Source organism: Rattus rattus, chromosome 8 (assembly GCF_011064425.1).
Source record: "Rattus rattus isolate New Zealand chromosome 8, Rrattus_CSIRO_v1, whole genome shotgun sequence".
Taxonomy (NCBI): Eukaryota; Metazoa; Chordata; class Mammalia; order Rodentia; family Muridae; genus Rattus; species Rattus rattus.
In genome coordinates, this window is record NC_046161.1 from 49,004,262 (window position 1) to 49,069,558 (window position 65,297).

General features: G+C 44.6%; 2 protein-coding genes across 2 annotated transcripts; both read left to right on the top strand.

Annotated features, from left to right (window-relative positions):
• The first annotated feature begins 568 nt into the window (after positions 1-568).
• Hykk (hydroxylysine kinase) lies at positions 569-22,286 on the top strand. Its single transcript, XM_032910201.1, has 5 exons — positions 569-1,160; positions 3,446-3,796; positions 4,296-4,435; positions 14,270-14,453; positions 20,659-22,286. The coding sequence occupies exons 2-5, from the start codon at positions 3,451-3,453 to the stop codon at positions 21,117-21,119; spliced, it is 1,131 nt and encodes a 376-aa protein (XP_032766092.1). The 5' UTR covers positions 569-1,160; positions 3,446-3,450; the 3' UTR covers positions 21,120-22,286.
• A 4,206-nt stretch (positions 22,287-26,492) lies between these two features.
• Positions 26,493-32,571, top strand: Psma4 (proteasome 20S subunit alpha 4). The gene is made up of 8 exons (XM_032909963.1): positions 26,493-26,541; positions 26,760-26,802; positions 27,087-27,249; positions 29,089-29,166; positions 29,458-29,546; positions 30,828-30,958; positions 31,371-31,494; positions 32,176-32,571. Exons 1-8 carry the CDS (start codon positions 26,539-26,541, stop codon positions 32,328-32,330), a joined length of 786 nt encoding a protein of 261 aa, XP_032765854.1. The 5' UTR covers positions 26,493-26,538; the 3' UTR covers positions 32,331-32,571.
• The last annotated feature ends 32,726 nt before the right edge of the window (positions 32,572-65,297 follow it).

Consider the following 65,297-nt stretch of genomic DNA (forward strand, 5'->3'; position numbering starts at 1 on the left):
AGGCTTCAGTTCCCCCAGTACAGACAGTGTAGGTCTGTTTAATAAATGCAGCCTTTTAGGTTTGGAACATGGTAGTACAAAGACAGTGAGCCCCATTTCCTCACAGAGGGACTGACCCTGGCAGTTTCAGGACCATGATTCCTTTCTCGAAAGGATGCACCTCTAACCTCGCTCTATGAAGATGACCTTCAGGATATAAGCTTCCAGAAAGAGAGGGAAAGAGTGAGGAAAGAAGGCAAGATGCGATCTCTCCTGGGGCAGCTTGCTGACAGACCCGTGTTCCGAGTCGCTGCCCAGACTAAACCAACCTGATGGGAATTGACAGATGCAAACTCCCAAGGCCTACTAATTGACTACTTGAGAGTTCTAACTAGAGATCCGAGATTGACAAGGTTGTCGGGTTGCAGACAGCCAATCAGAAGCCAGATCTCTGAACTTTGTTGGGGCTTGGGGAGGGTTGGGCCAGAGTTGTCCGTAATGTGTGATGACTGGGCAGCGGGGATATGGGAGGAGCCAATAGGAAGGCGGGGCTCGCAGCGGCAGCGGGTCAGGCCCCACCTCCTGCACCGCAACCGATTGCTGACTGAGGGAAGAGAGCCTTCGGCCTCAGGAAGTCGGGTCGTTGTGCGTGAGAAGAGCGGGGAGGCTGAAGCGAGACAAGCATCTCTCTGAGGGGACATCCCTGAGAGAGGGTGGCGGGCTCCGGCGACCCTTGCGCTCCCCAAACTCGCTGCATGCTTACGGGGCAGGTCACTGTCCAGCCACAGCCCTGCTGAGATTTCAGTGCGCAATTTTGAGGGTCCCACCTTCGGCGGGCCTGCATGCGTGCAGGGTGGAAGCCATCCTAAGGCTCCCCTAGATCTGACACAAGGCCAAGAACCGGCTGTGGGCCACCTCCCTCCCATCGGTGTCTTTCGCTCCGCAGCAAGACCCACTGGAAGTGAGTCTTGCTTCCAATCGCCCTTGGAAGACGACGGTGTAGAGTTCCTGGAGCCTGTGAACTGTGAGTGGCGCCAACCGTTGACTTACGAAAATAAGTGCAGGGAATATCACTGCCTGCTTCCCAACCTTGGAAGCTCACAGCAGAAAGGTTGCTGAAGACAGACCTGGAAGACGTGCTAAGGCAGAAGTTACGAGATTTTGTAACACTTTAGGAAAAGGTGAGAGGAAAGGCTGGTTTCTGGGGTGTTTCTTTTTTTTCTTTCTTGTGCACAAAGTGCAGAGTGTAAGGTCCACTCCCTTCCCCCGCCCCCATCTGAATAGTGTTGACAAGAAGTACACTATTATCTATATAGGACTTGGATTCGCTCTCCATCCTCTCCACACACGGAGCACATTTGATTAAAATAGACATCTCTGGTTTGTTTTTGTTTTTTTTTTTAAAGAGTTCTTTTTTTCTTTATGTGTATTTACTTTCAGTAGCAGGTTTCAATGTGTGTCTTTTCTTTCAGAATGTGGAGTTCTTCCTATATTCGGCAAAAAAGCAAATATAAACTCAAAGCTCTTCGTTAAACTCTTTAGAGGCAATGTGGCTAAAGTTACAGAGGTTGCCCTGCTGTTGCTGGAACAACTTTTTACAGTTCAGCAACTCTTTGGTACCAGGTTGTCTTGTGACCAAACCTGCCAACAGTACTTTGCCCAGCTTTAGCAAACAGGACTCTGCGAAGAGATAATTAACAAGCCCCCTTTAAGGACATGGGAGTGCTTTCTGGAGATTGGCCTTCACCAATTACCTTTAACAGTCTTCAAATTTAAGAATGCTTTCTTGTTGAGACGAAGTCTCTCACAGTAGCCGAGGCTAGCTTGGAACGCGGTAGGACTGGTGGGATAGCAGCTGTGTGCCACCACACCCCGCTCCCTATCAAATTCCTATTACGTTTAGTGTTACCACCCTTACATTCTTTCAGAGATGAGAGGATTTCATCTCGGAGGTAAGGCTTCAGTTTGCATTACATTCTGAGCACTGACCTTATTTTATATATATTCAAAAGGGGTGTTTAAAATCCCTTGTATAGTCTTAAGGCCAAAAGCAGTGTAACCGGATGTATTAGTTTCCAGAAGTTCCAGGTGCAAAGATTCTTTGGAAGCCCTGTTTAGTCTTCGTGATCGTAAGTTCAGTATCAACACCTGAAGGACTTCATTTGTTTCTGAAAGCAAACACTCCAGTCAGCACAGTAAACATGAGAAGTGTTTGTCAAGCGTACAACCGCTGGCTGGGCACATGATTCACTTGGGAGAGTGCTTGCCTAGCATACATGAGGCCGTGAGTTTCATCCCCAGTACCAAAGAAGCCAAGTGTGGTGTTATATGCCTGTAATCTCAGCATCGGGAGGTAGGGGCAGGAGGATCAGAAAGTCAAGTCTATGTAATGTGTTTAAGTCTAAGTCCAGCCGGGGCTACATAAAACCTTGACTCAAAAAACCAAAACAAAAGAATACAACGCAGAGGGGTTGGGGATTTAGCTCAGTGGTAGAGCGCTTGCCTAGGAAGCGAAAGGCCCTGTTCGGGTCCCCAGTCTCAAAAAAAAAAAGAACACCCAAAAAAAAAAAAAAATACAACGCAGAATTACAGACATGTGTCACTAAGCCTGATGTTCACATGGTTGCTGTAGACGGAAACTCAAGTCCCCATGCTTGCACATTGGTCACCATCCATCCACAGTGAACCATCTTCCCAGCCCCCAGAGTTGAAGTCTCAGTGGAACTGAATATTAGTTTGGGACACATCTCTTAATGTCCGGACCTACATTTCTCTGTTGACAGACGAAAGGTTGGGTTGGACAGCAAGTGCTTCTCTGACCTGTGTTTGTCCACAGAGCTGTACCTTCAAGTTGGGAGGGGAATTTAAAAAGTAGTATGTGGCACAAGGGTTTCTATTTATCTATCGACATATCTACTTCTGTTTTGTTTGTTCTATTTGAGGCACAGTCTCTCTATATTGGTCTCCCCTGGCCAGCCTAGGCCTTGCTAGGTAGATCAAACCAGCCTGGAACTTGAAATGGTCTTCCAGTCTCTGCCTTCCAAGTGCTGGGTCTATAATGACATGGGCCATTATCCCCTGACAGAACATCAACTTTGTTTTCTTTTAAAGATTATTCTAATTTTTAAGTGTCTCTGTGTGGATATGGTGCGCATGTAACTGCAGATTTCTGAGGAGTCCAGAAAAGGCTGTCAGAGCCCCCCTGGAACTGGAGTTACAGGTGATATAAGCCACACAATGTGAAAGCTGGGGAGTGAATTCAGGCCTTCTGCACAAGCAGCAAGTGCTCTTAACTGCGGACCCACCCCTGCAGCTCCAGGTCATCTGCTTCTTCATCTCATTCACTGATTGATTGTTCAAATAAAACTCAAGAAGCATAGACTCGATATAGGAAAAGAGTGGTCTGTCTGGGAATAATCATTTAATAACTGACATTGTCATATGCCTGGTGCTTATTTCCTTCTAGACATCATGTCAAGTGGAGATGACCAGCAGTCACAGGCTTTTACCAAGCCCACTTTTACTGAGGCACAAGCCTCTGCACTGGTGGAATCCATATTTGGGTTCAAAGTGTCTAAGATCCAGCCCCTTCCCAGCTATGACGACCAAAACTTTCACGTTCACATTTCAAGAAGCCAAGAGACTACAGATGACCCAGTTGAATATGTCCTCAAAATAAGCAACACGAAGTCTAGTCAAACTCCAGACCTGATTGAAATGCAGAACCATATCATCATGTTTCTGAGAGCAGCTGGATTTCCAACAGCCTCTGTGTGCCAAACTAAAGGGGACAACACGATCTCTCTCATGTCCATTGGTAAGAGATTTCCTAGACATTCACATTACTGCATTGTGGCTAAAGGTAGAAGCGCAGTGTGAAAAACAAGTTCATAACTCCAAGTGGAGATAGAATTTGGAAATGGTTTGAGTTGAGATCTAATGTACATTTTTTGCTTATAAATATCCTAATGGCTAATAACTAAGGGACCTGTGAACATTAGGAGAACATGTTCTATTCTTATTTAACACAAAAAGATTATATGTGCTGCTAGGATTTGGACCCAGGCCCTTGCACATGCTAGGTAAACACACGGCAAAGTCAGTTCTCCAGCCTTAAGAATGTATTTTTATTTATTAGACCAGCTGCTGTGTTGAAGTAGAAATAGAAAGGACATGAATCTAGCAATCAAGCATCTAAAACACCAGTTTGTCGTTGCTACGTATGTGACCTCGGGGACAACACTTGACTCTAAGGCTGCAAGTTCTCATTGCTTTTTCAAGAGTGATTGACAGGATGCATCGTTCCCTCTGTCTAGACAGTGGATCTGAAATCAAAAGCTACCTGGTCAGAATGCTCACTTACCTCCCAGGAAGACCAATCGCTGAGGTTGCCACCAGCCACCAGCAGTTATATGAAATAGGAAGGCTGGCTGCCCGATTGGATAAAGCCCTGGAGGTAAGATCTGGGGGGTCCTGTTTGTTTGTTTTGAGATAGAGTCTCACTAGGGAGCCCTGGCTGGCCTGGAACTCACTATGCACACCAGACTAATGTCGAATTCACAGAGGTCCTCCTGCCTCTGCCTTGAAAGTGCTGGGATTAAAGACATGCATTACCATGCCTGGCAGCAATGAGAGTCTTAAGAACGGTGTGCTTCGTTATTCATTGTCTTTTAGACAGACTCTCACACTCACTGGGTAGCCAAAGACTGCTTTGAACTTTGGGCCCTCCTGCCTCTGTCTCCTGAGTGCTGAAGCCATGGGCAGTGCTCCCTCGTCTAGTGTGGCTGGTACTGGGGATGAGGCTTCGGACATGCTGGATAAGCTGCTGCCAACTGTGCTGCTTCCCCAGAGTCTTTGCTCATCTTCTCTCCTGGATGTCTAGCACTGTGCAGTGGACACTGGGAGATGGAAGTTTTAAAAAGTAACACCAAGCTGATCCTAAAGTTAGGAGTGCGTGGGTCAGAAAGAACAGGAGGAAGGATATTCCGTGGGGGGAGGGAGGAAAGAGCACGAAGTGCAATGAATGCCCTACTGGAACCTCCGGATAATTCATCATGGCTGCAGTATATAAGATCTGCAAACGAGGCAGACGGGAGAGAAAACTGGAAATAGATGGTGGAGTCAGATTATGAGATCCACATTCTAGGGCTGGAGAGATGGCTCTGAGGTTAAGAGATACACGTTCTTTGGCAGCAAGGAGTTGGTTTGTCCCTAACACACGGGAGGCTGTTACAGGAGTCTCATCAGTGTGTGCCAGCCTAGACCACATTGTAAGGCCACGCCTTCCCACCCCTCGAAAGTAAGGAGTTGGAACTGTGTCTTACAGGCCGCAGGGGTCCTTGAGGGAGGTTTTCTTAATATGCAAAACCCGCTAATTACAGAACTCGGGGGTCCGGAAAGGTGTGGAACATCTAGGAAGCTAATTCAGTAGTCAGATAGTCAATAATTAGTAAAAAACGGATTAAGGGCTTGAGTCAGGGAAGGGTTTCATCTCCCAGCACTGGGGAGGAGGGGCCAGAGGTTTAGAAGACTCTGCAGCTGTATTTGGCGGTTACTTAGTGCTAAGTTGGTAACCAGGGAAAGACTGAGCAAAGTGCGGTTCTGACCTAGGCTTGCTGTGGTAGTCTCATCCTGAAGCAGGAGGCAGTTCAGTAAGAATTAAGTAAGAGGTGGATGAGGTGAGGTTAATTCTTTCCATCTCAAACATGTTTGTAGTCCTCTAGACATCAGTGAAAAGAGAACAGAACGCTGCTTATGTGGCAGTCATTGTGCCTGAAATGTTTCTTATGGGAAGGTTTTAGGGTCTTGTTTGTTCGTTGTGCAGTCTGACAGTGTGTACCAGGCATGATGGTTTGTCTGTAGTCCCAGCACTTAGGAGGCTAAGGAAGGAGAACTCAAGCCCAGCTTTAGCTATGTTTTACCACTCTAACTCAAAAACAAAGAAACTGAGAGTCTTTGCCATTTAGTTGACATATTTAGGCCACTTTACTTTTTCCCCCGCTGGGGTATGCATGACCATGTCCAGCTCCTACATGTTTCTTGTGCTTGATAGTCATGGAACTTCCTTTGAGTACATGTAGTTAGGCTGATTGGAAGCCATGTGACTCTTTTGGATTTTGCTTTTAACCTCTTATTGGTGGGGTGGGGCCGGGGCTAGGTTTACTTTAAGAATTATGTAATGCAAAAACCCTTCTGAGTTCTCTGCCCCATATCCTATAAGCTGATGTTTCCCAGGGTGGTCAGTAGCCACAGACACTGTTCCCAGCCTTGCATATGTGCACAATTGAGTCCCTTTCAGCCTTTCAGATGGTCCTTTCCTCAGACTTAACACGTGGAGCGTATACCAATGCATCAAATTCTCAAGGAGGACTTGGTGTTCTCTCTGAAGCTCTGATCTTTGGGAGTCAGTCCTACAAACTCTAGCCGCCTTGGTCTTCCTGGACTCTCGGCTCTATCTCTTCAGCTCATTGAGCTCACTGGGTTGTTGCCTCTGTCTTCCCTCTGCACTGAATCCTCTGTCAAGGTAGTGAGTGGGGGACAAACTCATTTTACTTGTCTGTCTTCATTACTTAATGCTAGTGACTTAAATTGTCTTCAGTATTTAAACTTTTAGAACTGGGCAAACCAAGTCAGTTACTCCTCTTGGCCAAAATGTCAAGGCCATGTGACCATCTAAACAGTATTAATTTGCCCTGCTATCCCAAAACTAGTAATAACCTATCTTTTTCTGGTTGAAAAAAAACTCTTTAGTGATTCATGATTTAAGAAAAACTAATAGGGGGGTTGGGGACTTAGCTCAGTGGGAGAGCGCTTCCCTAGCAACCGCAAGGCCCGGGGTTCGGCCCCAAGCACAAAAAAAAAAAAAAGAAAAAAAAAAAAAAAAAAAAAAAAAAAAAAAAAAAAAGAAAAAGAGCCAAAAAAGGTCTAATCCCAGGACTGGAGAGATGGCTCAAACAGCTACAATGTTCATATAAATAAAATAAATAAATCTTTAAAAAAAAATAATGAGGGGCTGGAGAGATGGCTCAGAGGTTAAGAGCAATGACTGCTCTTCTGAAGGTCCTGAGTTCAAATCCCAGCAACCACATGGTGGCTTACAACCATCTGTAATGAGATCTGATTCCCTCTTCTGGTGTGTCTGAAAACAGCTACAGTGTACTCACATACATAAAATAAATAAATCTTTAAAAAAAAATAAAATTAAGGGGTTGGGATTTAGCTCAGTGGTAGGCGCTTGCCTAGCAAGCGCAAGGCCCCTGTTCGGTCCCCAGCTCAAAAAAAAAAAATAAAATAAAAAAAAATAAAATTAAATTTTAAAAAAAGAAAAAGAAAAACTAATAAAAATACAAAGAAAAATCAGAAGTAATAAGTAATCCCATCCTCTGGAAATGATGTTCAATAAATGTTTATAAACTTTTTCTACTGCACTCTGTTCACTTATTCAAAAAATTGTATTGCTTATAGCTGTGGGTGGTGAACATGTAAGGCATTTCAGTCAGAACATTTTCAAATTCTTTTGTGGATAATCATTAAAATGTCATTTATGGCTCTGCAAAGATGTTTTTGGCACAAGCACAAAGATGTGAATTTGGATTCCAATATTCACACAAAAGAATGGCAGAGTAGTTCTGGAGGGGCAGAGGCAGGAGGATCCCTGGGGCTCTCTGCCCAGCCAGTCTAGCCCAATTGGCAAGCTCCAGGGCCAAGGAGAGAACTCATCTCAAAAAATAAAATGGAGAGTCTGGCAAAATGGCTAAGCGGTGAAGGCTCTTGCCACCAAGCCTGAGACCCACGCGGTGGAAGCAAAAAATCGACTCCCACAAGTTCTCCTCTGACCACCATACTCATGCCATGGCACACATACATACATGCACATAAATTGTTTGTGTGTGTATGTATGTGCACAACATATCCATGCACATGTTGCTCATATACAAATATAAATAAATAAAATAAAAGGTACAATAAAATGAAGAGTAACTGAGGAAGATGTCCAGTGTTACCTCTGGCCTCCAGGAATACACTCGCACACACGCACTATCCACTTAGAATATCAATATACTTTTAATTTGAGTAGTTATTTTATTTCTATTTGTTCATGACAGAGCCCTTTCTGGAAGAGATTTGTTTATGTGTATGAGTGTATGCTGCATGTGTGTATGAGTGTATGCCGCCAGGTGCCCAAGGCGGCCAGAAGAGGCTGCTAGATCTGGAGCGAGAGGTCGGGATGGTTGGGAACGGATGTGGATGCTGGGATCTTCCACAAGAGCATCAAGTGCTCTTAACCACTGAGCCATCTTTCCAGCCCCCGTGACAGGGTCTTGCTCTATAGCGCTGACTGACCTGGAACTCTCTGTGTAGACTGGGTTGTCCTTAAAGTTATGGCAGTCCCCCTGCCTCTGAGTGCTGAGACTATGTGTAAAGGCCATCACACCTGGTATAAATATATTTTTAGGAGATTTTTCATATGTTAATTTTATTCAGAAAAACCTTTGTAGTGATTACAGTTCTCTGTATTATATCTAGATTGTCTCTATAATATTCTCAAAATATCTTCCAAATATGCTTTTTATATAAGTGCCTTTTACACCTTTCTCCTTTACCGTTAAAAATGTACTGCGATATATTTAAGGTATGCAACATGTTATAAGATGCATATGCAGTAAAACAGCTGCTGCAGTGGAGCACACTTACCAAAAACGCTGACAGAGGGCTCTCCGAGGTCCTGCTGTTCATGCTGCTAAATCATTCACCTTGTTAGCTTTAAGTATTTACTACTTTGCCACTCTCATTACTCTTCAGAGACTGTGAATAATTTGCCTTTTACTAAATATTTCTGCAGTGTAACCTTTGCCCTACACACCCTTCTATCTTTTAACCTGACTATGGTGACTAATTACAATGTTACATAATAGTACAGTTATTTTCACAGGGTCATATTTTCCTTTCCCTTAGGTACATGCCCCTAGAAGGCTGAACTTAAGGGTCACATAGCAGTTCTGGTTATAACTTATTTGTAATAACTTTCCGTGCTGTCTTCTACCATGGCTGAACATTCTTGTCAAGGGTGACACGGGTCCTCTTTCTCCATGCCCTCCCAACACTAGTATTCCTCACACATCTGACAGTATCTGTCCTCACAGGTAGGAAGTGATATCACATAGTGCTTCCAGTTTGTATTTCCCTGGTGGGTTATGGTGACCATGGTTCTGTGTGACCATTTTTATGTTATCTTTGGAAGTCTCAGTTTCAGTCTTTTGTTCATTTTGAAATTGAGCTATATTGGTTTTCTTGCTATTGGGCCTACTAGTTCTTTATAAATCCTGCATACCAGCACTTTCTCCACATCTTCTCAAAGTATCAATTGTTGAGTTTATGTATGAATGTGTCTATGTATGTACATGTTGTGTGTATGTGTATGTCAAGGCCAGAGGCTGACACTAAAGATTGCTCTCCATCTTTTGTTTTGTTCTTATTTAAATCTCTTTCTCTTTCTTTCTTTCTTTCTTTCTTTCTTTCTTTCTTTCTTTCTTTCTTTCTTTCTTTCTTTCTTCTTTAGTGTGTATGTGTGTGTGTGTGTGTGTGTGTGTGCATGCACGCTCATGCCACAGTGCATGTGTGGAAATCTGAGGTAAGGACAACAGACAGGCATCAGTTCTCTCCTTCTACTATATTGGTTCTGGGCCTTACACTCAGTCATCAGGCTTGCAGAAGTCTTTCCTGGTCAGCCATCTCACCAGCCCTCCACGGTATCCCTTCAGACAGCCTACTGTCTCCATTGGCTGGCCAGCAAGCCCCAGGGCATCCTCCTATGTCCAGGCCTGTGCCTGCTAACACCTCACTGAGCCATGTCCACAGGCCCAGTGTTGGTATTTTCTGTGCAGACGCTTTTAGTTTGGCAATCTCATCTGTTTATTTTTGCATTGGGTATGATAGGCAAGAAATCACTGACAATACATTTGCCAAGAGGTTTTATGATTTCCAATCATGGCATTTGGGTCTTTTGTCTCTTTGGGGGTTGGTTTTTGTATCTGGTGTAAGAAGAATGTCCAATACCATTATTTTTCATGTTGAAATCCAGTTTTCCCAGAACTATATTAAAGAACTTTATCCTCTCCCTGGTGTCTTTATGGTACCCTTATTGACCACTACTTTGACTGTGCTTTTAAGGATTCTTTATGGCTTCTCTACACTGTTCCACTAATTCTTTTGTCTGCTTTTATACTAGTGAAACGTTATGTTTTTGCTTTTGTTTGTTCTCTTGGTTGCAGTGTCTATGATACTGTGAAAATGATGTTTCAGTCCTTATTCTAGAGGCTGTGAGCAAACTGCTCAAGATATAGTTGACCCCTCAAAGTTCCAGCAGCTTCCCTGGCCTAGGGTTCCAGAGTAGACAGAAGTCCTGACATCATAGGGACCAGAGCTAAGACATTCTTAAGTGACAGGACCAAATACTACTACTTGAGTGACGGATGGGCTGGAGTTTTGAGCTCAGGTGTTTCAAGTATCTGGAAAAAAGAAAACAGGCAACTCTGTGAATACATCCGTCTGTGGTCTGAGCTCTGTACTAGAGGAAGCAAAGTGCTTAGGAATGGCAGCTCTGGTGAGAGAGAATGAGGCCAGTGACTGGGAGATAGGCTGACAGGAATTAACAAAGAGCACTGGTTAAACTCCCAGCAATTCCGATCCTTGGCAAGGAGCCAAAAGGAAATAAAGGCCAGAAAAATCAGGATGATAAGGTACAAAATTCATAGTTTTGAATGTTCAAACACACTCTTGGACTGAGGACGTAACTCAGGTAGAGTGCTTGCCTCACGTGCGGAAGGCCCCGGGTTCAATCCCCAGCACCACAGAACAAGCAAGGCCAAAGCAGAGCATTGACAGAGCACCGGCTCGGAAGGCGGCTGTGTGTCCTCTTGGTCCGTGACTGACTCACATCTGCACGCTCCTGCTAGAGGAACTAAGATCTGAGATGTAAGTAGAAGAGGGAGTTGGAGCTCTGCGTGACGCGGTCCAGTGTTCTTTCCACTGCTGCATGGGAGTGCAGCCCCAGCACTGTCGGTGCTAACTCTAGACCTTGCCTGCGTAGACTGTAACTGGAAACCCAACAAGGGTGTTACGTTTAGGCCTTTGTTTTGAGACAAGGTCATACTCTGGCTGTCTTTGAACTTATTATGTAGATCAGGCTGTCCTCAAACACACAAAAATCCTCCTGCCTCTGCCTCCCAAGTGCTGGGATTAAGCATACACTCACACACCTGGGTTTGTTATAATTACTTTAAAAAAGCCTGGAGAGATGGCTCAATGTTTACTAAGTTCTTAAGCCCCACGGGGGATATTCTGTTCTTCTAGGGGACCCAAGTTCAGTTTCCAGTGCCTATATGGGTGGTTCACAACTGCCTGTGGCCTCTGTGGGCACCTGCCTCCACATAAGACGTGTGCATACACAAACACACACACACACTCACACACATTCACAAACATACACACACATACACAAACACACACATGTATACATACTCACACACTCACACACATACACACATACTTGCACATACACACACACCCTCACACACACATACATACACACACACTCATATACTCATACACACATACTCACACACACACATACACACACACTCACACACACACCCTCACACACATACATACACACACACTCATACACTCATACACACATATACACTCTCACACTCACACTCACACACATTCACTCACACACAGTCACATACACACACACTCGCACACACTCACACACTCTCACACACATATACACATATACACACTCACACACTCATACACACACACTCACACTCTGTCACACACACTCACACTCTCTCTCACACATTCACACACACACACATACACATTCACATACACATGTATACAGACAATTAAAATTAATAAAAGTAGAGGCTGGAAAGAGTTCAGTAAATGAAGTGATACTTCACACTTCATGCAGAAGCATGAAGACTTGAGTTGTCTCCCCAGAACTCACATACAAATGCTAGGCACAGCGGCAGGCTTAGAACCCTGGGGCTGCGGAGGGAGAGGCAGGAGGAGTTCTGGAGCTTTGGCTTAGCCTAATTGGCTCAGTCCAGACCAATGACAGACTTTGTCTTAAAAACAAAGTGGATGGCTCCTGAGGAATGACATGTGACATTGACCTGTGGCCTCTACTTACAAGTGCATACACACATGCATATCCATAAACACATGCACTCACATAAATATGCACCTTATACCCTCCCACTCCTATACACGTCAAATGAAAATAAAAGTCACATGTATGTATGTATGTATGTATGTATGTATGTATGTATGAGATTAAAAAAAAAACTGAGTAGCATTGAACAGCACGAGATAAGAAAGTTCCCTGTACCGTGATCTCTTCTCTGAATCGCAGTCCATGGCTCCTGGCGGCTCAGTGCTTACTCTCTACTCTGGTGATCTGCAGTGGCATTTAACACAGCAGAAGGAGAGGAGACGAAAATAGTGTCCTGTGAGGAAGAGCTGAAGAAACTAGAGAGGTTTCCCCTGCGGGAGAAGCTCTACAAGCGCTGAGGGCACAGGTGTGCTGTGTTCAGAGCAGCGTCCAGGCCTGGGGGGTTCCCGGAGAAGAAATACATCGCATGTTCCAGATGCCCCTAGAGGTCACAGTTGGACCCGCGGCATAGACACCAGTGCAGAGGCAGACTTTACCTCCGTGACAGGAAGAGCCATCTCGGGATGAATACCTCCTGTGCATACCTTCCCACAGAGGGCTGTGAGGTGCTGGAGAGGGGGCTGAAAATGTACAAGGCGTGGTTAGAAGTCTGTGAGGCTTTTTTTTCTGAGTAGAAATAGGAGTCTATATCACTGTGGAAAAGGGCATCCTGGGAGAGAGGAATGGCTCCTGGGAAGGTCTTGAGGCTCCCTGGACTCCAGAGAGGCCAGAGTGGTGGGACCAAGTGATGAAAGATGCAGTGAAAAGAGACAAGGGGCCAGCCTCAGACCAGATCCACTGGTAAAAATATAGAATATTTTATCCTCTCTCTGTCTCTCTCTGTCTCTGTCTCTGTCTCTGTCTCTGTCTCTCTCTCTCTCTCTCTCTCTCTCATCTGTCTGTCTCTCTCTGTCTTTGTGTGTGTGTGTGTGTGTGTGTGTGTGTGTGTGTGTGTCTGATGCAAGTATGGAAGTGTAAGGTCAAATGATAAATCTCTCCCTACTTTGTGGGTCCAGACCAAAACTCAAGTCATTGGGTTCTTTTTTTTTGAACCGAACCCAAGGCCTTTGCTTCCCTAGGCAAGCGCTCTACCACTGAGCTAAATCCCCAACCTCTTGAATCTCTTAATAAGCAGCTGACCCACTTAGCCATCTTGCTGACCCTGGTTTTTGTTTTTGAGACAGACTCCCTCACTGTAGCCTAGGCTGGCCTGGAACTCTCTTCCATCTACCAGGACTGGTCTTGAACCCACAGTGATCCTTTTGTCTCAGCCTCCCCAGTGTTGGGATTACAGGTATGAGCCACCATGCTCTTGAGAGTAGCCTCCAATTTCTTTAGTAAACACTCGTTAACAGTCCCTGTCTATGAGCCTGACAGTAACATATGCTTCTAACTCTAGCACATTTGGAAGATAAGGGCGGGAGGGTTAGGAGTTCAAAGTCATCCTTACGTATACAGGGGAATTCAAGGCAAGAGCAGGCTATGCAGGCCCCTGTCTCAAAAAACTTAAAACGAGAAAGAAAAATTGTCTTCACACCAATGAAGACCAAATGGAATGAGACTGTGCTCCCAAAACTATAATGTCTTACTCTAATAAAAAGGGATTTACTACTTTATGGATTTTATAGAAAGATAAATATTGGTCTTCCAAGGGCTGGATATTCAGATGTGTCCCATGGTGCCCAGGTTGTTTTATGGGTTGCCATAAGTAAGTCAGTTACCATAAGAGAGTGCCATCTGTCTCCTATAGGCACCTTCTGAGGGGAGAATGTGTCAAAAGACAGGGGCTATAGAGATATGAGGTCCCTCCAACAGTCAGGAGTCTATTTCTTAAATATATATATGAAATATATACTATCTTTTTAGGTAGGCCCAGACTCACTATGTAGCCAAGAATGACTTTGAACTTCTGATCTACCCATATCCACCTCTCAAATGCTGGGATTATAGGCGTATGCTGCCGTGCCTAGTTTTACAACAGGGATCAAGTGCAGGGCATCGTGCATGCTAAGCAAGCATCATACTGCCTAAGCTACATTCTGTCATGGTTTTTTACTTTTCATTTAGGAATTCCACCATCCAAAGTTAAATCTTCTTCATCGGGAGAACTTCATCTGGAATCTGAAAAACGTCCCTCTTCTAGAGAACTACATGGGTGCCCTGAGCCAAAGTCGGAACCGAGAGATTGTTGAACAGGTCATCCAGCTGTTCAAGGAAGAAGTGATGACCAAATTAAGTCATTTCCGAGAATGTGAGTATTTTCCCTGTCAAAGTATGTATTTTTCTCAACCTTTAAATTGGCGAATTTCACAGTGTCGAGAAAACATGGGGGCACGGCTTAGATTTCTGACATTATAAGATGTTCCTGTCTGTTCATGTCACTTTTACAAGAATCCTGTCTTTACTATTCATAAGTTAGCTGTTTTCGAAGTTAATTTTTGTCCTGGTTAGGTCTGTGCAGTCCAGGCTGGTCTTGAATTGACAGAAACCCTCTTGCACCAATCTTACGTTCAACTTGACCAAATAATGCCAGCTCCCAAAAGAGGTTGTATGTATAGTTCATGCTACTATTCCCAGGGTGTAGACGCTCTCCCTGCACTGCCATCCTGACTTTGTGATGCTTACATTTTTCTTTTCTTATTTAACTTTTTAATGATTCTTTGTGTATTTCTCATCACGCACCCCAATCCCACTCATCTCCCCATCCCTTCATACCTGCCCTCTGCCCTTGCAACCTTCCCCATCCAAAAGAAAAAAAATCTCATTGTGAAAACTTTAGTGTGTCACAGTGTGTCCCACAGTATATTGTTTGTGCACACTTCTTTGATTGCAAATGTTCATTGCAGTGAGTCATTGGTCTGTTTCCTTCTGCTACACTATAAGTACTGGATTCTCACTGTGACTCCTCGAGGATATCCTGTTGTTGCCCTGTGTGATGGAGAACCTGCTGTTTTGGAACTATAGGATCAGCCCCTTCACATGCTCCAGTACTTCATCAATGGGGTAGATGTTGAGGTGGACCGACTCAGAGTCCTGGATCTGGCCTGGGTGGTAGCTGTGCTGGTTAGCCTGTCCGCTCTCCCACACCCACACCACCAGGGCCAGCTCTCCAGCACTTCCCTAGCTAGCTCACCCGATGCCACAGCTGGCAAGGGACAAAGCTAGTTCTCCTATTCTCACACCTTTAGGGCTGGCTCATAACGCACCCCTACAACCAGGGCCAGCTCTACTATGCTGTCCAGGTAAGGTGCAGGACCTGCTATCCTGAGTGCTGCAGCTGGTGAGGGGCAGGGCTGGCTCTCCCACTCTCAAAGAACCACGTGCCCCACTCTCATAACCTCAGGGCCAAGTTGCTTGCATTTACCAAAACCAGGGCTAGCTCTACTGCTTGCTCCAAGAGGTGCAGAGCATGGTGGTGATGGCTGCTCTCCAGGGTACTATTGATGGTGAGGGGCAAGTCAGCTCTCCCATGATGCCCAGGTGAGGGGTAGGGCCCTCTCTGCACAGCCCCCAGACACCAACATGGCCCTAGGCAGCAGGGATGCCAGTCCGGTCTTCGGTACTAGAACAGCACTGCTGCAGGGTCGTGAACCCAGACATGACCCTTGGAGGAGGCACAGGACAGGACCTCACCATTGTCTTACGTGGATGCTTACATGTTTCCAATCTTATTTTATATAATAGTTTCTCGTAATTTTAAAATACATTTCTTTATTTACATACACATATATATTTATATCAGAGGCTAGAGGCAAGTGCATAATAATTTTGGGATGCATGTGCTATAGCACACATGTGGAGGTCAAAGACAACTTGAAGGGGTTTGCTCTTCTACTCTGTGGCTCCATGGATTGAACTCAGCTTGTCGGGCATGGCACCGAGCAACTTTACCCATCGGGCCATCTCACTGGCCCTGTGTATGTTTTTGACAGTGCTGTAGATCGATTACGGGAGTTTGCACATTCTAGGCAAGTAGTCTACCACTCAACTATCTCAAACCCGGGCTACTATGTATTTTTTAAACAGTCTGTTTGATTTTTCTAAAATATATATATTTTATTTTATGCTCCATTTTTTGGTTTGTTGCTGATATCTCAAAATGTACTTTATTGTATCCAGGAGGGGGTCTCTGCAGGTGTCAGGCAGGGAAACAAACCACAAAGAGTAAAGAATGAAAGCCCAGTTCAGATTGAGTTTGTCAACCTGGATCAAACCTTCTAGAGAGCCTGATGCCAGGCGGTTTATTGTTGGCATATTAGACGGCGCAGTATAGTTTTTTGGGGAAAGAGTTTTCTGGTGTAATACTATCCCCAGTGCTCAAGGAAGCATAATTACACCAAAGCTCAGAGTTCATGCCGTTTCTTCCAAGAAGATGAGCTCTGGAGATAGGCTCCCTGTGCTAGCTAAGGGGCTAAGGAAGGGTCCTGCCTGGTCTTGGTCACGTACATAGCATAGAGGGAGAGCATCTGGGCTGTTAGCCACTTCTGATCCTGGTTGGGGGAGTTTGGGGAAGCCTGGGTCATTTTATTACTAGCTATCCAGTCAGGTTGTAATACCTTGCTGTGGCCTGGCCCAACAGATAACGCAGATCGCTAGGCAATCAGTCACTTCCAGTTCCCAGCTTTCTGAATGAAAAATTCAGGTTTTACATTTTTCTCATTGGAAAGACAATTCTGCACACTGATTCTGGTTTCTCTGAATATCTGTGGGCACATAGACCTTCGTGCTGTGCTCCCAAGACAGCCATACTTTTATTTAAAATTTTTTATTTGTGTGTGTGCGTGTGCATGTGCATGTGCGCCACATGCAGGTACCCATGGCGGCTATAAAATGGTATCAGACATCCTAGGCTGGAATACCCACCCCTCGTGGGTGCTGCAAACCAAACTCAGGTCCTGTGGAAGAGCAGGAAGTGCTTTTAACTCACTGATCTATCTCAAGCTCTCGACACTAAACATATCATTTAAATAATTTATCCCAAGATACTTATATGTGTACAATAATGTCATCTGAAAAGTTCTGTAAAGGAGAATTTTCCCCCCTCAGGTTCACTCTTTCTGTGTAGACCAGGCTGGTCTCGAACCCACACTCCTCATGCTTTAGCCTACCAAACTCTGGGGTTACAAGTGTGTAAACCAGCCCTTTTATTTGTTTTACCTCACTAAGTATCCTGGCATTTCTACCCCAGAAAACTCCTTTGGTGTTGAACTATTTTATTTATTGCATATGTGCACCCATGTGTACACGTGTTTTCAGACATGCCTGTGCTGAGGTATGTTGAGTGGATGCCACCGGACAACTCTCGAGCAGTTAGTCTGCCCTTCCACTTGTGAGTTCTGAACTCAGGCTGTCAGGCTCGTGCTGCAAGTGCTTTAACCCACTGAGTCTTCTTGCCAACCGCCAGTGTTTAGCTACTGACTGTGATAGCCAGGCATGGTGGCACACGCCTTTATCCCAGAGGCCGGCTTGGTCTACATAATGAGCTCCAGGACAGCCAGGGCTACCAGAGAGGCCATGTCTCAAAAGCAAAACAAAAAGTAAAACAAACAAACAAACAAACAAACAAAAAACCCAACCGGACCGAAACCTGTTAGCCGAGGTATTGCTTTGGTCGGTTGTTATTGTTGGTAACATCTTTTATAAGGGAAGCCTCCCTGTATTCCTGTATTCACTAAGACATCTTTTAAAAATGCATGCTGCTTCCCCTTAAATGCATAGATAGTCAAATTATATTGGCTGTATCTTAACTGAAACCTAATGTGGTCATTATACTGTTTTCTTCTCTTTTGTTATGTATCACCTTTCTCAGTATACTAATGTTGTATGATGGCTTCCATTTACATCCCTAAGTACCATCTCCTTACAGTTTCCCCTTTATGATATCCTTGTACGGGCTTAGGCTCGTGAGATCATTCAGGAAGTTCTTGTATTTTCTCAGTGATGGTGAGAGAAGAGTGGGGCTGGCAAGATGGCTCTTAGGAGCATTTGCCGCCCTGCCAGCGAACCTGAGTTCAGTTCTTAGCACCCATGTTCGGTGGCTCACAGCTCCCTGGACTCGAGCCCCAGGAGATCGATGGTTCTCTTCTGGCTTCTGCGTTCATTTACATGTATGTGGCATACACATGCTCAGATAGAAATTCACAAAGTAAATTTATATTTTAGAAATAGGACAATACTTTCTTTTTATACTGTGTTTTTCTTTAGGGAAGGTATTAAAATTAGCAACCCCAGCATGGTGGCACCCAGTTGTAATCCCAGCACAGAAGGATCAGGAGTTTGGGCTTATCTTCAGCTACATAGTGAGTGCAAAACCAGATCAGATACACGAGTCTCTGTCTCAAACAAAAAGCCCCAGATTATTAAAATTAGCACTTTAATTTCTTTAATATATATAGAACTATATAGATTTTTGCCATATTTAATAAGTTGTATTTTATAGAAATTATCTAATTCATCTAAAATTTTGTACTTATAACCAAGTTTTTAACACACCTGTTAAAAATTGTGCTTTTCATTTATTATTACTTACTTTTTGAGATTTTTTTTTCTTTTTTTCGGAGCTGGGGACCGAACCCAGGGCCTTGCGCTTCCTAGGCAAGCGCTCTAACACTGAGCTAAATCCCCAACCCCTTGAGATTTTATTTAATTTTACTTTGTATATATGAGTTTTATTTACATGTATGTCTGTGTATCACATACATGCAGTTCCCAAAGAGACCAGAAGAGGGCAGTGGATCCTCTGGAACTGGAATTACAGTGAGTTGTGAGCCTCCTTGTGGGTGCTGGGACTGAAGCCTGCGGGCACTGGAAGAGCAGCCAGTGCCCTCGACCCTGAGGCATCTCTCCAGCCCCCTTTTACTCGTTTTTTCATACTGATCATGTCTTTAGTGATATGTGCTCTCCATCTCTCCAGCCCCAAACCCTAATGAATTGAAATGATCACCTGTGCTTAGTGTCTATGAGTTTGAACAATACATTCAGTATAAATGCATATATATGAACTCATACATATTTCATAATACTCAAATATTTACTTTTAATATTAATTAAGTAGTTAATTAATGTTTGCTACATTTTTGTAAAAAAAAAATCTATGTGTGATTAAAGTGAAAATATATCTGTAACTGGGGTATGTGTCCATTAAGTCAAGTTTGTCAACCATGTTGTTAAAATTTTCCATATCTTTTACTGGTCACCTTTGTCTGTTCGTTCTAATAACCATTGAGTAAAACATACTTTAATCTCCTACTGTCATATGGATTTTCTGTTCTTTCCTTGTATTTCTTCTAATTTTGGTATATATATTTTGAATTATTTCTATGTTAGAATGTATAATTTTAAAGGTATGACTTACCATAATGTTCATTGGACTCAGTCACTGTGATACATTTTAACTAAGCATAACCCAGACAAACCTAATTATATACCAGCTAAGCTGAGCATGGTTCCTCTAATCCCTGCACATGGGAAACTGTGGCTGAAAGAAAGATTGTCATGAGATACAGGGCAGTTTGGGCTACAGAGTCAGATCTTGTCTCAAGAAAAAGTTCAGAGTTAGAAAGACAAATTCTATATTGCCTCGTTATTAAAAGGTGACTCTCAGAGGTTTGTTGCTTGGGAACAATGAATAAATAGTGTGCTAATTCTAGACAGCAGCTTAATCAGTGTTCTTCAAACTGCCCACAATAAAGACAAGTCTGGGGTTTTCTCTTCTCCCAACATATTACAATCTGATACATGGTTCTACTGTGCGTGCCTGGGTCATAGCTTGTACCGTATGCAGCTAACTGTGCTAGATATAACTCCACTCTACTCTGACCAACAAGGCAAGGCCATGGAGCGTGCTCTTGAATGTCAAGGCTACAACACTTGCTAAACACTCTCGGTTTCTGGTTTGTCTATTTTTGGCTTTTGAGACAAGGTCTCTCTCTGTCTCTCTGTCTCTCTGTCTCTCTGCCCACCCCCACACTCCTCTGCCCATGCATGGCAGACCTTGAACTCTTTACGTAGATCAGGCTGGTCTTGAAGACGGTCACAGAGATCCGTCTACCTCTGCCTCCTGACTCTGGGATTAAAGGTGTGCATCATCACACCAGGCTTATCAGAACTTTTTAACCTCTGGAGATAATTAAAGGTGCTTAAGGCCCAAGTAAGTCTTTCCTTCCTATAGTGATAAGAATGTAATTCTGTTCCATTAAATATTCCTGGCTTTTGAGCAGTTCTCCATTTGGGTGTTTGCAAGTCTTCACCTTAACCTCTATACTGGTGAGAAGCAAGATCAGAGGAGCCAAAACTCTGTCTGTCTTTCCCAGGGAAAACGGCTTTATTTTAAGAAAATAGAGTTTGTTCTTTTATCTCTGCTTTTCATCAAATTATTTAGATGGCTGTGCTTTAAAAAGAAAGGTAGAATGAGTTACCGTTTTAAATAACTTTTTACATGACTCTTCTGATTTCAGGTATTAATCATGGTGACCTTAATGACCATAACATTTTAGTAGACCTCAGCAAGTCAGCCTCTGGAGATGCCGTGTATCAAGTCTCTGGGATTTTAGACTTCGGTGACATGAGCTATGGCTACTATGTGTTTGAAGTGGCCATCACCATCATGTACATGATGATCGAAAGCACAAACCCTATACAAGTAGGAGGTCACGTCCTCGCGGGGTTTGAAAGTGTGATCCCCCTGACCGCTGTAGAGAGGGATGCCTTGTTCTTACTAGTATGTGCTCGTTTTAGTCAGTCTCTTGTCATGGCCACATACTCCTGCCAGCTGTACCCAGAGAACAAGGAGTACCTCATGATCACAGCAAAAACCGGATGGAAGCATTTACAGCAGATGTTTGACATGGGCAAGAAAGCCGTAGAAGAAATCTGGTTTGAAACTGCCAAGTCCTATGAAGCTGGGATCTCCATGTGACAGATGTGGTAAAAAATTAAAGCGCTCAAAACTCCCTGATGGGTGCACACCCACTCATCACTACCCACTCTCAATGCTCCGGACTCCCGAGTGAAAGTCAGACATTGACAGCCTTATTTTTAATATGCCCTAAGCAGGTCAATGGCTGGGCCACTCCCTAATGCCACTTGGCTAACACACACTCCCCTCCAATATTCCTGAGTTAGTACTTACTAAAATCTGTGTTTTGTCTTTGCTACCCTGGACCTTGCTGGGCAGCCCTCCTGGGCCGCTTCCCCCGTGTACCTACTTGTCAGCAATCGCTCCCTTCTGCATCTTTCCGCGTGGCCTGTCTCCCAGGCCCTCGTTATGGTGGCAGAATCTCTTCCTCTCTGTCCCTTTCCAGGAATCCTAAAAGTCCCCGCTCTGTCTCTCTGCCCTGGTAATTTTATTGGCCACTGGTAATTTTATTGACCAGTCAAAGACCAACTGGGGGACAGGATTCCTTTAGTCCTACCTGTGGGACACTATATACAGGTTTGGTTTTTTTTTTTTTGTAACATAATTAGAATAATTACAAGCCACTACATGTGACCGTAGAAAAGTTTGCATTAACTAAAACTCAGTTGGGCCTAGATCAGATTTATGAAGGATTTTTGTGCAAAGTTAAAACTGAAATGGTAAAACAGCCACTCAATGAATTGGCGAGGGAAGATCTAGCTTTTCCAGCACTCTTAGGACTGTCCTTTACACGTAAGAAAGTACTGCATGATGAACCCTCAACCTCAGCACTACAGAAAGCAAAGAAACCCACACACGTGTCACCCACGGGAGCATGTCTGTGTGCAGGTCCTGCTTGCCTCTTACAAAGGAACATACATGATGATCCATGATTTGTCACCAGTCTCTGAAGACCTATTCCAGTCCTTCAACCAATGACTTTTAAACTTTGAAAAGAATACATATGTATAGCTATATTAATTTGTTTTTGTTTTTGTTTTTTGGAGGCAGAGTTTCTTGGCTGCCTTGAACTCCCAAATCTACAGAGATCCTGTTGCCTCTGTCTCTCAAATGCTGGGATTAAAGGTGTCCACCACCTCACACATATTCACATATTTTAAATAATCCACGTTTTAAATACCCAGTCTACATCACTAACTCTATGAATTCTTCCTTAATCTCACCTCTCTAGAAGTGAGGGGTTTTTTGTCTATTTTTTTTCCCTGGCATTTCACTGTCTTACCTGAATATCATCCTACAGTCATCTATCTCGTAAGCCGCCATGGCTCAGACCATGAGAAACTTACGTACCTAGCTTACACACCACTAACGCTGTGGACTCCGTCTTAATCTCAGCTCTCTAGAAGTGAGGCACTCTTTTTTGTGGCATCTCACTGTCTTACCTGCTTACGGTGGTACAGTTACCCTGTAAATTGCCACAGCACAGCCGTGTGTCTCTTCTTGCCCCTGTGATAGTGCCTTTCCCACCGAAAAGACTTTAGATACATTTACAAAATAAACGCATGCAAGAGGAAAGACACGATAAAGCCCTCGGGGAAAACACGAGTGGGAGTCATGAGAAGAACGTGTTTGACAGAGTAGCTGCAACCGGAACTCCAGACACAGTGTGTGGAAGCAGATATAGACATACAGGCAGGGCCATTATCCAGGACACCAGCCAGGCTCCTCAGCAGCGAGGGCTCCGTAAGCTATTCAGGCTGGTCTTAAACTCCTTGGCTCCCACAGTCCTCTGTTCAGCCTTCCAGTGCAGGGACCATGGTCAGCGACCATTCTGCCTGGCTCTAGGTGCTCTTCATCCTCTGTAACTAATGACTGCTTTTTTTACAGGAATCTGTAAAAACACAGTGCATTTAAGTTTTATCTCAGTATTTTCTTTACTGGATTCTTTTCATGTCTCTCTGGTCTAAGTGACTACTTATTCTTGTAGGGTGGGATTTTTTTTCTTTTCTGTTTTAAGACTGGATTCCACTGTGTTGTCCATACTGGAATCAAGCTGTCATGTGATTATCCTGGGCTCACTTGATAATCCTGCCCCATGCAACCCAGTAGATGGGATTGTAGGCATGTGCGGTCCACTCACTGTGTTCTTTTCTTTAACCACATGCTTTCCATGGATGACTCAGGTCTAGACCCCTAGTCATTTAAACACCTTGTCAGTAGTTATCAGTCTATGTGAGTAGGCCCTGATATTATAACTCTTGTCTGTTTGGCTACTTACCCACCTGTCTAAACTTCCCAAACTAGGTATGTCTCTGAATTTACTTACGTAGTTTATTTTTTACTTCTCTGTCTCTCCATTTTCTTTCTTTCTTTTTTTTTTTTTAAAGCAAGATAGTGTTTGTACTTATCCCATAAAGTCTATTGTGAGGGTTTTGTAAGAGGCTATGGCAGCCTCTTAGCATAGACTCTGGCACATGGTAGAGGCGTAATGAGTAATTACTAAATAATGGATTATATTCCAGGTTAGCAAGCTCAAAATATTGGTGTGACATGCTACTTGCCCTTCTCACATTCAGCCAGCGAGCCCTGCTGCTGTCACAAATAAGGATTTTAGGTTAACAAATCTGGAGCGGTTTTGTCTTTCCTGCTTCATTAGTTTTTCAGTAGGATAGGCTATAACCCAATGATTATTGAACATTATCTTACATGCACTACCTCATTTAATCCACAACAGAATCACAAAGATATTCTAATGATTAATCTCCATTTTTAAATGAAGAAATGGAGCTTTTAAAAGCTGATTTAATTGATTTAGAAGGGAATCCAGGCTTAGATCTTGAGTTAGGTCTTTGGGCTGTTACCCCTGTTCCTAATCACTACAAAATCCCATACTTCTTCTGACTCTCCTTTCCTGTACACACACACACACACACACACACACACACACAGAACACACACACACATACAGAACACACACACACACACACACACACACACACACACATACACACACGCACACACGCACACATACACACACACACACACACACACACACACACACACACACTCACACACACACACACACACACACACACACACACACACACACACACACACACACAAACCCACACACACACACACACAGAACACACACACACCACACACACACACACACACGCGCGCGCGCGCGCGCAACAAATGAAACCATTCACATGTGAATCACTTAGGATATTCATCTTAAGGTTTTTATTTAACATGGCCAATCAGGAAACTCGGGACCAGAGAAATGGGCTGAAACTTGTGCCTCCAAATCAGAGTTCATCCTGTTATACAATGGAATCCCGTAGGTTTCTCTTGATTGTTCTTACTATCAGGGATTCTCCATTAAATTCCTAATGCAAATATTGTTAATTTCTGTTTGATATTAAATATATACTGCATTGTACGACTATTTTACTTTTTGGTCTCTTTCTCATTTTTGAAAGTTTCACTATGTAGCCCTGGCTGGCTTGGAATTTACAGGGCAAACCAGGTTCTGAGTACTGGGCAGGTCCAGTCCACATGAAACTAATTTCTAAGCTTCCCCCTTTAAGAAACCTAGATCCAATCAAATGATCTACACAGAAGACAAAGGCCCTGACCAATGGGCTGAAATGACTACCGTATTAAATCAGTCGTAGTGAACCCACTAGCTCTTCAAACCCCAACATAGGTACGTTTAGAAACAGGTTAAGATTGGGAAGGAGAAATGGATGAAGAGGATTCTTAAACTTAGAACAAAAGTTATCCCGATTAAAGAGTTGGATCTGAGAAAGGAGAAAATGAGGCTCAGAGGAAGAACAAAGGAAAAACTCTTAGGAGGCAAGACTGGAAGCGTAAACGATTTGGTTTGTCTATTCAGTTGCTACTCTGGCCTTTCATTAGAATGGTACAGAAGAGAAAATGAAAGTGGAGTGCAAAGCGTAGGAGGAATCTGGTTCCACTCTGCACAGTATAGGTTCTTCCCTCCTTCCTCCAATCCTCCTCCTCCAAGACCGACCCCAGGCAAAGCCGAGGTTGTGCTTTTGCACAGCACACGTGGGCAGATTTGCCCCGCCCCGGCACCAGGAGGACTTCCGCGTCCTCCTCGCCCCGCCCCCTTGCAGTTCTGCGCACGCGCGGGAGCCATATTCGCCGCCGATGCTTGGCCATCCGGGTTGGTTCTTCTCCAGCTGAGTAAAGCGGCGCTGATCTGCACCCTCACTGTCTTCCTCCGGTGAGGCTCAGTCCTTTAGGGGCCGCAAAAGTGAGGTGTCTGTCTCCCGGGCGGGGGCCATCTGCGTGGAGACCACGGCCCAGGTCCGCGGCCGCCACCGAGGAGCCATGGGCACGATGACTTTGCACCCGCCTCCTCGGTGACCGGCCTGCCAGGACTGGTCCCCGCCGGCTGCCGTCGGGCATCCCCGCGCGGCCTTGACGGCTGGCCCGGGCTCTGAGACCCACTGAGCCGGTGCAAGGGGTTGGGTGGGGGCCCAGCGAGTCAATTCGGGAAAGTGGAGCTGCGGGGAAAGTCCAAATCTTGTGGCGCCGGCGCCAGGCGTGGAGGTAGCTGTGTTCACAGTCGAATCCGAAACCCGCCGTGGCCTCCTGGCTGCTGTGCTCAGGGCCACCTTTCTGTTTCTCCTACGTGTTGGAACCGACTCCCTGCAGGTTAGCTCTCCCTTAGGCCTGACGACTTTTCTAAAATACCAGTTCCTGAGGTTCTGGGCGTCCAGCCCTTCGATGGAGTCGTCTTGAGTAAGATAAAGTTGTTTTCACCTGGGCGCGCAGACCCTTCAAATGTTCATTTAGCTTTCCAGCCAAGATGCCTTCCTTATATCCCATTATTTGGCAACATAGGAATTGAACTCTGTCATTTTTTCCACTAAGGGAGAGCTTCCACTGCTATCTTTCGAAGAAACAGAATGAGGACAAGTTTTACCACCTTTCCCTACACCCCCAAATTTAGGACCATATGAGACTTAAGCAATTTGTCTGTTATCTGTTGAATTATCCACTTTGTTAGCCTTTCTCAGCCTGCTCTACTAGAAATTCCCTTCACCCCTTCCCAATTCTTCCTCGTTGACTTGAGGCTTTTCAACTTACTTTTGCCTCTCCCATCTCTAATTTACTCTCTTTATCTGTATTGGTTTCCTAAAACTTACTTGCTGGCCATCCTCCCCCCCCAGTGCCTCTTCACGTTGCTTTATAATCTATGTCTGTCACATCTGGCTGCTAGATTGTGAGCTCTTCAGGATGCCCTGGCTTACCTTAATCGTGTTGTCCCAACATCTGTCTAGTTCCCGGTGGTGCAGGTAGTGTTAGCTGAGTGATGGTGTGGATCAAACGCTACAAACAGTAAAAGACTCTTCTTAAAATTGTGGGGGTTTTTGTTTGTTTTGTTATTTTATTTTAGTGATCCTGTTTTCTTTTTGCAGGATTCACATAAAGTCCAGAAGCCATGGTGAGTTCGTGACACATTCCTTTAACTTTTTCCTGGTGAACATTATGGCTTGTTTGAAGCTAACAGCCTGGCATGAAGAAAAGTGAAACCGAAGGGGTGGAGGGAGTTGAACGGGGTCTCCCTTCTTCCCCCTGAACTCAGCACCAGGATATCATTGTATACTGTTCTCGGGCTTCCTTCCCCTGAGCAGGCATCATCTCTCTGTTTTTCCTTTGCAGTCTCGAAGATATGACTCCAGGACCACAATATTTTCTCCAGAAGGTAAATTAGAAAATTTAACCTGCTCCAAAGGAAGTTGGGGTGTTTTATTGTTGTTGCCTTAAGTAGTAGATTTTTAGTGTTGGGGTTCGGTATGGTTTAGCTACACGCATTTTGGAGTTAACTTCATTCTTGGAGATAACTTATCAGCAGGTTGATACATCCTTCCTGATTGTTGGCCAGTAAATGCAGGGCTGCTGATATTAACCTGCCTGTGGCACTGCTGATTTCTCTCAGATCAGCGGTGCAAGAACGCAGAGGAACCGTGGTGTCTCGCTGTTTTGTAGGTCGCTTATACCAAGTGGAATATGCCATGGAAGCCATTGGACACGCAGGCACTTGCTTGGGAATTTTAGCCAACGATGGCGTTCTGCTTGCAGCAGAGAGGCGCAACATCCACAAGCTTCTTGATGAAGTCTTTTTTTCTGAGAAAATTTATAAACTTAACGAGTAAGTGAGATCATGGGAATGAGTGTGAACTGTTGCACTTTTCATCATAAGTAGGATTTGCACGTTTGGGGAGGGACCTTCTATGTGAGGTAGTAGAACTGAAGGGAGCAGATTTATTATTTTCCTTGTGAGAATTTGTGTATTTGCCTTATTTTGCCTGAAGTCTCCTTGAAGCCCATCATGTCTCAGTATGTTCTTTATGTGTATAATTCACTTGAAGTGCAAAGCCAGACACTTGGTGCAAATAACGTTGTGCAGTGATAAAGGAATGTATGTGCTTCTGGTCACACAGATTTGGTTTCAAATCTAAAGTTCATTGATGCAAGGCATGGTGCCTTACCTGCTGTCTAACTTCTTGAGGACCCAGAGTGGTTATGAAAATCTAATGAAACAAAATAGTGAAATAAACTAACACAGGCCTAGTGTAAAGCAGGCCCTCAGGATGCTGTTTAGAATGACATGCAGGAGTTCTGTACAGTTACACTGACTCTTTACCAAAGAACAAGGCTCTTGGAGATCTGGCACAGTTCAGCCACAAGGTACAGTCGGATTTCTGTTCAGTTTGAGTACTTGGAACTGGCTGTGGAACTTGGTTGCTGGTGGAAGACTGACTGTGCTATATGAAGACTTTGCTGTCACTGGGTCCTAGTTAATTATTTGTTTATGTATTACAGTTTTGGACTTGTTCACCAAGCATACTGACCACTCTCCTATCCTACCCCTGCCTTCCCATCCCCCACCCCTCTCCCCACAAACTTTGCATTTATTATGTCTGTCTGTTTTGATTCACTGGCATTACCAGGGCCATCTGTATGAGAGCTATCCTGTTGGAGTCTGGAGGCTCAGCAGTGTGTACATAACCCAGGACAGTGAGTCTTTCCCAGAATCTATCAGTAATCAACAGGTCCTATATAAGGAGTAGGGTCCTATCAGCTACTCTTGGCTAATTATTGACAGGGCTGGTCTTGTCTGTGCAAGCCGGTTGTGAATTTGTGATTTCAGTTGTCAGATCTAGAGAATGTGCTTGGCAGCCCTTGCTCTGTCTCCCTGCCCTTAAGTAGTTGGCAGTCCCTTTCCCACAGTGTTCACAGACCTTAGAGGGAGTGGTTGGTCTGAGTGATGTCTTCAGGGTTGTCCCACACTGTCATTTATTTCCTGTGTCATGGGCAGCCATGAGTCTCTGCACTTACAGCATTCACTGTGAGTTGAGGCTTCTCTGACTAAGCTGGCATCCACCCTTGTCTGAGAGTGAAGGGGTAGGTATTTAGAAGGCAGTTGGGTTCTGTGTTAAATAGCTCTCAGAAATGTACTCCCTGCATGGCCGCAGCACCTCTCCTGGGCGTTCGTCCACTCACTTGACATGGTGTCTTCCTCCACAGTCACGTGACTCTCTGCTCAGCACTTGTGGGCTTGTTTAGGCATAGTCAAAGCGGATGTCCAGACTGTAGAGAGCCAGGGAAGGCTTTGGGGAACGGGCAGAAAGGGGTACGCACCTAGGCAACTTGTGAACTTCCCACCCACATGTCCCCTCCCCCACACCTGTCAGGTCAGGCTTGGAGAGCTAGACCCTAAAGTGTGGGGTGGTCTGGTTCCTCCTCTTGCCATTTCCAGAGAGCAGCAATCAGTACATCTGTTGAGTGGCCCAGGCTGCGTTAGTTTATCATTTATGCTGAATGACAGTAGGTGAACATCTGAGAAGATGTTTTCCTAGCCTTTGTCCTCAGAGGAGTCCCTGGGAGGCAAAGCTGTTGAATCCCTAAGAGATCTAGGTGCTTTATAACATTAGAAATTCTCGGGCAAAGCATCTTCCTGCTTACAGTGGCTTCTTTTCCCCTTTAGGGACATGGCTTGCAGTGTGGCAGGCATAACATCTGATGCCAACGTTCTGACTAATGAACTCAGGCTCATTGCTCAAAGGTAAGGATGGAAATAGTGCAGCACTCAGCATGTCTCCGAGGAGAGCTTTTTGTTTTGTAAAGTTTGAAGGCATTTTACAAATCCATTACTTGAAAAGTGTATTCTTATATGTTATAATCAAACTTACTGTGTACACATAAGAATATTAGGATGATGGATGTTTTGCCCTCTCCTTTCTCTTATTACAAGTGACCTCTTTTCCTCATTATATATACCCTCTTCAGAGAGCATCTTCTTGCATTGTATATATTTTAGAGAAGCCTGTTTAATGTGCCATTCTCTTTACCCTAGGTACTTATTACAGTATCAGGAGCCAATTCCCTGTGAGCAGTTGGTTACAGCACTGTGTGATATCAAACAGGCGTACACACAGTTTGGAGGTACTGAGTTTTTTTTTTTTTTTTTTTTTTTTAAATACTCTGAAAACTGAAAACATTTTATGAAGAGTAAACTTTTTGCCTTGTTTGGTTCTGCATTAAGGTTTGTTGAGGTTGTTATTTTGGTTTTGTTGGCTTCCTTTTGGTTTTAGATTTTAAAACACTATTTATTTATTGGGATATTGTTGTTGTTGTTGTTGAGACAGGATTTCTCAGTGTAGTCCTGGCTGTCCTAGAACTTGCTTTGTAAACCAGACTGGCCTTGAACTCATAGAGATCCTCCTGCCTCTGCATCCCAAGTACTGACTTAAAGGCATGTGCCACCATTACCTGACTTTAAGACGCATTTTTAAAAATATTTTTGTTCTTTGAGAATTTCCTACAATGAATTTTGATAGTATACCCATCATTTTCTTCCATATCTATCCCCACTTAACTTCCTGTTCTTTTCTTCTATTCCCCTTTCCCCTTCTAAATCCTTCGGTTCAGATTGTGCTGTCCAGATACTCCTCGGTGTAGGCTCTGCACCAGAGCACTGTCGCTACCAAGGGTCATACCTATAAAGAAACCTGACTTCTCTCTCAGCAGCCACCAGTTGCTAGACAACTCCTCAGCTGGAGGTGGGACGTCCTGTGCCCCTCCCCTGGCTGAGAGTTTGCTGCTGCTGTTGTAAATGTTGCTGCTGTGAGCTCATGTGCAAAGCTACTCAGTTGTATTTGGAAAACACTCCTTGTCATCCAGCACCTAAGGCTCTCACAGCCTCTGTGTCCCTTCTTCCATGATCCCTGGGTGTTGGAGGACTGTCCTGTTTAGGGCTAAGCACCCTGAAGTCTCTTATTTTCCTGAAGTTTCTTACTTTGCTTGTGACGTTCACAGTTTAGCCTGGCTTCCTCTGGTGCTTACTGCAGTCCTTCTGCCATAGCCTCCTGCACACTGGGGTTGCAGATAATGCCTGCTTCATGAATAAATCTGCTTCCACATGTCATTTGGCAGCTTCATCATCAGAATTCTTCAAGGCCAAAGTAGCATTTTCAAGCCTGGAAACAGGCTCTTTTTACATAGTAATGAAGTTCAGCCCTGGCCTTCTGTGTCCTCACGTCCACCCCAGCCTGAGTCCAGCTCCTAGAAACAGTTGGCATTTGTGACTGAGCTTATCTGTGGTGGCCAGAATACAAACCAGTGATGCATGCTTAACTTCACAGAGGATTGGGCCATCTCCTCTGACAGCTCAAAATCGAGATCGTTGGGGTTTAAAATTGAAATTATTCTTTTTCTTTGTTAAAGGCAAACGTCCCTTTGGTGTTTCTTTGCTGTATATTGGCTGGGATAAGCACTATGGCTTTCAGCTCTATCAGAGTGACCCAAGTGGAAACTACGGGGGATGGAAAGCCACGTGCATTGGAAACAACAGTGCTGTGAGTAGTTTGGTGAAAGGTTGAGAAGGCAGTCATGTTAAATAGCGGAGAGAGTTGAGTACTTACCATAGCATTTAATACCAATCTCACACCAACCTCAGTGTGAAGGAAAATGCCTGTTTCTAGTGCTGTATGTTGGTAGTTTGTCGATGATATCTGTAGCTAGGTGCTAGTTTTCCATTATAAGTTGTGAATCTCTGAAGGAGGAGTCTCCCAAGGCCCCAGTTAAAGGTCCTGTAGAACACGCATCTCCCTCTTCCCTGCCCCATTCATGCCGCCTTCCCTGCAGTCAGCATGGGTTGTTGTGTTTCAGTGTCAGTGTGAATTCAGGCCTTAGTTCTAACCGACCTGTGCTCTCCCAGCAATGCACAGATTGGAAGGAAACTCTCTCTGCTGATGTTTTGTTTTTCAGGCAGCAGTATCCATGCTGAAACAAGACTACAAAGAAGGAGAAATGACTCTGAAGTCAGCGCTGGCTCTGGCTGTCAAGGTGCTAAACAAGACAATGGATGTTAGTAAACTGTCAGCTGAAAAAGGTAATCCGTGTAGTCCTGCTTTGTCTTACCTGAGGGATTTACTGTGTACCTCTAGCCTTGGGTTCTAATGTGTTTTAGTTCACTGAAGCTGCCACTTAGGGGACACTAAGGGGACTCCATGTCTTGAATAAGATGAGCCTTGACTGTAAAACTACAGTCCTACACCACAGGGCGAGCTCAGGGCTTGAGCCTGAATGTAACTCCTGTTTGGAGATCCTGTATCAGTGGTTGGCCTTGAACTCACTGTAGACCAAGCTGGCCTCAAACTAGCATTGTTCTTCCCCTGCCTGTGCCTCCCAGATACTGGGATCCGAGGTGTGCACCACCATGTCTGATGGAAACTCTTTGTAGGTCATTGCTTTCAACAGAAATTAGAGAAGTCCATAAAGAAGTGCTGCTCTGGTTAGGATTCTGTCTTGTTCTTCTGGTGAGCTTGTGTGGGTCCGTTAGAACACCTGCCGACGAGACTTCAAGGTGACATAAATGCTTGCTAGGAAAGTTGTTGGGTAAAGAAAAGATCTTTAGATAAAAATTGGGTATCACAAGATCAAAGGTGTTCTGTTCCCATAGAAATGTGGGTACATCGTAAAGTGTAAAACATGGGAGAGGTAAAGAGAACAGTAAGCCATGGTGACATCTGCTGAGTCCTGCCTCTGACTCAAATGTGTATTTGTGTTCTAGTGGAAATCGCCACACTAACAAGAGAGAATGGAAAGACAGTGATCAGAGTCCTCAAGCAAAAGGAAGTGGAACAGTTGATTAAAAAACATGAAGAGGAAGAAGCGAAAGCTGAGCGGGAGAAGAAAGAAAAAGAACAGAGAGAAAAGGATAAATAGACAGAATCATGGATTTTATAACTCCTTAGAGGCGCCAGTTCACTTAGGAGCTGTCCTGGCCTTCCCCTGGAAGTGTTTTCTTGTATTTTCTTCCTTACCTTGGCCATCGGGGAAATGGGACATTGCATACTGAATTGGGTCCATGTCTGTCCAGCTGGATGCTTTATTGTAATGATGGACATCTTTATAAACATCTTAATCTCGACACATAATTTTTGGAATAAAACCTGGAAAGATTGGTTATGGTGTGGGATACTTTCTCAGTGGCAGTAATTGTCGAGAAGCTACCACAGCTGGGGGTGGAGAGATGGCTCTGCTGTCAGTGCACTGCTCTTCCGGGATCTGAATTCAGTTCCCACTACTCATACTGGGTGAGCCTCAGCCATAGCTTAGCCTCCTAGGGGTGCAATGCCACTAGCATCTGCAGTTGAATGCACACACCCACCAAACACACATAGTTAAATAGGAGTGAACAGACCAGGGTTGCTAGGGTGACCATTGCTGCCTTCTTATAAGGTATGCATGCTATGGCTTACCTGGTTTTGCAAAAGTGGGCGGATTGTCTGCCATCTCCAGGATTGGTTTGGGACTAAACTGAGCGGGGCCAGAATTTTGTGTGTGGGTGTTAGAATGTGGTCCGTGGACCACCATCAGCTGTTACAGGAGTGGGAACGGGCATCATACCCCAGGCCTGAATTCAAGTCTGCAGTTGAAGACCATCTTACTCCGATGTCCATGAGCTGGCATCCACCTCTGCCCCAGGGCACTGGACTGAGAGTCTTGGGCATACAGATGCATCCCCACCCTGTTCTAACGAGCTGTAGATTGGGAGTCTTACACTTGCTAAAGTTTGAGAGGTTAAGTTTTACACACTAGAATCGCCTGATAGCTTTTCAAACTTGGACACAAAGCTAGGTCCCACACCCATTAGCTCAGTATTTGGCAGGGGACCCAGACATTGGCATGGCTTTTAAAAAAACAGGTTATTCCTTGGTAGAGGGATGAGAGCCAATTTCCTTAGCTGATGTCTGTCAGATATAGGATTCTTTTTCCCCAGAGGAACCTATGTTCTTTGCAAGAGCAGTTATGCTGTCATAACAGTTGAGCTGTCTGTTGAGCCCCCAAGTTGTATTAGTGACTTCTCTGAACTATTAGGGTATTCTTGCTTTCATGCCTTTTAGCAAAATTCAAATATAGTGTATTCATCTGTTCATACCCGTCTTATGCATGTTTCTACCTAAAAGACACCCTTTGTTGCTTGTTTTTTAAGAGCTTTTCTGTGTGGCCTGGGCTAGCCTGGAGCTCACAGTCTTGCTTCAGTTATTCTAAGTCCTGAGATAGCAGGTGTGTGCACTATACACAGTTGTAAAAACCCCCACCAACAGCATTTGGGGCACATTCTAGCTTTCCTGTGCTTAGGAATGATGCACAAGCACTATGCCTGGAGATCACTCTTCAACCAGAAATCAGCAACAGTACTTGTGCATGAAAACAAGATGCAAGATAGGGATGGTATGGTCAGTATGAGAGCTGGTTCAAGAAGGTCAGGGGTCACCTTGCTAGCCCTTGCCTCAGACAAACAGTGTTGAAAGCACTGTCTTAGTTAGGTTTCTATTTTGATGATAAAACACCATGACCAGGGAAAGGGTTTATTTCATCTACACTTTCAGGTAACCGTCCATCACTGAAGGAAATCAGTGCAGGGACTAGAGGCAGGAGCTGATGATACAGAGGCCATGGAGGGGTGCTGCTTACTGCCTTACTCCCCATAGTTTTCTCAGCCTGATTCTCTTACAGAACCAAGGACCACCAGTCCAGAGTACCACCACCCACAATGTGCTGGTTCCTCCCATATCAATCACTAACAAATGTCCAAAAGGCTTCCTACAGCCTGATCTTATGGTAGCATTTTCTCTGTTGGTTTCCCCCTTTCAAATGAGTATCTTGTGTTAAGTTGACATAAAACTAGCCATTGTACATTGAGTAATTCTGGAATCACAAGTATGTGCTTGTGAGTAGACAGGCTCCCGAATCTTACTAGGATTGACGACATTCTTAAATGATCCTGTTTCAATCTTGTTACGTTCGATAGTAAAGAGGGTAGAGAGGTGAATCCATACATTGCCTTGGCCATATCTCCAGCTTATGCCCAGAGTCTAACCAGCTACCTCTGTAGGGATCAGGACCGGTCTGGACGTCCCTGGTCCTGGACTGGTTTTCTTTCTGTAAAGTCCATTTCTTCACACTAGCCTATGAGAGCATCTATGCTCTGGCCTCTCAGCTGCCTTTTCTACCTGCGCCTCCTCTCCACATTCCCCTACAGTCTTCTGACCACCCTTGGACCCATCAAACCTGCATCTCTTGTTCATATATTGCCGGTTTCTCTGCCTTGGGAACTTCTCCTGGGTATCTCTCTGTTTTGATTAAATGTTTTCTCGCTTGGCTCCTACTGAAGAACGATCTGCTGTGCGCTCTCTAAGGCCCTCGCCCTGCTGATTTTCTCCATAACACTCCTCACTGCCTGCCGTATTTGTTGTCCATCACCTGGAATAGGTTCCAGAGAAAGGACTTTTGTTTTCTTTCAGTAGCAGTAACCTAGTTCCAACACAGGAACTGACATGTTCAAGGTAAGAAAGACTGATACATGGATAAACAGTGCCCCTTCTTGATATGCTGTGAAAAATTCTGAAAAACCCTTTTCCACTTAGGTTAGTAGAACTAGTAGGTTTTCCATGTCCTGACCATCACTTTCACACCTCAAAGCAAGGATACCCCAGAGACTAGCAGATGAGAGAGCCTAGGGTGCTTCACTACCACATGAGGAGCATTTGGGTGGCTTTGAGAATACTTTTCTTCTGAGGTTAAAGGTTGCGGGGGCAGCTGAGGCTACCCTGTAAACAGCCACTTGCTTTTTCCTGCTTTGGGATCAGCTAGCTAGAAGCTCACCCAACCTTCTCTCAGCTGCTCTGTGGCATATTTTTATCCCAGTCTCAGGGCTTTCTAGTTCTAGGATGTTGTCTGATGCATCCCAATTGTAGCCTTAGCTGCCCTTATCCTAACAGGCACCCTTCACCAGCAGCAATCATTGAATTCTCTCATCTGGACAGAACTGGACAGTCCTCATGGGGCACCCCCACCTCTGTGACCTCTGACAGAAACAATTAAGAACCCAAAAAAGAGCTCTGGTTTAAATTTCTGAGTCAAACTTTCAAATAAAAAAATTTTTATTTCACTTTAGAGAGCTTCAGATCATGCTTTTAAAAATAGCAGTGCGGTGGCAAATTGTGTGTTGCTGTGTGTAATTTCACTTCTGGTGTTTTTCTTAATCGGAAATAAGTCTCTGGAATCTCTAAAGTCTAGCACTTTAAAGTTCCAAAGCATTTGTTTTAGCAGGAGGGAGGGAGAGAGAGAGGAAAAGAGAAAGGAAATTCTCCCTTGGTCTGGAGAGATGATGGCTGAGGGGTTGAGAACAATGGCTGCTCTTGCAGAGACCCAGGTTCAGTTCCCAGTGCCCACATGGGTAGCCCACAGTTCCGCGAGATCTGACTCCTGGTTTCTGTGGCCACAGCATAGGAGTGGTTCCTCTGCATTCAGGCATCCCCATAAAATAAAATATAAATATAAAAAAAACTCACACCAGGGAAAAGTAAGGTATTAAACGTGTATGTGCCTGGTTAACTTTTGGTAATGGGACATGTGTGGATGAGTAGTAGCCCCTCAGCTCTTAGTCTGCAGTCTCAGGACAACACACACACACACACACACACACACACACACACACACACACACACTCCTAAATCTAGATTCTACATATGAGAGAAAACAGACTGAGTGTGTGTTGTGAGTCTGGTTTAATTTGTTTAACCTGATACTTTCTGGTTCCATTCCACCCACTTTTCTGCCTATGCCATGAGTTTCCTTATGGTTGAAAGAGGCCTGTTGTGTACATAAAGCACATCACACATTTTCCTTATGGGAGCATGTAAGGCCTGATGCGTTTGCATGTCATGCTTGTGCAGGGCTGTGCTAACTTGTTACTGTGTCAGTTTTAGGATGTCTGCTATTGGGGTGGATACCATTCACATGTTCTTTTAAGGATAATTCTTTGTCATCTGCGTTACAAGTATTTTCCTATCTTAGCTTTTGCATTTTAATTTTTTAAATTAAATCATTTTATTTATTTATATTTCAAACATTGCTCCCCTTCCCGGTTCCCCCTCCCAGAGTTCTTCACTCCCTCTTCCTCCCCTTTGCCTCTGAGAGGGTGCTCACCCATCTCCTTTCCCCCCTCCTCCCAGCATCCCCCTTACCGGGGACATCAAGTCTCTATAGAATTAAGTGCACCATTTCCCACTGAGGACAGACAAGGCAGTCCTCTGCTACATATGTGCCAGGGGCCTCGGACCAGCCCATGTACGCTCTTTGCGATGGCTTAGTCTCTGGGAGCTCTGAGGGGTCTGGGTTAGTTGATATTGTTTTCTTCTAAGGGGTTACCATCCCTTTCAGCTCCTTCAATCCTTCCTCTAACTCTTCCATAAGGGTCCCCGATCTCAGTCCAGTGGCATCTGCATCTGTCCAGACGGCTGCTGGTAGAGCCTCTCAGAGGACAGCCACAGGCTCCTGTCTACAAGGACAACATGGCATCAGTAACAGTGTCAGGGTTTAATGCCTGCTTATGGGATTGATTCCAACTTGAGCTGGTTGCTGGATGTCCCTTTCTTCAATCTCTGTTCCATTTTTGTTCCTGCATTTCCTTTAGACAGAAACAATTCTGGGTCAAAAATTTTGAAGGTAGGTGGACGGCCTCACTCCTCCTCTGCGGGGCCTGTCTATCTACTGGAGGTGGTCTCTCCATCTCCCCACGATCGGGCATTTCGTCTAAGGCCATCCCTACTGAGTCCTGGGAGCCTCTCACATCCCTGCTCTGGAACATTCTAGACTGCCTCCTCCCCTCCACAGATGCACATTTCCATTCACTCTCCTGGCCTCTGGGCTTCTCCCCACTTCCCCCTGCGTACCCGATCCTGCCCCCTCTCCCCCTCTCCTCTTCCACCCAGATCCCTCCCTCTCTCTGCCTCTCATGATTATGTTGTTTCCCCTTCTAAGTGGGATTGAAGCATCCTTACTTGGGCCTCCCTTCTTGTTAGACTTCATATGGTCTCAAACTCATTGGCACAGGGGAGAATTTCCTGAACGGAATACCAATGGCTCAGGATCTAAGATCAACACTTGACAAATGGGACCTCATGAAACAGGAAAGCTTCTGTAAGGCCAAGGACACTGTCAAAATGACAACCTACAGATTGGAAAAAGATCCTCACTAATCCTACATCCAAAAGAGGGCTAATATCCAAAATATATAAAGAACTCAAGAAATTAGACTCCAGAAAACCAAATAACCCAATTATAAATAGGGTACAGAGCTAAACAAAGAATTTTCAACAGAGGAAACTCAAATGGCCAAGAAGCACTTAAAGAAATGTTCAACATTCTTAGTCATCAGGGAAATGCAAATCAAAACGACCCTGAGATTCCACATTACATCAGTCAGAATGGCTAAGATCAAAAACACAAGCAACAGCACATCCTATGGAGGATGTGGAGAAAGAGGAACACTCCTCCATTGCTGGTGGGATTGCAAGCTGGTACAACCACTCTGGAAATCAGTCTGGCAGTTCCTCAGACACTTGGAAATAGTTCTACCTGAAGACCACTCTTGGGCATATACCCAGAAGACACTCCAACATATAACAAGGACACATGCTCCACTATGTTCATAGCAGCCTTATTTATAATAGCCAGAAGCTGGAAAGAACCCAGATGTTCCTCATAGGAAGAATGGATACAGAGAATGTGGTCCATTTACACAATGGAATCCTATTCAGCTATTAAAAATGAGGACATATCATGAATTTTGCAGGCAAATGGATGGAACTAGAAATATCTTCCTGAGCAAGGTAACCCAGACTTAAAAGGGCACGCATGGTATCCACGGGTAAGTGGAGATTAGTCAAAAAGTACAGAATACCTGTGATACAGTTCACAGACTGAATTTTAATTATATAAGCTGATTATGAAAATGGCTTTTTGTTTGCTCATGTAAGCAAAACTGGCAATTATTTGAGGGTCTACATGGCAGATCACAGCTGTCCCTAACTTCAATTTTAGGGGATTCAACATCCTCATACAGACATGCAGGCAAAATACCAATGTGCATGAACTAAAAATAATTTTAAACATCGTCTTTTGATAGTTTCATACATGTTGTCTTAGGGTTTCCATTGCTGTGCTGAAACCCATGACATAGAAAGCAAGTTGGAAAGGAAAGGGTTTATTGGGCTTACACTTCCTCATCCCTGTTCATCATCAAAGGAAGAAACTGGCTAGGAACCTGGCGGCAGGAGCTGATGGAGAAGCCATGGAGAGCTCTACTTACTGGTTTGTGGTTTGTTCTTCCTGTCTTGCTCAACCTGCTTCCTTATAGAACCCAGGACCACCAGCCCAGGAATGGCAGCACCCACAGTGGGGTAGGCCCTCTCCTATCAATCACTAATTAAGAAAATGCCCTACAGGTTTGCCTCTAGTCCAATCTTATGGAGGCATTTTCTCGTCTCAGATGACTTCAGCTTGTGCCAAGTTGACATATAATTAGCCAGCACATGTGTATAGTGAATTTTACTCCTTTTCACTTCATTGTCCTCTTTCCTCACATTATCTGATGCTGTTCTTTCCCCTAAGAAGTCCTCTTTCTACTTTCATGTGTCTTTTGTGTGATTCACCCACTCGGTTTGTGGTGGTTTGAATGAGAATGCCCCCAGCCCCCACATAGGCTCGTATGTTTGAACTCTTGGTCCTCAATTGGTGGAACTGTTTGGGAAGGATTAGGAGGTGTGGACTTGTTTGAGGAGGTGTGTCATTGGGGCTGGACTTTGAGGTTTAACAGAGTTGCCCCAGTGCTAGTGTGCTCTCTATGCCTCATGCTTGCAGAGCAAGATGTGAGCTCTTAGCTGTTCAGGCTACCATGACTTTGCTCTGTCAGCATGGACTCTAACCCTGTGAAAACATAAGCCCAATTAAATGCTTTCTTTTATAAGTTGCTTTAGTCACAATAATAACAGCAATAGTAAAGTAAATAAGACTTGGTGTGGTGGTTTGAATATGCTTGGCCCAGGGAGTGGCACTTTAAGAGGTGTGGCCTTTTGGAGTGGGTGTGGCCTTTTGGAGTAGGTGTGGCCTTTTGCAGTAGGTGTGGCCTTGCTGGAAGAAGTTTGTCACTGTTGGAGTGGGCTTTCAAACCCTCCTCGTAGCTGTCTGGAAGACATGACATGTAAAACTCTCAGCTCCTCTAATGCCATGTGCGCCTGGATGCTGCCATACTCCCACCTTGATGATAATGGACTGAACTTCTGAACCTGTAAGCCAGCCCCAGTTAAACGTTGTCCTTATAAGAGTTGCCTTGGTCATGGTGTCTGTTCACAACAAGAAACCCTAAGACATATGGTTTAATTAGAGTTGCTTGCATAAGCATATGTGACAATGATATTTTTGTTTGTTTAAGATTTATTTAATTGATACATTGTCTGCTTGGATGTATGGACTATGTGTGAGCCTGGTACCTTAGGAAGTCAGGAGAAGGCACTGGATCCCTTGGAACTGGAGTTACAATTGGTTTTGAGTCACCATGTGGTTGCTGAGAGCTGAATCCAGGTCCTCTGTAAAAAAATCTGTGTGTGTGTGTGTGTGTGTGTGTGTGTGTGTGTGTGTGTGTGTGTTGAGATAGGGTCTCTCTATATGTCCCTGGATGTTCTGAAACTCACTATACAGATTAGACAGGCCTCCAACTCACAGAGATCCACTTGCCTTTGCTCCCTAGTGCTAGGTTTAAAGGTGTTCACCACCACATCTGGTTATAATTATATATTTTGAATTATGTGCTATGAACTGGTGGAGTGACTCATTGTAAAGACATTTGCTATCGAGCCTGACCACCTGCTCCAATCCCTGGATCCTGCATGGTGGAAACAGAGAGCTGACACAAGTTCTCCTCTGACCTCCATATGCATTTTGTGCGCATGAATGCATACAAATGAACACATGCAGAACATATCTAACTGTACACGTTGGGTAGGGATATAGCTCAAGTGGTTTGCTAAGCATGAACAGAACCCTGGATTTGATCCCAGCACCGTAACACAGAGAGCAGTGCACACAACTATAATTCCTACATTTGGGAGGTAGAGGTGGAGGAACCAGAAGCTCTTGGTTATCCTGCATCATATGAGTTCAAGGCATCGGATATAGGAAATCCTGACTTTAAAAGTATACATCTCAATCACTTTTGCTATATTCACAGAATTGGATAATCACCATAACCAACTTTAGAATGCTTTCCTCACTGCAGAAAGAAACCTTGTACCTATCATCCAAGTCCCTGCCTACACAGCAAATACCAGCCTACTGTCTGTCTCTACAAATGTGTGTGTTCTCAATGTTTCATATAAATGGAGTCATGTACAAGCTTTTATGTAGACTTGTATTTTATTTATTAAGGTGAATATTCCTTGGAGTCTCATCTTGACATTCTTGGGAGTCACAACCTGCCGAACCCTTGCATGAGCTGGGAAACCCTGTCTGCCCTCCTTTTCCCAACTTCTCCAGCACAGATCCTCCCCAGCCCCGAGAAAACTCTGTGCTAACATGTCATCACTCCTTCCTGTCTCCTCGTTTCTGGCAACCCACCCAGGAGTGCCTTCCCAGGGGCTCAGATTCTGACCATGTATGGACACAATCCCAGCTCCTAGCTGCATATCATCACTCCTCACCTAAGCTCTATAAAACCCCCTCGCTTTAGCCTGGATGTGTGACTTCACCTCTACCTGTGAGATCAGAGAACCCACAGAGAGCTGCCTCCTAATAAACCTGCCTTTATCTACTTTTAATCTGGTCGAATCTGCCCCATATCTGTGTCACCAAGGGAGAGAAAATGCCTGTCAGGTATTAACATTAGTAATATTTTCATTACATTTTAATTTATGCTGACAGTGCTTGGCACATGTGCATGTGCCACAGTGAGCGTGTGGGGCTCAGGGGACAACTTGTGGGAGGAAGGAAGTGACACTCTCCTCCTGCCAGGCGAATCCCAGAGACTTCACTCAGGCCATCGGGCTCAGTGAGGCCACCTCACCTGCTGCACATCCCACAAGCCCACCTTGGAGGGTTTGCTTGTTTGAGACACAGTCTCTTCTCACAGTCCTGGCTGTCCTGGAACTCACCATGCAGACCAGGGTGCCCTTGCCTCCCACGTGCTGGTATTAAAGATGTGCACCACCACGTCTAGCGTGCCCTGTTTTTCTTTTTTAATCTACCCTACACTCATTAGGGTTACAGTTTATAAAATGAGTTTGTGTTCCCCTATTATTTCTAAAATAACTCAATAAAATTGGGGAATGGGCTGGCTATTTGAGTGTCTGAGATTTTTGTCAGTTTTTGAAGTGGTTCTCAGATCTGGAAGGGATTCTCACTTCTCTTCACACCGGGAGGAGGAATTCTCTTCTTTCTCCTGTACACATGGCACCTGGAGAAGCCAAGAACCTTGCGTAGCTGGAGGTGCAGTTCAGTGGCAGAACCTTATGTAACGCCATCCTCCGAAAATCCCAGAGTCAGACAGCTGGGAGAACCCAAGGGGATGTGTCTCCTAAGGCTCGAAGAATAGAATATCTAACTTTTCTTCTGATTTCAACCACAAGACATGATCGTTTTTGGAAAATACACAGATCATTTTGGAAAATACACAAACGAGTAAACTTTAAATCACCCATGACCTCTTGCCTAGTGATACCCACTGTTAACTTATCTCAGTGACCCAGTTTCTTTCCAAGTAAGTATACTGGTAACCTTCAGCCAACTGTAGACAAACCATTTAAAATAGAGCTCTTTTTTTTTTTTTTTTGACAGGCAGTATTTTACTGTGTAGCCCTGACTGACCTGGGACTCACGATGTAGACCAAAGTAGCCTTGAACTCTGCCTGCAGAATGCTAGGGTTAAAGATGTGTGTGTGCCACTATACCTGGCCTTGAAGGAGAATTTAAAGGACATTTTTCTCTTTCTTTCTTGCAGTGGCAATTTTGGAGTTTTGGGCTCTTTACAAAACACAGAAATATTATAAGAATACAGTCTCATCTTAATTCCAGCTTTGGGATATGGCCTGACTGTCCACAGCAGCTGACTGTTTTGCCTTGTGGTCTGGCCAGGGTGTGATCTTGCCAGCTGCAGATGGGTTTTGCAGTTGTGTGATGTTTAGAATTCTGGGAACTCTTCAGAGCGTATGTAATGCTTGGGTCTGGCAAGGTGAGGGTTTCACTGGTTGGTTGGGAGGTGGGGAGGGCTGTTGGTGGGTAGGCGGGTTGTTGATTGGTTGTTATTGATTTCAGTTTGTTAAATAGTTGTGGGCAAAGAAGAAGAAGAAGGAGAAGAAGAAGAAGAAGGAGAAGGAGAAGAAGAAGGAGGAGGAGGAGGAGAAGAAGAGGGAGAAGAGGAGAAGGAGAAGGAGAAGGAGGAGGGAGAAGAAGGAGAAGGAGGAGGAGGAGGAGGAGGAGAAGGAGAAGGAGAAGAAGAAGAAGGAGGAGGAAGAGGAGGAGGAGGAGGAGGAGGAGGAGGAGGAGGAGGAGAAGAAGAAGAAGAAGAAGAAGAAGAAGAAGAAGAAGAAGAAGAAGAAGAAGAAGAAGAAGAAGAAGAAGAAAGAAAGAAAGAAAGAAATTAGATATCCTGACTGCAAAGATCAAGGAACGCCATGGCCCCAATCATTAGGAAGTAGTCTGATGACAACATCACCCCCTTCCTTTCAAACCTTTCTTCTCTCTTATCTAGTGTTAGGGGGTTGAAACGGTGGGAGAAAAGGGGTGGAGAAGGGAGAAAGAAAGAAGAACCCACAAAGTAGCAAATGTCAGTTACACTTCCTGCTTTTTTGCCTTGCTTCTTTAGGGAGCCCTACTTCGTTACACAGCGTACAGAACCTGCCGTTTGCTGAATAAACAGCTTGGTCAGTCATTTCAAAAACCTTAGCGCTCATTCTCACACAGCCACCGGAACGAGGAATTAAAGCTACTCACAGCCTGCCGCGTGCCCAGTGTGAGCATACAGTTAGTTCTACTCTGCAGCTGAGAAAAACCAAAGAGCGAAAAGATTGAGTGACTCATGCCGAGCTTTGCCACTCCTGGGACACCATTTCAGCCCGAGCCATCACTATCATCCCTAACTTCATCCTCAGTCTCCACCCCATCCTTTAACCGCTAGAATGATGATCTTAAAACATAAGGCAGGGCGTATAACTATGTCTTAGTCACCGTACTGGCTTTCCACTAGAAAACCGGACACATTTGCTGTAAAACCGGACACACTTGCTGTGATAATGAAGTTGAAGCTTCAAACTCAGCCCCTTCCACGGCCCAGAAAGGACACTAAGAGTGCACTCTTAAGATTTATTTATTATGTATACAGTGCTCTGCCTGAATATATATGCCTGTACACCAGGAGAGGCGCCAAGATCACAGTACAGAGGATTGCGAGCCACCATGCATTGCTGGACCTCGGGAAGAGCAGCCGGTGCTCTTAACCACCGAGCCATCTCTCCAGCCCAAGAGTGTCCTCTTATGTTCGCCTGCTTTTCATGAATTTTGCAGAAGTCCTCCGAGCCTAGTGAGGTATACCAGTCCAAACTATCAAAGCTGGAGGTTCTCTCGAGCCCAGAAATTCACGACCAAATTGGATAATATAGTGAGCCTTAGCTCTTTATAAATAAAATAAAATCTTTTTTTAGACGTTGTTTACTTACTTATTTCCTTAGGCTTTCTTGAAGGACCTGATTCTAACTGTCGACCAGGCTGCCCTTGAACTCAGAGTGATTCACCTGCCTCTGCCTCCAGAGTGCGCCACTACTGCCCGGCAATTCATCCTTACTTTTAATTTTATATCTGGGGTGTGTGAGAGTGTGTGAATGTGAGAGTGGATGCCCATGGAGTCCAGCAGAGGGAGGCAGATCTGCTGGAGTTAGAGGCAGCTGTGAGCCACCCAACAAGGGTCCTGGGAACTGAACTTGCAATCATTTCTTCAGCCTCCAAAACAAAAGCTTTAACTACAATTAATAAGTGCGCTAATTATGCTTTTCTTTAGGAAAGTTCTTCATGAGGAAGATAGTGGAGTGGTCACGGTGAAATGGGTTATATTTATTCATAGATGGTTACGTGTATAGTAAAGTTATTGTCCATCTCCATGTAAGGTTGGCTCCCAAGACACCAACATCCCTCAAATCCTTGGGGACCATATCAACAAGATACAAGGACTGACACTGTGTCATGGAAGGCAGCTAAACGGCTCAGTGGATAAAAGCAATTGGCAGACAAGTCTGATGACCAGGATCCTAGCCCTGGAACCGACATAAAGCTAGAAGAAGAGGAGTGATCCTGCAAAGCTGTGCTCTGATTGCTACATATGTGCACGCACACACACACACACGCACACACACACACACACACACACACACACACACACTAAAAGGAAGCTGTATGCATATTCTAAACACATACTCAAGTATATATATAACATATAAAACACACACACATATATATATATATGTATATGTATATGTATATATATGTCACCGCAAGAACACCATCTCTGGGCCCTCTCACTGGACATTAACAAGCTGTGAAAGAGAACAAAGCTGAACTTGGATGGAGTTGGAATGTACTCGGTGGCAGGTGGGTAAAATTATAAGCCAAGGATTCAATTCTCATCGATGCCAAGAAATGTAGGGACAGGGAGAACTGTATGGTGTGTCAGGACACTAGTCAAACCCTCATTTCCTGGATATTATGACGTTTGTCAGTATTTTAAAAGTTTCTGATTTTTTTTTGGTGGGGGGAGGCTGGGCATGGCAGCACACACCTTTAATCTTAGCACTTTGGAAGTAGAGCTGTCAAACCTCTGGGCTGAAGGCCAGCCTGGTCTATATAATGAGTTCTAGGACAGCCATGGCTACATGGTGAGACCCTGTCTTTATAAAAACAAAATAAAACAAAACCAACCTGCCAAGGCATTCTGATTTGTTGAGTTCTTTTTATCTTACATAAGTATCAAATTTCACATGAAATTTTGTATTTGTATTGTTGTATTTCACTTAAAGAGGGTGTGATGATTTATCTTGTCATCTTGATGGGATTTAGAGTTACTATAGAAACAAATCTGGGGCATTGTCCATAGGGGATCAATAGCTTAATTGAGGTGGAAAGCCCACTCTAAATGTGGGTGTTACTGTCACCTGGGCTTGGGTTCTGGACTGAACACAGAGGAAAAGGTCAGTATTCAGTCAGTTCTCATCTCTCCTCAGGACCGTGGGCCTCACGCTCCTGCTGCTTAGCATGGCTTCCTTCACGACTTCCTCATGGCCTTCCTGATCTGAGTTGCTTTGGTCAGATGTTTTGTTAGAAACAATACAAGTACCAAGGACCCCCATCCCCCAAATTGTACAGTCTTCCGTTTAATCCTGAACCCTTCCCTGTTCTCAGATGTCCTCAGACAAGAGTTCATTCTGAGCTGAACCTGCAGCCATGTATCACAGGATTCCTCCCTATGCTCCCTCATAGCAAGTTTCTTCCTTCACTCCATCTGGATTCTGTTTGCTAGCAACTCCTCTATAGCTTTAACCCAGGTCACCTTGTCAGAAAGGCATCTGCTTTTATTGTAATCCCTATTTTGTGTTTGTGTCCTCTGTAGAATTTGTCACACAGTTCATCCTCACATATTTACTGAGTGGATGAGCAGCTAGAGAGTGAGAGAGAGAAGATTCAGACTTAAGTCTGTCTGACATCACAGTAAAAGCTGCACAGGGCCTAATACTCCCAAGACAGTTCTGTATTCTCTAATCTATTATCCCACAGAGTATTGGAAAGATGGGTAGATATACAGACAGTAGATAAATATAGATTGTCTGTGTGTGTGTGTGTGTGTGTGTGTATGTGTGTGTGTGTGTGTGTGTGTGTGTGTGTGAAGCGATTTTGACTCTGCTTCATCAACGGAGAAGACCCAAATAAAAGCAAAGATTAATATAGTTTTCTCCATATAAGTGACTTGAAGAAGTTTTCAGTTTTAAAAAAAAAATGGCAAAAACCTCAAACTTAGTGGGTTTGTTATTAGAAGATCAAGAAAAGAGCCTCTCTTCATGAGGGCAGCGATGGGACTAGGAATTACCAAATGATTTCCAATTTTAAGATCGTTGGATCAGGTGGCTGAATTAGATTAAAGATAATCAATTCTCTGGAATGATTAATGCCATTCATTACGCTAACCTTCCGAGGGAGCTTTTGCTTTTTGATGTTAATTACGATTCAACAGGAAATGAAGCCAGATGAGAAAGGGAACCCTGGCTAAACCAATTAGAAGAGTGGATGAGAGGAGAGGATTCGGAGCACGTTAGGGAGAAGAGCATTTGGTGTTGTATCTTGACTTCCCTGGAAGTGTTACGGCACGGGGTGATGTTAACTCTTCATTATCAGCCTGCCCAGACTTATAATCATCTGGGAGACATCTCTGAGGATGGCTGTCAGAGCATTTCCAGAAAGTTTAACTGAGGAGGGAAGACTCTCTCTGAACATGGCTGGCACCACTCCAGGACTGGAAGCCAGAATCAAAAACATGGAGAAAGCTGGATGGGGGCCAGCATTTATCTTTCTCTGTCTCCTGATCTGCTGAAGTGGGAGGCAGCAAGGATCAGAGGACAGGGCCTCACTGCCTTGGGGCCACCTGCAGCCACGCTTTCCCGGCCATTCTGGACCTAACAGAATCTTTCCTGCAGTTGCCCTTTGTCTGAGTCCTGTAAGAGCAAAGAGGGCATTAACTGATACAGACAGTTTGCTCCTGGCACACGCAAATGGCTTCTGTGGCCTTTTGAAGATCAGATTTTAGGAACAGGAAGGTAGCTTAGCAAATTGAAGGGCCAACCTCCAAGCTTGGCAACCTGAGTCCAAGCCCCCAAGCCCACACAAAAAGCCAGTTTCAGTGGTATGTAACCAAAATCCAGCAACTCCCATGCAAACGGGAGACGTAAGCAGGAGAATCAGGCAGTACAGCAGGAGAGAAACCCAGCTCAAAACGAGGGGGAGGGAGAGAGAGAACCCACACTCCCACAACACACAACAAAGATAAATATTAAAACAACAAGTAAGTCAGTGTGGGAATAGTCTGGGAACAAGTAAACTGGCACTCCATTAAATCCACTTACATTTTTTATTTATTACTGTTTTATTTGTTAGTGTGGAGGGTTGCTGTGCCAATGCACATGTGGAGGTCAGAGGAGACTTTGTGGAGGCAGATCTCTCCTTCCACTTCCACATGGGTGTGGCTCCAGGGGTCAAACTTAGGCTTCCAGGCTTGTGCCCTTACCCACTGAGCCATCTTGTAGGTTGCCTTTTATTTTAGACAGGGTCTCATGTAGCCCAGGCTAGCCTTAAAGCATCAGTGTCGAGCTCCTGGTTCTCTTGCTACCGTGTGTTATGATCACAGGCGTGCATTACCATGCCTGGTTCAATGAGTTCCATTCTGAAATGGCGGCTCTGGTGAACGCCTGGAGATACCTGGAACATCTGTGGCCACACCTGCAGTATAATAACTACTTTGGAATCACTTTTTACAAATGCAGAAGTAGCCATAGGTAAACAGCCTATCTAGAGAGAAATATGGAGTGGACAGGGTTTGCGTTTGGTAAGAATATCTAAACTCTACCCTTTGCACAGGATTGAGCGTTTGCAGTTGCATGTGTTACAGATCATAATGACGGCCTGATATCTTTAAGTTTATAACAGTATTGATGGAGAAGCATAGCTTAAGACAAAATATTCCTAATAAATTGTCTTTACTAATCATAAATGTCCAGCTCTTACATAGTAAACAATTCCTACCCTGAATAAAACAACGTCCTAGTTACACGAGGGACTCCACGTGTGGCATATTAATTCCTCAAGAAGATATCTCCTAATGGTGTCATGGCTGCCATAATGTTCGCCCAGTAAGGAAATCACCGAGCAGCACATTTCTGGGAACAAGTCTCTGTTGTTAAGCAGTACGGACCCATGATTGAAGATCTGCTGAGCGACTCTATCTCCAGAAATCCAGTTTTGCCTAGAGAAAGGAAATCTTTCATAACATGATTTATCACTTGCAACTTAAAGGATTTTAACACTTCAGTGAGATTGGAATAGTACATTGTATCTTCCTAATGTGGGAATAATATCTTCAGTGTGTGTGTGTGTGTGTGTGTGTGTGTGTATGTGTGTGTGTATGTGTGTGTGTATGTGTGTGTGTATGTGTGTGTGTGTATGTGTGTGTGTATGTGTGTGTGTATGTGTGAACGTGTATGTGTATGCTCACTATACAATGGAGGTCAGAGGCTCCCGTCATATGGTCTCCTCTATCTCTCTCCAGTCTCTTTTTTGAAACACAGTCTCTCATTGTCTCAAGCTCCACGTTTTGGCTAAACTGGCTAATAAGCCCCAGGGATCTCCTGTCCCTACCTACCCAGCACAGCTTCTTGTGTGGGTGCAGGAAACCTGAGTTCAGTTCCTCAAGCTTACACAGCAGATGCTTTACCCACATAGCCACCTCCCCACCCCAGTCTTCATCTTAAGCCAGAGCTTATATTTGTTCAGGATTCATTATAATTTTCTATTTTATAAGTGAATTATCATTTGCTTGTTAACTCTTGTTTTTCTACCAACAGTCAAATCTATGACATGCTACACTATATGATTATTCTATTAGGATAGCTGAGTTTCATGTATGGTTTATATGCAAATGTATGGTTAACTTAAATATATATTTATTTTATTACATATTCATATATTTTGTTTAATAAACATAATTAAGTATAGATACTGCATCTAATAAAAGTATATGTTTTGATCCCTGGGACCCATGTATTGGAAAGAGAGAACTAACTGTCAAAAGTTGTCTCTCTCTCTCTGACTTCCATACATGCTGTGTGAACACACACATACATAGGATACCTATAATATAACCGAGCTCTCTACATGAATCTACATTTGCACTGTTACATTTTGATCGTGACACTGAAATGACCCTTGAAAGGGATCTTTGCTTCTTACAGTGTTTGTTTTGAGGGGTTGAAGTTTAATGTCCTATCGGTTCTTGATTTCCTTCCTCTAATCTGCGACAACTCATTTACTTTCAGCAATAAAGTTGACAGAATCCATTTTTATCTTTAATTAACTTTTCAGCTTGGCTTTCATTTTAAAGGATCGCAGCAAAATTTATCACCAAGCTGTAATGAAAGCAATGAATAGAATGTTCGAGGACACTGCTTAGCTCTGAATTTAGCTCAGATGACCCCGTTACTGAGAGGAACAGCCAACAACAGCATCAATATAAAAGACAACTCATTAGATTATACCGGGAGCAGATGACGATGTTTATCTTTGACTTCTTGTATTAATTTTTTAGCCTCTTAGTTCCCTTTTCATGCACCATGTGTTAACTCCAAAGCACTGAATTCCCTTTGCTTAGGGGTTTGGTAAGTTTAAAAGCACATCTGAAAATAATTGTCACATAAATAATTATGGCTGCTATCTATTGAGCCTTTGGGTGCTGTACTAAACACGCTACAAAATTTACTTCCCCCTGAGCAGTTTTAAGGGACTATGTTAAAGGTTACTAACGGGACTTAAGGGGAGAGATAGAAGTTCACTTTAACAGAATCATAAGGCTTTTGAAGTCAGGTCACCTGGCTCAGAATCGCTACGACATTCTAGTTTACCAGACCTGAATAGTGGATTAACAAATTAGCATTCATTTATTCATCCAATAAACATTTGAAGCATCTAGCATGTGCTCGATATACTAGGGAATAAGCCAGGCACAGCTGCTGCCTATCAGGAGAAATCAGGGGAAATCAGACTCTCGGCATCTAGAGAGAATTACAAATTGTAACAAACAAGGTTGCTAAGGTTTGGATCCTAAATGTCCACCAGAGACTCTTAGATTGAAAGCTTGGTCTCTACCTGATGGTGTTCTTGGGAGATATGGAACTTTTCAGGGGAGTGGGGAACCTAATTAAAGGAACTAAGCAATGAGGGCATTTCTTTTGGGATCCTGCCCCACTCCTCTCTTTCTGTTTGCTTATAGTCACCATGAGCTCAGCAGCTTTTTCCTACCACCTGCTCCCATTATGGTGGGCTATGCTGCCATAGACCTAAAGCGGCGTGGGCAAGTGACCAAGAGACGCTGAGATCCATGAGCCAAAGCTGGCTTCCCTCCTGTGGTGGTTTGAATAGGCTTGACCCAGGGAGTGGCACTGTTAGGAGGTGTGGCCTTATTGGAGTGGGTGTGGCCTTGCTGGAGGAAGTGTGTCACTGTGGGGGTGACCTCCTCCTAGCCACATGGGAGACAATCTTCTCCTGGTTGCCTTCAGATCAAGATGTAGACCTCTCAGTTTCTTCAGGGCCCTTCCTGCCTGGATGCTGCCATCTCCCACCTTGATGATAATGGACTGAACCTCTGAACCTGTAAGCCAGCCCCAATTAAATGTTGTCTTTTATAGGACTTGCATTGGTCATGGTGTCTGTTCACAACAATAAAACCCTAACTAAGACTTCCTTCCTTCCTTCTTTCCTTCTTTCCCTTTTTCCTTCCTTCCTTCCTTCCTTCCTTCCTTCCTTCTATTTTCTTTCTTTCCTGTCTTTCTTCCTTTCTTTTGTGCCCCCCACCAAAGGATGACAGTCTGACTCACAAAGTAGTGAAGGATGGGAAACTGGATCATGATGGAGACTGACAACGAGAGTGCATAGACAACTCCCCTTAGGTTGGCTTGTCGTTCAAGGAGTGACAGATAATGCCAGGGCTGAAGCAGCACTAGGAATTAGGCAAAGCAGGGAACAGGAAGAGGGAAGGGAGAAAGGTCCAAGCAGAGTTAACATGTGTGAAAGTCCCCTGATAGGATCCAGTTGCCTGTTTTGTCGAGTGAAGGAGCCAGTGTGTCTGGATCTAAGAACAGGTGAGGTGGTGGTGCAGACTTATCGAAGGCAATGGGACTTTTCTAAAAGTCACGACAAGAGCGTAAGATTCGGTTTCTCAGATGTTCCTGGTGCTGCCATCTGCACTTAAGGTTGAGAAGAACTCAGTTATCGAGCTGTGGGCGGGGGGACTGGGGTGGTTTCCAGGTTCCAAGTGTGAGTGTAACTATTGGATAGTGATGGGAAGGCTAACAGGAAAGAACAATTTGGGATATAGTAAATGGTGTTTAACATTAGAGATTTCAAGTTCATCGTCGGGCTCGCTAGAGCCTGGCAGTAACATCAACATCTGGGTATGCATCTGGGCATTGTCTTCATAAGGATGGATTTATTGGTTTGGCCTTTTTGGTGTGCATGTGAGTGTGTGTCTCCTTTGCAACATAAGCTAGTATGGAACTGACTCATGATGCCTTTGTAAACCCAGCCTCTCCCGAGTGCTAAGGTTGCAGCCATGCACTGCTCTGCCCAGCATGTAGGTGGTGTCTACATAGGATAGCGGAAAAGATCACTGAAGCCAGTGGGCTTCTGAAACGGAGGAGCCGCAAGGGGATGATGGAGAGGTGGTCAAGACAAAATGGGGCCAACAAAAGTACCTCCCTAGTATCGCTGCTGGAGAGTAAACTAACGTGTATATTTTTAAAATACATATTACATCTCCATACTTAGCCGGGCTAGTGTGATCATTGCTAAATTCTACCTTATTTCTTTTCTGGGGCATGGGAATATGCACGTGAGTGTGTATTGAGATGCTTGAGAGTTCAGAGGCCAGAGAAGGATATCAGCTGTCCTGCTGTGTCACTCACTCCTTTCCTTTGAGACAGAGTCTCCGTCTGTCTGTCTGTCTTTCTCTCTCTCTGAATCTATAGTTAGGGCTAGAGGCCAGAGAGCCTCAGCGATTCTCCTGACTCCATCCCACACAGTTCTCGGGGTGTTCATGCAGCCACATCCAGCTTTTTACAAGAGCTCTGGGCTCCAAGCTCAGGTCTCAAGAACACCTGCTCTTCTTCCTGAGGACTACAGTTCAATTCCCAGCACCGAACCCATTCCCAGCTCACAACTACCCATAACTGCAGCTCCCAGGGACCCAACACTGGCCTCCTTGGGCTCCCATGTGCACATGCGCATACCCACACACAGAGACATAGACATAAATAAAAGCAGAAGCAGTACAAGAGGAAAAACGAGCTGCATGACAGTTCCTTTAGCTACATGTTAGACATTTAGTGGGCAGATGCTCTGTCAGGGGAATTTTGGTGGTGGCTGCTCAGCAGCAGCCTTCAATGTTGATTGGTCAGCCAGTGTCTCCTAGCAATGTGGAGACGCCTGTCAACAATTCAGGTGCAGACACCCAGCTGGCGACTGTGAAGGATTAGCCCATCATCCTAGAGGGGAAAGCATCTAAGACAAAACCATTGTGCACTGAGATTATTTGCCTGGGTTTGAAAGTGCCATACCTACCTTTCATGGAACTGGCAATGGTGTTGCAGAGACTGTGTGGGTAACTGTCCTCTTGTGATTGTAGCTGTAACACTGTAACATTCTGGAGCAGTCCAAGTTCTAATTATGTTCACTGTGGCTGAGCGAGCAAGCATTTCCCTAGCTTTACCGCTGACAGGTATGGTGACCTTCAGTAATTATTCAACTCCAGTCTCTTTTAGCTGTAAAAGTAGAACAGCATTCTAAAGTCACCCAAACACTGGCTAGGATGAGTAGTCTAAGTGGCTGTAAGTCTTATACATTCTTCAAAGGATGAATGTGGGGGTTAAGCACGGTCTCACTCCTGGGCAGAGGCGTAACTAACAACTGGCCCTGTGCACCCCATACACATCTTTTATTCCCTGGCTCCTTCCCTTGCCTGCTTAAGTACCCCAGCTCATTTGGACATTGTTTCCATCTCCCTGGTTATTCTTGGATCCAGGGGCAAAAAGTCTTAAATAAATTTTGCCTTTAAGATTCTTTGCAACCAGGTCTCACTTTTAACAGATTTATGCAGTCTGAAGCTTCGAGTGAGATTTCTGCCTACAATAAATTGTAGAGGTGCCAACTCCATAATTCTCTGTGAAAAATCTGGCATACTCTGCCAGCGAAGTTTAAAGATAATTCGCCTGAATCTCTTCAACCAAATGAAGCTTTCTAATCAATTATGAACAGAAGCAATGAGATACAGGGTAGAGTCTAGAGGGATTTACGACGCAGTCAGCATCGATCTCCATCAAAGTTGTAAGGGAGCTGTGGCAGTCGAAGGCAGTAATATTTACAATGCCAAGTGATGGCGGCACAGGCAGCAATGGCCTACTCTGGAAGCAATTGCCTATAATTTTCACGGATGGCTTGAATGAATGTCAGAGCTGTCAGTCACAGCTGTCCTTCAGAGTCCTTTAGTTTATCCATCTCATTTTCAAGGAAGAGAAAACAGACGCACAAAGGAAGAATGATTTGATCAGGATGGTCTTGCAGAGCTAGAAGATAGGTCTTCTGACATGGCTCGATTAGCATCTATAACAGGGGGATGAGAGGCCCGCAGCAGGGAGGCAGGTTTGTTGGTTCACGCGGGAATCCAGAGGTTACAATACCAAAGGAAACTGAACCGCACCAAAACAAGTCAGAACAGTCTTCCCACCTGTCAGAATTTGTGCGGGAGGCTGAGACTTGAGGAGCTGCGAGTGGATGGGGCTGGACCAGGGGCGGAGCCTAGAAGAATAGGGTGCGGACTCTGGGGGCGGGGCTGCGGGCCATCGAGGCGGGGCCAGGCGCCACAGCTCCGCCCTCGGACTCCGCGGACCTTCCACCGCGCAGCGAGGTGGGCTTCGTTCAGGCGCTGAAGAGCGAGCGGCGAGCGGCGAGAGGCTCCGGAAGAACGAGAGGAGTTCGGCGGCAGCCCGCGTGCTCGGCCCCTCAGGGTCCGGAGTTATCCGCGAGGCGGCCGTCGGCGGGCGGGCGATGGCGGCGCGGGGGTCGCGGCGGCGCGCGCTGCGCCTGCTCTTGATGGTGCAGCTGCTGGCCGGGCGCTGGCGGCCGACCGGGGCGGCGCAGGGGCACGCGGGAGGTGAGCCGGGGCGGGGCTGCAGGTCGCGGGCCGCGCAGCGGGCTCCACTCCGTTCCCCTTCTGGAAATTCGGGGTGAGGTTTCAGGTTAGCACCCAAATGCAAAAAAAGGCCGGTTTCGGTGTTCGGTGGCTGTCACCGTTTGGTGGCTAGTGTAGGGCGTGCCTCGGTACAACTTTCCTAGAGCTTGCCGCTGTCATCGGGCTTCCCACTTTGTCGCTAGTTCACGGTGTGGAGACTTTGGGCTTAATGCTCGCCTTTGAGACTTTGTAACCTACCCTCTCTTCCCTCACTCCTGCAGCGTCTTTGCTAGAAGAAGCAAACGTTTGCTGACGAAATGCTAGGCAGTTAACATCCCCGGCTTCGGGACTGATGACTTATATCTCCGTACCTCGTCGCTTTGGAACACAGCTCGCTCCACACAGCTCTCTTGTACCCCACTCCCAGCCCCCTCGCTTTCCCGCTCCCCGTCTCTCTCCCCAAGTCAGCGTTTCAGATGTTGTGTGATGGGATAGAAACAAACAAACAGCCTAGCTAGTACTTTGAATTTCCAGTGCTTTAGCATATTTTAGTCAGCCCATTAAGTACTTTGGAAAAAAAAAAAACCCATCAAACTACCATTTCTGGAGCACCTGTGGTGTGTCCTATACTAGAGAAGGTGCAGCTCCTTTAAGTGAAAGGTTGCTGCACCCTGAAGTTCAGTTTGGGTGAGCCCGAGGATCCCTGGTGGACCTTTACTTGTCTTTCTAGTCTTAAGGTTCATAGACTGTGAGTCCTGCTTTTCTTTAGGAAGTGGTAACTTCACAGACTAGAGGATGGGTCTATTGAAGCCATGAAATCTTTGCAGAGAGTGTTAACAGTTTAGCGAAGGAAAGGGACGTTCTTGTCTCAAATTATGTCTCCAGTGTGTCTTGTCTTAGGACAGAATTCTGTCCACCGCTTTTGTCCCTTGAAAAATGAGCACAACACTGCTTTACTTTTCCCAGCTGTTTTCGGGATCGATTGGTGCACATAAACGCCAGGCGGTGCCTGACAGCCTGGAAAATGGTATCCCTGCCTCTTTTGAGAGAGCTGGGAATTCGAAAAGGTTTCCCTGTTTTTAGATAAATCGTTGTTGCTAAGTCTTCAATGGTGTGAATAGCTAACTCTTTTGCAGGGCTTGGTGTTTTAACCAGAGTTGATGACCTACTCTTTTCTGTTCCCACTCAGTGGAGCTTCATTAATAATAACCATCTGTGTAATAGTTTTTCTCCCCATACAGCTCCTTAAGATCTACGATTCCTTTGTGTGTGGGTATGTGCATGGACTGGTAGAGGCCAGAGGCCAGCCATGGGTATTGTTCTTTGGGCTGTCCAATTTGTTTTTGTTTGTTTGTTTGTTTTGTTGTTTGTGACACTCTCTCACTGTAACCTGGGGCTCATGGGTTAGGATAGGCTAGTTGACCATCCTGTTGAATTCCATGGACCTGCTTGTGTCTGCCTCCCTAGCGTTGGGATGACTAGGGCAGTTTTTACAGATTAGAAGACCTTCTTGCTAGGCGTTTAACATTTTGCTGTGGGTTAAACCTAGGTCTTTGTGTTTGTACAGCAAACACTTGACAAGCTGAGCCATCTCCCAACCCTTATGAGCTTCTCTGCTCTTCTGTTTATCTTTGTGTCCTTAATACCTAGTTTATTATAGGAGACTAGTAAATGTTTATAAATGGATGAATGGAATAATATTACCCTGGATATTTTCTCACTTGGAAGAAAAGGCCATTAAATATTCGCCTGGACGGCTCTAAACTTCTTAAGTTCTGTGCATTCTAAGTGAGTGTCGTGAGGAAGACCATGAGTGATACAGAGCGATATTGTTGCATATTTGCCAATAAATGTTAATATGCTTTTGTGTTCTTCTACTTTTGACTTTTCAGTGGCCAAGGCTCCACGTGGAGTTAAGAGACCCTAGGAGCTGGCTGTGGGTTTGTTTTTTTGAGGGGGGAGCATATTCAACTTTGCTGACTCCTTATCTCTCCCCCTTTAAGATGGCAGAGAGGGGGTGGGTGTTTTTCAGAGAATTGATTTTTACATTTATGTTTTATTGTTCTCATGTTCATCTTCGATTCTCACCATAACTCTTATGGCTTCCTATGAGCCAAATCCCAGACAAAAATAATTCTCGCCTCATCAGCCAGCAGCCATACCTATTTGGCTGACTGAAGGTCGCAGAGCTGTGGAAAGTAGCCTGGAAGGCAATTTCGTCTGCAATGAAATATAATTTACCAGTACATTAAGATAATATAGGTCTCTGAACTGACCTGTGATAAGGACATTTATGGAAATTAAACAGTCATTAGTTAGGTGTAGTTCTTAGCTGTGCGGCATTTTAAATGGTTGAAACTTTTATTTTAGTGTATGTTCTTCAGTCAAAGGGAGGTAAAATAATTTCATAGAAATACACTCATGTGGCTGTCAACTTCACTTTTATCATTTATTCCCTATTTTTAAAGAAAGTATTGACATTTATCGAGCATGCATTCAGAGCTCCGACTTTGTACGTTTTTTAACTCCCACGAAGCAACCACAGTGTGTGAAGTATTTCCAGCAACTCATCCTGCAGGATTCATTCAGGACAAATCAGGCGCTGGTGAGATGACTATAAACATAATTCTCCGTCTTTTTAGAGCTTAATTCATCAGAGGAGGAGGTTGGTATACAAGTCATTTATATGATTTGGTCTAGGCTGCAGCTGATGAATGAGAGAATCTAGATTTGAACTTGGGGGGTCTGGCTGGGGCTTTGCTTTTCATCACTGTTCTTAGCTAACCTCATATTTTACCACAGAGAAAACAGAGGTGAAACGGAACAGGTATTTAACTTTGGGTGGTTAATATTTTAATATATACTTTTAGTGAAAATGGTTTTTTTCATACAATATATTCTGATCAGTTTCCATTCCTCAACTCTTCCTGGATCCCTGCCTCCCGACCCACACAACTCTATGCCCACCCAGAGAAATAATCTCTTTTTCTTTCTTTAGAAAACAAATAGGTAAACAAACAAGAATTAAAAAAAACAGAAAAAAATACAAAATACAAACACATACATACACCACAAACAAAACAAAACCCCACTAAATTAGAAACCATAATATACAAGCAAAAGACCGGTAAGACAAAACAACAACAAAACAAAATGAAACAAAAGCCCAAACAAAGCAATATGAGGCAAACATGTCTACAAAAATATCATTGAGGTTGTTTTGTTTTGGCCATCAACTGGGCACGAGGCTTATCCTTAAGTGTGTTTAATATACCCAATGAGACTCCATTGGAGAAAATGAATGTTTTCCTTTACAAGAGGTTGTCAATTTGAACTTATAAGTGGGAGACCGTGTCCACTTCCCCTCTTGGTGCTGAGACACTGTCTGGCTTGAACCTGTGCAGGCCCTGTGCATGCTGTCACAGTCTCTGTGGGCTCATGTGTGTGCCACTCCTGTGTGTGTTTTCTTGACGTCACCCATCCCTCTGGCTCTCAGTCTTTCTGCCTCTTCTTCTGTATAGCTCCCCAAGCCCTTGGGAGACTGGTTTAATAAAGACGTCCTGTTTTAGACTAAGCATCCCAAAGTCTCTCTCCCTCTGCACACATTGCCCAGCTGTGGGTCTCTGTGATAGTTCCCATCCGATGTAGAAGGAGGCTTCTCTGATGGTGGCTGAGTGAGACACTGGTCTGTTAATATAGCAGAATGTCATTAGGAGTCGTTTTATGGCTTTGTCCTTTTAGCGGAACAGTGGTATTTGGCTTTCTGTTTTGTGTAGTTGGCCTGAGATCCAGTTAGAATGGCTAGTCACTCCTACAGTGTACTACCACTGCACCAGCATGTCACGTAGGCATGTCACTGCTGTGGATTGCAGAGTGTGTGGTAGAACATCTTCCAGTACTGTGAACAGCAGTCGGTAGGAGTGACAGCTCTAGTTAGGCACCAGTTTGACTTCTCTGTGTTCTATGAGATATGCAAGTGTTGACTTCAGCCACAGGGCCTCACTATCAGTCTGCGGGAAACAACCAGTAGCCTTGACAATAGACCGAGATGTTTGGGGGTTTCCATGACATCCCTTTGGCCAATGACTCAGCTAGATGTAACTTTTCATTATTTGGTGAGTCTGTTTAGATTTCGTTCCTATATGTATGGAGTTATGATGACTGAGATGATTCTAGGACTGGATATCTGGCATTGTCTCTGTTGGTTGGGTGTTCCCTTCCTTGATTTCTATTGCCCTCTCTGGAAGTTTCCACCCCCACCTGCCCATGCCTATCCACGGAGACATGTTTTCCCTATTCAGCCCTGGCTGTATTGGAATTAGCTCTTTGGACCAAGCTGCTCTCAATGCAGAGAGCTGCCTGCCTTTGCCTTCCAAGTGCGGAGATTAAAGGCGTGTTCCACCACACTGCCCTCTCTGGATCTTAGGAAAGTGTGGCAGCAGGGGGTTCCCTGGTAAAGAGTGCTTTCTGCAGGCTGGTGGGCATCAGAGAGGAATGAGATGGGTGAGGAGGAAGGCTGAGAGGGCCTCTGGGAAAGAGCTAAGGGGATCCTGTCCACACAAGTGGCACAGTCCCCAGGGAATTTGAGGTGTGGTGGGATCAAGGGCTCTGCACATAGATTGCAGTTAGACAAAGAATAGGTCTGGAGAGACAAGGATGAAAGGGATAGGATGGTCCTGGGTCTGTGTCAAGAGTTGGAGTCTCTGTGGATGGAGCTGACAAAGGAATGGGAAGAGATAGAAGGCGGGGCTGAGAGGCTCCACAGAAAGGAGCATATGGGGTCTGAACCAAGGTTTAGCAGAGACCCAGGGAATGCAGGCAGGGTGGAAGCCACTTTTGTCATTTTTGTATATACGCTTACATCTAACTTTTCACACAGTTTATTTTGAAATTAAAATTTATTTTGACCAGGTGTGGTGGTACTCACTTGTATTCCCAGAACTTGAGTGTTGTTGGAATTAACAACACTAATAAGCTCGTATAAAAGACACACAATCCAGTTATTGTAATTATAAGCCATATGCCTGGATTGGGCAGATCTAGAGCTGTTCTCACTCTTCCCCAGCTATGAGACCCCTTGTTACCTGTGTTTCTCCCAGACACACAGCTTTGGTTCAGTGTGACTTCTCCTCCTCTTCCTCTGTCCTGTCTCTTCCTCTTCCTCAGTCCTCTCCTCTTCCTCCAACTTCTCTCCTCTTCTTCCTCCAGCTTCTCTCTTTCCTTCTCTATCTGCTACCCTCTCTCAAGCCTCCAGTCCCACCTTCCCCCTCCACTGCCCAACCACAGGCTCTAGTCTTTTATTGACCAATTAAAATGGAGAGAAGGTTCACACGGCATCGCCTGAGTACATGATGGTTTACTTGTCAGGGGCCAACCCTTCCTGAGGAACCAATATTAACCCCAGAATATAAACAGCATCAGGCTAGCCCACTACCTTTGGGAGGCAGAGGCAAGAGGAGTTCAAGGCCATAGAGAATGGAAGAAATGTTTTGATAGCTATTCATCTTATAGAAGATTAATGCCTACAATATAAAAAGAACTTGAAAAAAAAAAAAAACCCCAATACAGAAACCCAGTCCTGTTGGTAAATGGACTAGCACCCGTCAGAGGCTTCTCAAAAAGATGAAATAACAGATAGTCAGAGCACATATAAAAATGTTTCACATCCCTAGTCATCAGGGACAGAATTGTTCTTCCCCCGACTCCTGAGGATCCCACTTGCAGTCCTGTTGCAAGGCCTCTCATACTTTGCTGTGTGAAGGGATCCCTTGGGGGTTAAGGGCATCTGGAGATTCAGAAGGTCAGAGGCAGGGCCTAAGGCTCAAATATCTCAAAGCTTCCAAGGGAAGTTTGTGAAATTCATGCTGTACTTGAGTTTCGTTTGTTTGCTGGCTTGTTTTTAAGACAGGGTCTCATGTAGCCCAGGTAGATGTCATTTTTTTATGTAGCCACTGCTGCGGAGAGCACACTTTAAGTAGGAGAGCTATCGAGGTAAGTCCCCATTCGTGTCAACTAGTGTCATTCTCAGGGCCAGTGAAAGTAGTGTATGTTCACCTCTATGACACAAAACTAATAGAAACCTGGGGTTGAGACTGGAGAGATGGCCCAGCGGTTAAGAGCACTGTCTGCTCTTCCAGAGGTCCTGAGTTCAATTCCCAGCAACCATATGGTGGCTCACAACCATTTGTAATCTGATGCCTTCTTCTGTGTGTCTGAAGACAGCATACTCATATACATAAAATCAATAAGGAAATCTAAAAAAAAAAAAATCTAATGACAGACAGAGACAGAGACAGAGAGACAGAGAGACAGAGAGACCTAGGGCAGGAGAGGAGAGATGGCGTAGTGGTTAAGAATACTTGCTGCTCAGGGTGTCGTAGCACATACCCTTATTCCCGGGAGGCAGAGGCAGGCAGATCTACGTGACAGCCAGGGCGATTCAGAGGGGGAAAGAAGTACCTGCTGCTCTTCCAGAACCCACATGAAGCAGTTAAACCACTGGAAACTCCAACTCCAGAGAATCCAGTGCTCTCTTCTGGCCTCTGTATGTACACTCACAACGTGGCACTCGCATACACATAGATTTTTTTAAAAATCTGAAAAGACTAATAGAGGCCAAGTACTAGCTCCTTGTTCACACAAAGCAGCTCTCTACCCCTTTCCCTTTTCTTGTTTGTTTCTTGAAACAAGGTTTCCTTGTGACTAAGGCTGCTCTTGAACTCAAGGATAGACGAGGCTGGCCTCAAGCCCAAGGTCTTGGGGCTGGAGACATAGCTCATTGGTTAAGAACACTTATTATTACAGAGGACCTGGGTTTGATTCCCAGCACCCGTACGGTGGCTCACAACCTCCAGTCTTCAGTTCCAGGCCTCTGAGGGGATCAAGCACTCATGTGGTGCACACATGCACACACATGCAAGCAAAATACACGTACGCAGAAAGTTTTAACTTCTGCCTACAACAAACTCCTGAAGAATTCCTGCCTGAGCCACCTGGGTGCCGGGACTGTAGGCACGTGCCTGGTTCTCATCTCTATCTTTCTCTGTTTCCTTAAGTCATTATTTGTTCATAACTGGACAATCCTACAAAAAGACTCAGCCTCAGCTGAGAATGGCCTTCAACTCCTGACTGTCCTGACTGCAGCACAAATCTGGGCTGGCAGGGGTGTGCCACCCCCACGGCTCCAGGGGAAGAGGTTTGCAGGAGTCTGTGAAGGTCAGATAGGCTTCCCGTGCCCATTAGATGTTTTATTTCCTAACACTGTAAACGTACTAGCTTAAACATATATTTATTACCTACTGAAAGAATTCTAATGCCAAGTTAAAAAAAACTCTGCATTTATTTGATTTTGATAATGCTTAACTTTTTTTTTTTTTTTTTTTGAACTCCTTGAAGACTATTGACTGGGCATAAACCTAACACTGCCTGAGGTCATTGTGTTACTCCTTGGGTTCTGAGAGTCAGGGAAAGACGCAGAAATGAGCTTTGTAGTAGCAGTTGCAGTGTAATTGTGTCCTGGAATTTTGTGTTAAAAATCAATGGAAAACAACACCCCCCGCTCATCTGTAATACTAAAACAATGATTAGTAAGCGTTCTGGCCCGATTTGTCACATCGAAAGCGCTGAGCTCATGCATACTTAGTCCCTCATATTAACTAAATACTTATGCTCCCTGCTTTATCCTGACAGCTCTTAAAATAGCTCTCCTAGGACCACAGCAAGGAGGAGTTTTTTTTTAAAAAGGTATTAAAGTCATTTTTTTTTGTTAACTTAAAAAAAGATACAAGGAGACTTAAAGGTGAGCATTAACTACTCCAGGAATGCCTTCATTTTGGATCGGGAATAGAGCATATCTCTCACCATTACAAATCCTTTTAGGTACACGATGTATTTCACTCTCACGGAGCCTGTGAAGAAGTTAGGGAAGGCTCTTGGCAGTACCTAGCACAACTGAAAGTGTGCATACCCTTGACTTAGCAGTCCTAATTCTAAGGGTCAGCCTCTGCTTAAGAGGGGAAAGACAGATGTACGAGGATGCCAGTTACAGCATCTTCTGTAGCATCATCATTGAAAACAAATCCAGAGGGGTTGGGGATTTAGCTCAGTGGTAGAGCGCTTGCCTAGGAAGCACAAGGCCCTGGGTTCAGTCCCCAGCTCCGAAAAAAAGAACCAAGAAAAAAAAAAAAAGAAATCTTAATGTTTAGAATAGAAGGTTGCAGCCGTGTTTAAGCTTGCAGATTGTGTATTGGAGCACATGCCAGAAAGCACCATTCTTATTGTGCGGTGTCCTCTGCGTGGCCACAGAATTCTAAGTACGAGACGAACAAGTTTGCATCCCAGTAGGCCATATGCTGTGTCCTTGTGTTCTGTTCTGCCCCTAATGCAGAGGCCACCATGGTCACAGCCATCCTGGATCTGTTGAGAGGATACACTGAGGTAGGTACAGACTTGGGTTCTGGTGTGTTTCCAAGCTGTGGCAGATGCTAAAGGCTTAACAACTTTTGGAAGAAACTAACCATTGCAGCAGATGTCTTAATTTGTCTGTAGGCTGGAAAAAGATTGGCAGTAGCCACATTTTTTTCACCAACACGTTGGTGACTCTTTCAAGAATTCCTACTTTTCAGTGAGAAAAATGTAATCCTTCATGGGAAAATGCCGTAGAGAACACTATCAGGCATCCCTAGAAGTGGCTTTTACAGTCCTTAACTGTGTTTTTGGCTACTTAGGATCAACAGTGGGGAAAATGTAAATCTTGAGAAACGACTTGGACATGGGCCTGGAGAGATGGCTCAGTGGCTAAGATCATTGACTGCTCTCCCAGAGGACTGGGATTTGATTTCCATTGCCCACAGGGTGGCTTACAGCTGTCTGAAACCCACATTTCCAGGGGATCTTGTGCCCTCTTCTGGCCTCAACAGGCATTGCATGCATGTTTCACAGCTGAGCACTTGGGCAAGCATAGAGAAAAAATAAAACTAGATATTTAAATTACTTAGATATTTAAATTGCTATAGTAAGAAAATTTATTTGATTTACATTAAAACAACTAAGCAGAGGTTATCTTTTTTAATGTTATTTGTTTATACATGGGGTCTTAACATTGTATGTAGCCCAGCCTAGCTTTGAACTCAGGATCCTCCTGCCTCAGCCTCCCTCATTCTGGAGTTAAAGGTGTATGTCACCACGCTCAGCTTATTAGTGTTTATAATGAAAAATTGAAACAGATAAAATTGGTCCAGTGTAGTCAGTCCAATAGCCCAGACCTGTAGATTCAACCAAATGAGAAACTTAGGCAGGAGGTCACAGTTGCTGGTCTTGCCCGGGCTACAGAGTGAGTTAAGGCTCAGCTGGAGAAACTTATTGAGAGCTCAGAAAGCAAGTGTGGCTTGGTGCCTGGCAGGTTGAAGGTCTTAGGTTCAAATCTCTGAACTGGAGGAATGGATGCTTTAGGGAGAGGGAACATCTAGTATAATGGATTGAGAGTTCTTGCCATACATTACGAACAAGTATATTTTGCCGATGAGATAATCCTCTTTTTATATAGATTAGATATTATAGCATGCAGAGGTCAAAGGCCACACATTCAGGGAAGGTTTTCAGCTCTGCAGTTCTGTTCTCTTCTTCACCAGAGTGAAATTAAGGAGCAGGGGTGTTTCTTTGGAAATGAGTGTAATTTTAGTAAATTACTTGACTTTGAGTCATTAGACAGCCCAGGCTGACCTTGAACCTGCTCTGCAGCCTGTGCTGGACTGGAAGTCTTGATATTTCTCCCTTAGGTCCCTGAATGCTTCAATTCCCTATGGGTGCCACCATCCCTGCTTTTATGAAAACATTTTAAATGTCATATTCTAATTCTTCAAGCGGAGACAGTTGGTATCCAGAATTAAAACTGAGTCTCTGGATGTTAATGACACACACATCCCCACACGATACCTGTCACACACATTCCACATGGTACCTGTCAGCTTAGCTTTCATTTGTTGGACTTTCCTAGACTTGAGAGGAACTGTCATGGAGTGCTTATGTGCTTCTCCCAGGCGGCTTAACTACTTGGTTCCCTGGTTTTTTTCAGGGATTTGTGATTTATGGCAATTAGTTCACTGACAATCTCCTCACTAGCTTTAATGACTAGGCTTGAAGGCAGGTGTGCTAACACATACCTGTGACTCTGGCACCAGGAAGTAGAGTCATCAAGAGCTAGGACTGTATGCAAGCCTAGGTTATGGAGTAAGACACTGACTCAAAGGTTAAAAAAAAAAAACCCACCTCCCCCAAAACAATCTGCTTCTCCAAACAACGCCCCCCACCCCCTACACACACAGACAACTCGGAGAAAGCTTTGTCATCGACCACACTGAGAGTGCCTTGTACCACACACACGTTCTTCCTCTGTATCTTTGCAGGGTTCTGGTGCCTTGGACTGCCTGGAAACGATCTCTGTTGGATATTGGAAGGCTTCAGAAAGGCTCTGCAGTAGCTGCTTGCTTTGTGTGGTTGCCTATAGAGGCCTATCTTCTTCTGTTATCATAGCAATTATTTGTGGAATAAAAGCAAGCTGTTGCAGGCACTTACACACACACACACACACACACACACACACACACACACACTTCTAGCCTCCACAATAGCCTTTTAAGGTAGGTACTGTTCTATACCTGTTCGCACAGGTGTTGAAATCTATATGCGGACAGGTTAGGACACTGACTGTGAAGTCACATGGTAAATATTAGGGACCAGAATGGGCTCTAGCCTGAATATTTTAAAATTCCAAGTTTTGTTTTTGAGAAGGGATCTTGATGGTCTTAAATTCTTAGGTTTAAGTGATC

What these genes read in the sequence shown, in the direction of transcription:
- Psma4 (XM_032909963.1), top strand. An exon ending in CACAATATTTTCTCCAGAAG is followed by an intron (nt 26,803 to 27,086) that starts GTAAATTAGAAA and finishes GCTGTTTTGTAG; the next exon opens with GTCGCTTATACCAAGTGGAA. An exon ending in GCATTGGAAACAACAGTGCT is followed by an intron (nt 30,959 to 31,370) that starts GTGAGTAGTTTG and finishes TTTGTTTTTCAG; the next exon opens with GCAGCAGTATCCATGCTGAA.
- Hykk (XM_032910201.1), top strand. Translation starts at nt 3,451, where the DNA reads ATGTCAAGTGGAGATGACCAGCAGTCACAGGCTTTTACCAAGCCCACT. An exon ending in GATCTCTCTCATGTCCATTG is followed by an intron (nt 3,797 to 4,295) that starts GTAAGAGATTTC and finishes CCCTCTGTCTAG; the next exon opens with ACAGTGGATCTGAAATCAAA. An exon ending in ATTAAGTCATTTCCGAGAAT is followed by an intron (nt 14,454 to 20,658) that starts GTGAGTATTTTC and finishes TTCTGATTTCAG; the next exon opens with GTATTAATCATGGTGACCTT.